The sequence below is a fragment of the Pyrus communis genome, chromosome 15, assembly GCF_963583255.1.
Source record: "Pyrus communis chromosome 15, drPyrComm1.1, whole genome shotgun sequence".
Classification (NCBI taxonomy): Eukaryota; Viridiplantae; Streptophyta; class Magnoliopsida; order Rosales; family Rosaceae; genus Pyrus; species Pyrus communis.
In genome coordinates, this window is record NC_084817.1 from 11,321,474 (window position 1) to 11,393,562 (window position 72,089).

The following is a 72,089-nucleotide window of genomic DNA, read 5'->3' on the forward strand; positions in this document are numbered from 1 at the left end:
AAATTATTCATAAAGTACTCGTAGCGGGTGATTTGGCCATGGCCAAACGCTCTTTCAATCTTGAAGAATTCCTTATGGTTTAGCTTCTCTCTCTTTTTTATAACTTTTTTGGTTAAATTTATATTTTGTAAAATACCCATATATCATAAGCATTTTCTGATGGTGTTGGGATAAATTATCATAGAAGGGACGGTACCAGCAGATGGAAAACTAGTAAGAATTTGGCCGAGTCGGATATTTTCACTCGATGGGGATTCAGTGAAAACAATCTGTTATAATTTGAACCTTTCGTGCAGATGATTGTGACATTCCTGCTGCAAGAACAAGTAATGGAAGCTGGAGAAACGATCATAACTAATATGGTACACAACCTTACCAGTTACCTACCAAAGTTTTAACTTCAGTAGTTCAAGAATTGCACCGACATGTATTGGCTTGACAAGTTAGTTAATTAATCCAAGCTCATTCTAATCAGGAAGAGATATCAACATGAGAGCGTCTAAGAGCATGCTACATTGGCCATAGGAGCAAAGTATTTTTGTTTTTTTAGACCATCTATTCATATCATGAGTTATTATTGAATAAATTTTAAAGACAGTCAATCAAAGATTTGTGGTCATCCAAGGAAGAGTGTTATAAAAGTATATGGCCCACATAAAGAAATACACACCGTCCCACCACTTCTTGTCAACCAACAAACGTTGAAGGTGTGTTGTCTACTTTCACTTTTCCTGGCCTCCAAATTTAAATGTACGAAGAATCAAGGTTCAAAGAATTTTAGAATCCCACTTCGAAAGCTAGGATCCCTAAATTCTCAGGCCGGCCCTGCATTGATGAGCATGGATTGCTGAGACTAAAGGGTCCATATGTACACTGAGATCGAATGCAGCAACTGCTTTCCTCAGCCTACAAGAAATGGATGTCCATGGTTGTGCTCGACACGTTTGTCTCGAAAGCTTTTACCAATGTTCTCTTTGATCCCCCTGCTTCCTTCTGAATGTTGAAGTCTTGGAGGACTCTCTAATAACGCTAAAAAATCCAATGTGAACATGTTTTTAGGGAAGGAAAAGATAATAACAAGCTTTATATGAGCGATATTTTACTTAAACTAATCTAAATTGTAGAAGAAGAATTCAAACTCAGGTTGGAAAAGAGTATCCAACTGCAACTATAGGTTAGAAAAGAGTATTCAAACACATTGATTTCAAACACGAAACATCACAAAAAAGCTTCAAACTCAGGTTAGAAAAGAGTATTCAAACACATTGATAACAAGCTTTATATCCGCTCAAATCAATGTATCTACTACTTTTGCGTTCACAGCCCAAAAATAGGTTAGAAAAGAGAATCCAACTGTAAACCGCCAATGTCTATTTGGCCTTTACCTTCACAAATATATTTGAATATTTGATGATGTCGAAATGGTTAAACTAGCAGCTGGTGAAGACGTTTGTGTTGCTCGAGGAAATCTCCATGGAAGAAGCTTTCTGTGCCTTTGGACTTGGATATGGGCTTCTTAATAGAAGAGAAGGGATGTTATAACGGGCCACAACATTATGAATTGGACTGATCCATCATTCCAAAATTCAAATGTAACCCTTTTTTCAGTTTTAAATATTAGAAATGAAGGATTCAAACTTGAAACGCTTTTTCAATATTTGCAAAAATGACAATATTTATGTCTATCCTATCGTCATACCATACACCTCATTTTCCACCTAGATTTGATTAATGTAATTTCAATGTATAAATGTCATCATTGAACTGTTTATTTTCGTAAATTTTATTTAAGATCATCATACAAAATTTCAATCATATAAGAGATTGTTAGCCATGTAGAATGCGTTCGAGCGAGTTAGCCAACATTGGAAATTTTTAAAACTATTCCAATTTTGGAATTTTTCATTAGATGTTATTTCACTAGAAGGTAAGATTGGCATAAAATTTTCTTATTAAAAAGCAGACGCGTAAATAAGACAGTGAAGCGAGTTTATCTGCATTCCTCATAAATCGTATGCCTATCAAATTTTTTGCCAAAGGTAATCTCTTTCCTCTTGATTAATTGTTCCCCGCTGTTCTTTCCCCATTTCATTTTGGTTGGGTTTTTGGACATCAACGAATTCTTTAATTCTCCAATGCCTAATCAATCCCATTTCATGTTTTGGAAAGATTTTTAAGTGTACTTGTAACACGAGCAGGTATATAAAATGTTATGAGTGGAGTGAGGAATATATATTTTAGTGTATACATGTACTTATATTACAGCATGTGGTGCGCCGACTTGTCTTCCGAGCAATTAGAAAAAATTTCTCCATGTTTTAAATATTTTAATTTTTGTAAAAAAGTTGAAGGTTTTCGTGATGTTTTGTGTTTGAAATTTGCAGAGAACAAGTCGTAGCGGGAGATTTCGCCATGGCCAAAACGCTCTTTCAATCTTGAAGAATTCCTTATGGTTTAGCTTGTCTCTTTTTATAACTATTTTTGGTTAAATTTATATTTTGTAAAATGCCCATATATCATAAGCATTTGTTATTCTGATGATGTTGGGATAAATTATCTTAGAAGGGACGGTACCAGGACAGGAAAACTAGTAAGAATAAGAATTTTGCCGAGTCAAATATTTTTACTTGATGGGGATTCAGTGAAAACAATCTGTTATACTTTTATCCTTTCATGGTGATGATTGTGACATCCCTGCTGCAAGTTGTGACATTCCTATCATCAGTATGGAGAAACGCGTTTAATGCTAATATGGTCCACAACCTTAGCAGTTACCTACCAAAGGTTTCGCTTTAGAAGTTCAAGAATTGCACCGACACACATTGGTTTGATGACAAGTTAGTTAATCCAAGCTCATTCTAATCATGGGGAGATATTATCAAGGGGAGCGTCTAAGAGTATGCTACATTGGCTATATGAGCAAAGTAGTTTTGTTTCCTTTAGACGGACCATTCATCTTATGAGTTATTATTGAAGAAATTTTGAAGTCAGTCAATCAAAGACTTGTGGTTATCCAAAGGGGAGTGTTATAAAAGTGGATGACCTACATGAAGAAATAGGCACCATCCCACCACTTCTTGTCAGCTAACAAATGTTGAAGGTGTGTCGCACACTTTCACATTTATTGGCCTCCAAATTTAAATGTACAAAGAGCCGGGGTTCAATGAATTTTAAGACCCCACTTCGAAGGCTAGGGCCCTAAAATTCTTAGAAATGACCCTGCATTGATGAGCATAGATTGATGAGACTAAAGGGTCCATATGTACCTTGAGATGGAATGCAGCAACTGCTTTCCTCAACCCACAAGAAATGGATGTCAATGGTTGCGTTCGACACGTTTGTCTCAAAAGCTTTTACCAATGTTCTCTTTGATTCCCCTCCTTCCTTCTGAATGTTGAAACCTTGGAGGACTCTCTAACAAGATTTATACGAGTGATATTTTAATTAAATTAATCTAAACTGCAGAAGAATAATTTAAACTCAGGTGCATAAAGAATATCCATTCAAATCAATATGACTACTACTTCTGCGTTCACAACCCAAAAATAGGTTAGATGAGAGAATCGAATCTGTTATGTGAATCCAACTACAGACTGTCAATGTCTATTTGGTCTTTATCTTCACAAACATCAATGGAAAAAGAGAGAGAATTGTATTTCTGAAAAGATAAGCTATTACATAATGATACCCTTATGACACTAATTACATCAACTATATATCCTCCAATACACATGTCTCAATTACACTAATATCCCTCTAACTAATTTCATCCAATGTAACTAACTCGCTCAACTAACAATTGTCACATGGCATTTTTGTTATTATTGTTATTACTCCCTTCTCAAACTGAGCTTGGAGCTCTCGAAGCTCAATTTGTATCAAGTAACTGAAGACTACATTAATTGATCTGGTACTCTCAAGTGTCTACAATGTTTAAGAAACATAGGACTATGCAGCCTTTTGGTAAACACGTCTACAACTTGATCCTCAATAGGAATATAATGCACAACATGGTCACATTTGTACACTTTTTCCCTGAGAAAGTGATAGTCTATATCTAGATGTGAAACACTGGATTCGAACTAAGAGCTAGAGCAGACAAATTGTCACAATGTAAGAGTGGAGGTACTATAATCACTTGATGCAGATCTTTAAATAATGACCTAATCCATAACAAATCAATTGCAGAATGTGCCAATGCTTTATATTCAGCCTCTGTACTACTTCTTGAAACAATGGTTTGTTTCTTTGACTGCCATGATATTGGATTTAACCCCAAATAGACTACAAACTAGTTATGGACCTCCTTGTGTTAATATCAGCAGCCCAATCAGAATCTAAATAAGTTGTGAGAACAAATTATGGACTTTTCTTGTAATGCAATCCACAATCAGTTGTACCCTTTAAGTATCTCAAGATTCTTTTAACCAAATGAAAGTGTAAATCAGTTGGTTAGGTCATAAATTGACATACAATATTCACAACATGTATTATATCTAGTCTAGTGAATGTTAAGTATTGAAGAGCACCCACTAGACTTCTGTAATGACTAGGGTCATTTAGTTTTCACCTTCACTTTCCAGCAACTGAGTATGTGGTTTTAATGGTGTTAATGTAGGTTTATAAGTCTCCATCCCTGCCTTTTTCAACTATTCTTTGGTGTATTTTGACTGAGTAACAAATAGAGAACCATCATCTCTATATTGAATATGCAAACCCAAGAAAAATGTAAGCTCGCCCATGTCTTTAAGGTCAAACACTTCTACAAGATCTTTCATAATAGCTTCTCTGGGCTTGAACTAGTAAGTATTATGTCATCCACATATAATAACAGAAGAATAATATCATCATTGTCCACTTTCACAAACAAGCTGGTATCTAATAATGATGTCTTGAACCCAATAGCTGGAAGGTAACTTGTGAATTTTGAATTCCAAGCTCTTGGAGCTTGCTTTAAGCCATACAAAGACCTAATCAATTTGCATACATGATCAGGACATGATTTATCAACAAATCCCTAAAAAAATTTCATATAAACCTCTTCCTCCAAATCTCCATGCAAAAATGCATTCTTTATATCCAATTGTCTTAAGTTCCAACCAAATTGTGCAGCTAAAGCAAGAATAACCCTTACAGTAGTGTACCTCACTACTGGACTGAATGTTTGAGAATAGTCCTTGTTCTTGATTGTAGCCCTGAGCAACCAATCTAGCCTTATATCTTGAAATATAACCATCAAGATTTTTCTTGACTTTATAGACCCATTTGCTTCCAATAACAATTCTGTTTGATGGTGTAGAAACTAATTTCCATGTTCCTTGTGCTTTTAAAGCATTAAACTCTTCTTGCATGGCCACCTGCCATTCCACTTTACTTGCAGCTAATCTAAAATTCTTTGGTTATTCAACTTCTGTAATATCAGCAATGAATGAAAACCCAACAGAAAAGGAATCCATTGGTTGTAAAGAAGTGAGCTCACGTAGTGTAGCATGAAAGGCTACATAATTCTTTCTAGTTATAGCACTTGTTTGTAATCTTGTTTTAATCCCATCTTGTCTGAGATGCGAATGAGATACAGCAGAAGAATGGGTATTAGTTGAAGAGTTGGATGAGGGTAAAATTACCTGTAATTGTGCAAGATTGAGGGCATGAAGCAAATGAGGTGTATCAAGTGGAGGAGAAGGAGTATGGCTTGTTATTGATTCTGATGCTGCACTAACACCCTGAGATATAGGACTATGAAAGCTCTTAGAACCCAGAGGATAATTTATTCTTGATGTAACTGATGAGGTAGGCTATTCAGCATTTAAATCAGATCCTAAATGTTGATGCCCCAAAGATTGCACAAATGACTCTCTTATTGGCATTGGAACTGATATTATCACTGAAGATGGAGTAGTAGCATTTTGAATTGGAGAATTGACAGTTAATTTTTAATGTACAAGCTTTGCAGGAAAAACAGACTCATCAAAAAGAACATGTCTTGAAATAATGCATTTCTTTGTTTGCAGATTGTAACATATGACTCATTCATATCCCATTGCATATCCTAGGAAGACACACATTGCAGATCTTAATTGTAACTTATTAGCATTATATGGTGTCAACCAAGAAAATGCTGCAAATCCAAAAATTCTCAAGTATTGAAACTTTTTTATAGAGCAACTGATATGGAGAATTGTAAGACAGTGTTTTACAAGGCATCTTGTTGATTAAAAACACAGAACGGGCACAAGCATAGTACGAAAACTCAGTAGATAATCCAGCAACACTAAGAAATGATAATGCAATTTCTACAATATGCGTATATTTCCTTTCTGCCACTCCATTTTGCTGTGGAGTGTAAGGACATGAAATTAGTTGCATAATGCCTTTAGTAGCCATAAATGAAGTGAAACCATTGCTTGTATATTCTCCCCCTCCATTTATTTGTAAACTTTTGATTGATATGCCAAATTGATTAAGCACAAAATTGTAGAACTTAACAAAAAATGACATACACATCTGATTTGTTACTCATTGAAAATATCCAAACAAACTTTGTATATTTATCCACAAAAGTTATATAGTATCTGTATCTTTCTAATGACTTTACAGGAAATGAACCCCAAATATTAGTGTGAACTTTCTCAAATAGAAACATACATCTGTCACTTTTAACTGAAAATGGAATCCTAGTCATCTTGCCTTGAATACAAGAATTACAAATATTTTGTTCATTATCTGTACTAGGTAAAATTCTAAACTGTTTTAACATGGAATACATGATTTCATTAGCAGGATGTCCCAACCTTTGATATTAGATGCTAGACTGCACTACTTTGCCCAAATAAGCCTCTGGAACCGTTGAAGTGTACTGTAAACCCTTTGCATGATGAACAACTTGAATCTGATACAGTTCTGCATGCCCACTATTTCTTTCATACACTATCTCCCTTGTCTTCTTGCCCTATACAAAAAACTTAGATGCATCATGTATAAACCAACTTTTATTGTCAGCACATAATTGTTTGACAGCAAACTTGTTGCAATGTTGGGAACATGTAAAACTTTACTAAGAACAAGAGTGATTATTGGTTTTCAATGTTGTAGAATCAATACGTTGGATTGGCAGACTTGTACCATTACCAATAGTTATTTTCTCAGCACATTCAAATGGAGTAACTTATGTTAATGCATTAACATCAACAGTTATGTGATGAGATGTATTAGAATCCACAATCCAAGCATCCTGATGTATGAACTGTGTTGTTTGTTGTGCATTCATGGTAGAGAAAAATGGTGGTGGTGGCTGTCCTTGGAATGCATAATTTGCTCTATGAAAGCAATCAAGAGCTACATGTCATCTCTTTCCACAGATTTGGTATTCAACGGCAAAAACAAGACCAGAAAAAGTTAAGTTTCTGTGAAAACAATTTGCAGCAATTTGCCCTTGTTTGTTGCATATCTGACATTCAATGACTACATTAGACCTTGTGTCAGTGCTTCCAGACCATGAACCATTGCCATTTTGAGATTGTCTTGATCCCCCAGAATAGTAATTTGAAGAATTACCACCAAAATTATATGATTTCCCTTTATAACCACCACTGTTATTCCTGTGACTGTTGTTGTTCTTAAAATTGTTTCCATTATATAGTCTATAACCTGCATTGTTCTGTTAATGCCTGAAATTTTGATGATTATTGGAACTGGTTTGGCCAACAAAACCATATCCATAGAATTCAAGAGGTGGTGAAGACATAGGATAAAATGTAGGATGCTGTGGTTGAACAAAAGTACCATTAGATGACGGTGAAGATGAACCATATGGTACATAAGTTATTACACCACCAGTTGTTGTAGGTATATGATTATGACCCTGAGGATTAGATGAAGATGCTGAATTCATTGAATTCCCACTCGAAGAACTAGAACCTTGCATGTAGATAGCTGACAAATTCTATGATAACAGATTACCTTCCCCTTCAATTTCTGTCTCTGCACCTAATAATTATGCCCTGAATTCCTTCAAAGTGATAGTGGACTCTTTAGCTAAAATCAAAGTTCTAATCACATAATACTCCTTAGGCAAACTAGCTAAACCAGCAATCATTAAGTCATTATCATACACAGACTCTCCAGTAGTAATCAATTGATCTCTTATATTTTTCATTTTCAACAAGTATTTATCAATAGTATCAATACCCTTTTTAATGGTGTGTAATTCAGTCTGTAAGTGATTAACTCTAGACTTGGAAACAAATGCATATCGATCAACAAGATTAGATCATTCCTCATTTGCAGTTCTACATCTAAGAACATACTCCTTTGCCTCATCAGTCAAAGTAGCAAGTAATAAACTCAAAAGAGCCATATTTGTGGTTTCCCACTCAGTGCATGGAACAATTACTTCTTTTGTTACTTTTGTTTCTGGATTAATAACAAATCTTGGTGGACACACAATTGTGCCATCAAACTACCCAAACATCTTATGTCCTTTAAGAATAGATTGAAACTGAAATGCCCATTTGGCAAAATTATCATCTTTTAGTTTTATGGTTAACATTCCTAGCAAATTTTCAACTTTAAATGGAGAAGTCATTTCTATCAACTCAATGTATATAAAGGAAATATGGAAAAACTCAGCAAGAAACACAAACCACCTAAGGAGAATAACACTCCACAACAGAAATATCTTCCCAAAAAGAATGGCACTTTTGAATCTTCTCAAAGATTGACTCTTGAAATCTTGAAAGAGATTGATACTCTTGATCTTAAACAACCAAAACTAAACTATTTCTTAAGAAAGAATGACACTTTCTTAGTCAAGAAAGATTGACACTTTCTTGAAAGATGTATACATCGATGTAACATAATGTAACATATGCTTCAACAAAGATTCCAAATTGTAGAACAAAGAAAACTCCTTGAACACATTCACAGATTGCAGATTTCAACAAACCCAGAACACAGGTAAAAGTTATGAATCACCTAATCGTTCATCATCATTTCGATCACCAATTCTTCAAAAAAACAACCCCAAGTACAAATCCAATCTTCAATCTTTACAGCTGCACAGACACAGAAATCAAAAATACCCAAATGTAGAAGCGAAAAAACCCCAAATGTAGAAGCAGAAATTGAGCACACCAAGTACTTCCAAAAGATCACCAGAGTAGCGGAAGATCACCAGAATCGATGGCAACAAGCCAAGTAAGGTAATGATACCATATTAACAAAAGCAAAACAAAGAAAGCTTTGTAGAAAATCGAAGAACATCAATGGAAGAAGAGAGAGAATTGTATTTCTTAAGAGAGTAGTTATTACACAATTATACCCTTATGACACCAATTACATGTACTATACATCCTCCAATACACATGTCTCAATTACACTAATACCCCTCTAACTAATTTCATCCAACTCACTCAACTAACAATTGCCACATGGCATTTTTGTTATTACTGGTATTACCTCAAACATCATTAGGTTTAAAATTGTGGTCTCCCAAGTATTATAATTTTCAAAAACAACAATATTTGTGCCTATCCCATAGTTACACCACCATACACCTCATTTTGCACCAAGATTTGATTAACGTAATTTCAATATAAAAATGTCATGATTGAACTGTTTATTTTCTTAAATTTTGTTTAAGATCTTCATACAAAAATTCAATCATGTAAGAGACTGTTAGCCATGAACAAAGACGATCGAGCGAGTTAGCCAACAAAGGAAATTTTCAAAACTATGCCAATTTTGGAATTTGCTTTTTCCATCTCCATTCATGGATATTGTGTTTGCTTTTCCTTTGCATGTTAGGGATGTCATTCGCTATAAAGGTGGATGACTCACATGAAGAAATAGGCACTGTCCCACTGCTTCTTGTTAGCCAATAAATATTGAAGGTATGCTGCCTACCTTCACATCTTTTGACCTTAGCAGGGAATTATATGCTGCCCTATATAAATGCCTACTAGCTCACAAATATTCCGGAGAGGAAAATACACCATGTATAGTGAATATATTGTAATTAGTGTAAAAAAATTGCATTAAAAGCCAATCCATGAATTGTGGATCACGAAATATTCAAGAAATATTGTATTTGTACGTATGTTCTGCACAACTACCGTTTATCAATATACAAGAAATATTCAGCCAACTTCTTCCTTCATACACTATTCCCAGGAACTACCTGCTAACTCTTTTATTTTGGAGAAATTGACGCCCGAGCTTGCTAGACTGCAATTTCTGTTGCAAGTATTTTTAACATTTTAGACGATGAACTGGTTTGGGATGTTGGAGATTTCATTTGAGTTGTCAGACTTGTGAAGGTGGCATTGCCGCGGAACCTGGTTCCAAAGTTCACGGATGGCACACATTTTGTGGCGTGGCAACAATGGTTCTGATCGATGAGGTCAACCGTTTGGATTTGCCGAGATTAATTGATTGGTTGGTGTTTCAACAAGGGAAGGAACATGGATTTAACGGGAGGACTAATAAACTGGTTGATTGCTGCTACTCCAGGCAGGGAGGAACTTTTGCATTACTACAAAAAATCATGTTCGGTTACTAACGAAGAACTTTTTGAGGGGCATGCATTGCAGCTATACATACTTATATGCTCACAGGAAGAGATGGGTGGAGTGAGACAAACCTGGGACATCGAGGGATTTCTATCACGCTCTGAGTGGTCTTTCGGTCTGTCAGCATGTCTGGTCAGACGATGATGACTCTGGCGATCGATGCCCAGAGCCGTATTAGGCTCTTTTTCTGTTGGAACTCAATTTGTCCCACATCGGACAGAGGGAAGAAGAAAGAGCAGTTTATATAGAATTACCCCACTTTAATTAATATTGAAACTTTTTGTGATAAAACCCCACACTTGAGGATTGGGCAGGTGGTAAAGTAGGATTAGTATCAGTGTTATTAGAGTGGACTCTCAGCCTGTCGACCTGAAAAGATCTACATTTTCCAATTTGTTGCCAACCAATTCATCCCCTCTTCAATGTTGTCTCAGGACCATATCATGAAACATGTAAATTCTTTTCGTGGACATAATTATGTTGGTTAAAGTAACGTGCCTCTTTCTATGCTCCGAAGATTGAATTATCATCCTTTGTAATTTTGATTAAACTATAATTTTGTTCGAATCAAAATTCTGTACATACATGTAATATATACTCAAATTATCAAGTGTGAAAATGTGAAGGCCTGCAATATTTAAAGCTTTGTATACAAGAGAACACTGATTGTGAACTATATCCTTACTCCATCTAACCAACTTTAGTAACAAGTGCAATATTTGAAGCTTTATATACAAGAGAACACTGCTTGTGAACTATATCCTTACTTCGTCTAACCAACTTTAGTAACAAGTTTGTAAATTATGGTTTAGTACGTCGTATTTATTTTTACATGTAAGTGAGAGGTATCATGTTCGGCTCACATGGATGATGAGTACTGCGTTTCAAATTTTGCATTGATCTATTTGCAACTTTTCAGTTAAAGAGGATCCCATTTCCATTTAAACAATATATATGTTTACAAGGTACATTCAAAATAAAATTGGGGGATAACAAACTAACATGTGTTCCACTGCACTATTTCTCCCCACTCTCACAAACTTGAATCATTTTATCACAAATACTACTTTTTCAAGCGATTATCCAAATGCTTTCTTTGGATCTCGATACAACATATCTGCTTTCCTTTTCTACTAGGCAAATATGAACAAGAAGTAGTAAAGTAGCAACCCTAGCTTTGCCATCTTGCTCAAATGCTGGATCAGCCACCATTCCTTACTATCTGCAGGCGCTGCACGGACTCGATGAAGGTTCTGCAACATCAATATTAATTATGTTAATTAGTAATTAATTAATGTATTTTTTTAATTAATTAACATAGAATATTGGCATTTAAATAAACCAAAAAGAGCATTTTAATTTCTCTTGTATTTTTCCCAACAAATGGAATATTATATGGGGATACAAATAGCGTAAAAGAATAATTTATGGTTACATACTGCCAGGGAACATCTTCAGCGAGCAGCCAATCTCCTTGTTTGTCTTGATAAATGAGTATATAATCAGCTGCAGCACCACCCTCTTTGCTTTTGCCTGTATTTTAATTAAATAACTAATTAATTGATGCATACTTAATTGGAGTTCCAATATTATTGGATGTTTACTTAATTAAAAATGTTAATATCTTAATAAACTAATTATTCATCATATATAGGAAGAACACTTACATATGGAAAACATGGTAATCAAGGTGTCTCTGAGCATCTGAAAAGAATTATGCAGATTTATGTCGATCTTCCTCACAATTCCCTCTCCTTCCATCTTCACCTTTACGTACATGGAATTATTCGCTGCTGCTGCTGAGCCATCGTTTTCGTTTTCCTTATAGTTATTAGCCATCTGATTATTCTGGAGAGGGTAATACTGATGGTGTTGATCATGATGCATCTTTTTCCTCCATGATTTAATTGGTGGCCAACCAACTACATGATTTCCTCCATCATCATTCCTAATTAAGTACATTAATTTGATACACATTAGTCAAATTGATAAATCTTGATTAATTAGTACATCGAACAAATAAAATTAACTACTAAGGAGAGCTTACTCAATGAATCAAGAAAATCAATGATATGTTGAGAATTAAGTTTGTTGATATTAATTGAACTAATTGAGCTTACTCAGACGCATATATAACTTGAGTAATGTGCTCTTGCCAAACAAGACGTACTTGAAGTGGTCTTATGACTGTCTAACAATATAACGTTTCATATAGTGCATACAAGACGTACTTGAAGAAGTTTAAGTTAATTAGTTATGTGTACTCACTTGATTATGGACCTGCAAGAGTTTCTTCTCTTTCGCCCCTTATCATCTTCATCTTCCTCATTTGGCTGATCATTCCACAACAACAAAGCCAACATCTTCGATTCATTTCCAGCACCAGTACTGCTACTCTTCTCAAAAGCCACATCAAAACTACGCTTGTAATTCCCAACTTGGTTTTTGCTCTCCAAACCCACCATCTCTTTTTTCTCGATGCTGCAATTAACGACATTCATGTCAACCCTTTTGACAGGACTGTGATGGTCAGGAAGAGCTAGAGCCAGACCCAACTGAAGCTCCATAATATACAATACAATTAATATTAATTAAAAATAATACGGAGACAGCTAGAAAATCAAAAGGGAAGCAAAGAGAGATGTGGGGGGCTGATGAGAAGAGAAAAGGAGTGAGTGGTTATTTATAGTAGTCCGTGTGTGTGAAATTTGAGGTGAAGGAGATGGGGAAGAAGTTAAGGACAGCATGGGAAGTTATGTCGGCTAAAAGCTGGGCAGCGATGCAGACATGTGAGCAAAGAAGTGCACCAACGTGCCACGACCGCTAAGCCTCCAGAGTCCTCAAATGTACCCACAACTCCCACTATTTCAACCTTCATCACAGTTGCTTCTACTACTAGTCATCCCTCTATGTCTTTCTTTCTTTCAATTTGTCTCCATATTAAGAAAGTGAGAACTTAATTAAGAGGGAAAAGAAAATAAATTGAAGGGAGAGAATTTTTTATGTGAATGTCAAACCTTATGATGGCCAAGTGAAAAACCAATGCAATCAATCTCTTTATTTTTAACCACAACAAGTGGCCCAATGGTAAGGGCGTGGATTCCAGCTCCTAAAAAAAAAAAAAAAAAAAAAAAAAAAAAGTTATGGGTTCGAGGTTCCAAGGTGAGTTTGCTTGACTGTGGCCAGGAGAGGCTAAAATGCCTCTGTGAGTCTTCCTAGCCCCCAAAAGGAGTGGATAACCATGGCTTGCTGCCAATCTCTTTATTTTTATTTATGAGATGGGAGTATATTGTTTTGTTTAACTGACTTGTATTTATTTTATACTTTCTTTAGCATAATATGTAAGGCTTTTAAGGTCAACAAAAATGTTCTCTTGATCACTAGGTGACTAAGAAATGCATAATCAGTTGCCCTTTGTTTGATATCAAGGATGAAAAATAACTTTTGTGAAAGAATATCAAAGAAATACAAGGGTGTATAATCAATAGGTGCTATTTATTGGCCAAATCTAAAGATGATGACTATAAATCTTTGGTCACCAAGTAACTAACAAATGTGACTCATAACATCATATTATAAAATACGACAGTAAAACATATTGAGTTATGGCATTTGACGTGTTTGTTTTCTATTGGTGACACATCATTTGGTTTAAAAAATTTGATCTCCCTAGCAATACTCTTATTTTTAAGGCCCCTAAATATCCTCGAAAAAAAGCATTTTTTGGACGGCAAAATACCATCTATTAGAAATAAGTCATTAAAATCCATATTATTTTCGATGCACAAAATGCCCCCGAAAAAGGACTTCACTGGCGTTGGAAACATATATTTTGGCGGGCATAATTGGCGCCAATACTATTAACGACCAATTTTATAGCGTCGCTAATAGTGAGTGTTATTTTCAATTTGTTTGTTTTGAAAATTCATTTTAGACAAGAATCTAACAAATAACTAGGGGTCTTGTGCATCGAAAATAATTTATTCTAATGATTGATCAGAAAAAAAAAAAAAATGTATTTTCAATGGAAGCATTTCCAACGAGAAGTGAGAGGCCTTTCCTTTTGGAAAAATATTTTTCCAACCTCAAAATGCTTTTTTCGACAACATTTGACTCTCACTAATAGCATTTCATTTTATATTACGAACAAACCTTTCATTTAGTATTATTGGTCATGCAAGTACCACCATTAGTTGTGCTTGACTCTTGCTTGGCCAGTGGCAACTCTTTTTAAATAGTTCATCCACATGAGTTTACTTAATTAAGATTTTAAAATAACTTATACTAATTATACATGTTCAATACGAATACTCTAAATATGCATGTCGGGAGAAAGCCGTCAAACACATGATGATGCATGCATGAACGATTCAAACAATTCCCATAATAATTGATACTCAAACTTTGAAACATTCCCCTTGACCTTGTTCATCTCCACATTAAAATACTAAGTATTCTCTTTGTCGGAGTTTACATATAAACACAAATAGTTATGATATAATATAATATAATCATGGGAACTGAAAGAATATTAACTGAGATCAACAGAGGATCAGCAGTTGCTAATAATTGGACAAAACAACCAACAAGTTGTGATACGTTTGGTATATGTTGGATCCAAAATCCAATAACACAAGTGAAATGTAGGGTTTTGCATTGCAGGAGGCATTGGCGTACGTACGTGGTAGTGGTTTGTTTGCTTAGAATTAAAGGTACATTGCCCTTGTGAAGTTCACGTGAGAGGAAGCATGGGGCAGTGCAGGCCGGCATGGCTCGTGTGGTTCGTCGGTTCGACCCACACACTTTGAAGCCAACCTTAATGATGAGTCGTCAGTCCTGTCTGGATTGCGCTCGTGTGTTCTTGGTGGAACCCAAATATGTACTGTGCTGCTTAGTTCATGTTTCTTTAGCAGCTGGCAAATGGATCAGTCAAATTCGACCGACTCAATTAGTTTGATCGATCGGTAGATGAAGATATATTACTGCATGATGAAGGTGATCAAAAGCGGGTTCACTAACTAGATTCAACTCGTTTAAGTTTATTATGAATTTGATGATGGAGGACTGGAGACGAATTTAACTTAATAATGCTGCATTAAACCTCTATGCATGGTCTCGTTTAGAGCTCGTCTGATAATGCTTTTAATTTGATTGAAAACATTTTTGAAGAAAATGTTTTTGGGCTTCAGAATCACTTGAAGTGCTTTCTACAATAAGCACATTGGTGCTCCTTGCAAGAAGCACTTCTAGTAGTGTGCTCCTTCAAATGTTTTTTCAAGATTTACTTACATTTTTATTAAGGATTGGTTCCAAAAATATTTTCACTAAAAACCTTTCAGTCATTTTATAAACAATATGTTCCCAAATAGTCAGTTATATTTCTAAAGTGACGTTTCACTTAAGTGGTTAAAAAGTGTGTGAATTAGAAAGGTAAATTGTAATTTATATTCTAAATAAGAACGACATTTGATGTTCAAAAGTGTCAAGAACACTTCTTAACAACATGCGCCTAGCTTATTAATTAGGTTAATTTTTTTCCATGTAAAATAAGGCGTTGGATCATTTTAAGTCCAGCCTATAACTTGTATTTTTTTTGTAAACAAATGATATTAACTACACTAAGAGGAGGGGGTGGACTTCGTCTCATAATGAGCTAGCAATAATGTGGTTCAACTACGTCTTTGGCTAGAATCGAACCTAAGACCTCTCACTTACAAGTGAAGAGAAATATCATTAGACCGTAATACTAAGTGGCATAACCTCTATGTTATTTCTCCTTATTCTACTTAATTAGTAACTGAACCAAAATATCATATAAAAGAACCTTCTATATATATACAGTCTAGGTGGTAATCAGAGAAGCCTTAGGCATATACATACACAAAATATAAATCAGATAATGAGTCATTTATTATTATGTTATGAGCTCATTCATAGTGGGAAGTATATTAGGGTAAGATAAGGTTGCTTAATTCGCTGCGAAGTTCAGGATCTTTTGCACTGAGTTCGGCTGCTTCAATTATATTCGTGGGAGTATCAATGTGCCAAATCGGTATCAAGTTGTAAGGACAAAGATACTAAAAATAAATTAGTATATTTATGGTGAATGTGGTTCGGCCGTATGAAGGCTAAACTAGGAAGTGCACTTGGGAATAATTGATCGTAGAAACTACACTTTGTTGTGAAGCAATGAAGTTTGGGTGAAATAATTGGAAACTCTCAGCCTGCCAAGACTTGGATAGATAACCAATCGACCAAAAGTACTATTGTTTACTTTTCCGAACTAAGGGTACTCCTAAATCGTCTGCTTCTACGGCTCTAGTGCTGTTTACTTACCCAAACTAAAGATGTCACTGGTGTCAACATAGTGTTCTGTCCTTATCCAAACTGAAGATGTGTCAACGTGAAGGTTATGATAGTTAGTATTTTTATCAGGGTTGTGAGAAGGGTTTTGCATTGAGTATTTTGAGTTGCTTGTTGAGTTGAATGGGCTTTTCGTGTTGCAGAACATATTCTATTTATCAGGATGGACTTTGTGATAAACAGGTATGGCAAGGTAGAGTCATGGTAGGATTATGCCTACTCGGCATTTACCTGGATATTCTCTCTTTATCCTCTTTATCCCTTGTTTTGTTGAAACTCAATCTCTATCCAGTCTCAGCCTCTTCGACTTGGACCAAGATTCTGAACATAGTCCCTTTATGCACTTGATTCATTCCCATCGGATCAAACACTGTTATGATCCTTAGAATAATTCGAATATTATCGGAGCCCTTCATGATCCTTAACAAATTTAATTCACTTAGGATTGTACCAAACCACATATGAGCTTGATCTTGTAATAGTCTTACTCCTATACGGATATGGTTGAATCAGCGCTTTTTTGGATTGAGAGCCAACTGGCCCGAGGAATCATTACTGGGCCGAGAATCATGGCCTTTCAATTCATGTTATCCTTTCTTGGCCCAAACCTTTATTTCAAGCCCAAACATAGTTACAACTGATAAATTTATAAATAAGAGCAATACTATTAGATCATAGTACAAATAACAAATAATATTCATATGTATGACAGCGCATTGATTCGTCATTATTAGGCCAAAGTTTAATCAATTTGACCTAGCTAGTTTTCCTTGACCTAGACGGGGCCAATGTATTCGTATCCACCCAAAATAGGGGACCAGAAATTATGGATTTGAAGCTTTAGATATCCAGGTCTTAGCGATCCTTAGCTTACCTGAACAAGCCAAACGTGCTTTAGTAAGCTATAAGTGAGTTTAGGGTTACTTAAAAAAAAGTCATCACTAACCTCAATCGCATATTATGTGCAAAGTCTGTCTGGTCCATTTTCATGTCAACCCTTACAAAAATAATGTTCAAGGACCCACATGCACATCACATTCATATATGCCGTTCAAGTTTGAACTTTCAAGGCAAGTAGAAGTGGGAAGCACTTTAGGTTATTGTTCAAATTATTCATGTTCTTATCTCTTTGAGAGGTCCCCTCATATGGACCAAAAACTATCCCAAACGACCATATCACCTAATTAAGGGACATCCAAGGTCCTTCTATCTTTGGTTTTTAGGATAAGAATGTCCTTGAAGTAGTGGCGGATTCAAAAATATCAAAGACAAACTCGTTCACAGGGTTATATAGGCTATAGGAGCCAAAACTCAATAATGAAGTAATAAAGTTACTGTGTGTGAAAGAATAATGTTAGGGAGACCAAATTTTAAACCAAATTTGTAAACAAATAATGTGTCACCAATAGAAACTAAGCACATTAATCAACATTAAGTAATAATCCAATTATCAACCACCACATCATTTGGTTTACAAATTTAGTTTAAAATTTTAGTTTTCCTAACATTACCCGTGTGTTTTCTGATAGGTTTGTATGTAAAAAGAATCTAGTCTAACGCATTTTCATATCCTAAATCTGTTCAATGAATATGTCTTTTTCTTGCTAAGACAAGATGAAGAAGCTTTCATGTATTTTTGCAAAAGAAGCAGACACACAGTACTCAACCAACAGCTTCTTTTTTTGTCCAGCCTTTTTGAAAAAATTGAAACAAACACTTTTCCCCCACCTTAGCACTTGGGAAGAACAATGGAACCACCATATCTCTAAATCTGCCACTCTTCTCAATGGATAGAGACCCATAACTCTCTATTCAAAGTACTTATATTTTTCATGTCCTTTTTCATGACGTTTAATCTAACTAATCAAAGATCCATGTACGATGAGGACATTAGGATCACCACCACCTCACTTGGTTTCCTCGAAGATTCGTGTAATAGCGAACAACCCAACCAAGTTTGTCCATTTCGATCAAAATGTAAGGAATCCAATGTTCCTTCTCCTGTGCTTCCACAAAAAAAAGATGCATCGGATTATACTATCAGACTATGAATTCGAATAGAAATTCAAACACATAATTAATATTGTCAATAATTCATGTTCACAATCAAATAAATAATCATTTCTCTTTTATCATAAACATGAAAATAAGATTATCGAAATAATTGATGTGAATTTGTTTTACCTTTCTCTTTAACTTTAAGTTAAAGTCCCTAGATTAATAATTAGTTCTAGCGTGTGAACTTGTACTTTATAATTAGATTCGTTTTCTAATGAGCACATTTAATTGGATCTTGCAAACAGTCAAAAAAAGGTCATTTCAATGAGGGGGAGCTGGGGCACCGAGAATAAACCTGTTACCATCTTGTTTTGTTTTTATACATCATTTGGGATAAGTAACTTACGCATAATTTAAGTTATGTTTACACTTTAACTCTTCAAGACATGTGAAAAGGATTTAAATATTATCTTTCTTTAAAGTTTTGTGTTCAATGATCATGATTAGAGGTTTGAAGTTACCCCTGAAGATGCTTAATCTTCATCACTATTTATATTGCAACTGAAGATACGTAAGCGCATTTCCACCCTCTTGGTGGATTTGGCTCCTAAAGGGGTTAGGGAGTTACTATTCTTATGAATAGTGAACTGCCTTAACAAAAATTGATCCATTCTTCACCCATTATCAATAGTAATAATGATTATTTCGTTCAAATATGATTCAATTATTTAATAATTAATTAATAGATGAGATTAATTTAGAATAAGTTGTTACATGTTCATATTTTATTTTTGGTGAAAAAATGAGAAATTTTTATTTTAAAAATTTAATAGATTTTTATTTCCTTATTCCTTAACAATTTGTTTTATTTACCAAAAAATAGAGATCGTTTTATTTAAGTTACTGTTTGAATTGAAAGACCAAAAAAGTGTCACTTGACAGAGGTCATTGCATTCTAACTTTTACCCAGGCCCCACGCGACATGTTCACATAGTCGACATTATATTGCCACAGCTGGCTTGGGGCTACAATTGTCATGGCATCAACAATGGCTGCCCATTTCCAAGATTTACAATAATGGGTGAAATGTGTTTTGGAATGGTTTTGACACCTTGCCACCTAAAAGCAATGGGTGAAAGTGTTCTAAGAGAGAATTTATCTTATAATCAGTTGCATATTCCGTTGTATTGCACAACGTGAAAGATAAACACAACTGATTGTAAGACAAATTAAGTAGTAAGATTTAGTGAGTTAACGCCAATTTGATTTGGCAAATGGAAAATGAGGTTGGCCAGGAAGTGCTCTAATTAATGTGATTGGGTTAAGCTAAATTATTCCTCACAAGAAAATTGAAGGTCATAATCAGCAATAACATAAGATCATATCTAAAGGAGATGTCAAATACGCTACCTAGGACTAAACGACATTAATATGTTCTCCATGGGAGATGCCATATATAACGTGGCAGCTGAGTCATTTGACTCATTACTCTCTAGTTGTCTTTTTTTGTCAGCAAACAAAGATGGAGTCAAATGCCTTTAATTTAAATTTTGAATACATGTGTCCAATTGACAACTGTTAACACTCAAAACTGGTGAGGTTAACAAAGATTGAATAGATCAAGTTTTGATCCTTTAATGGACTTGGGTTTAACAACTAAGAAAAATGGACACAAAGGTTCGCCCATCAAAATGGGCAACATCCACTGAGTTTCTTTTGATTTATGATGAACTGTATTAGAAGTAGTGCTCGAATAGAACATTATGTTTCTCTCTCAATTCGCCTAACCCTTTCTAAGGGTTTTTGGCCTCTTTATATAGTCCATCTCCTGAGTCCCCTTTTCCCTATAAACATGTCACTTTCCTTACATTTAATACGCCGAATATACTGATTTGACCTACGAGATGTCCTACTATTTTTTGGCCAATACGTGGTAGTGAAGTGGCTTTTGTATAGATCTACCTACATCATGTCTTAGCCGAGCACCTTGCTTGGCCTAGTAGTTAGTGGGAGTCCATACTCTAGAGTCCTACCTATCAGCCTTTATGTTTTTACGTTACGAATGTTTATATGTGAAGGATGTTCCTCGAGGGAGTATCACTTGCACCTCCACACAAAGAGGTCAGACAAGTCTTTTTTTAACTAGTGGTCTGATGATCTTACCACTCTTCCGAGGTGTGGTCTAGTGTTCCTACCACTTCCTCGTGACGCCTTTCCAATCGCAAACCCAAAGCATTTGTCTTTGGTCTCCCCTACCTTGTCCTTATTCCATTTTCATAGGAAGTACCACTTGAGGTGCTCAGCATCTGTCTTTGGTCTCCCCTACCTTGTCCTTATTTCTTGGTTGGCCAACTTATACATTCTTGGCCATATTATCCCTATTACCTTGTAAGGTTCTTCCCATCGTGGGGCGAATATTCCAGCTGCCTTTTCTTTAGTAAAAGACCTGACCGCTTATAAGACTAGATCCCCCAGCTGAAAAGTCCTCTAATATACTCATTGGTCAGAGTGTCAAGCAATTCTTTGCTGATACGCCGTATGGTTAAGCTCTGTCTGTAAGCGTTTTTCTTTGAGGAAATCCAGGTTGAACGCTTACAGCTCATGATTCTCCTCGGTAATGAAAAACTCTACTTGGTGGCTCAACTCATTCACATCCACCAACACGACCCCCTTTAACCTAAATGCCAAAGCATAGAAGTCTCTACAATGGCTACCTTATGGGTGATGCTATACGCCCATAAGACCTCTAGCAGCAACGCAGGTCAATCTTCTTTTGTCAATCTATAAGCCACATGCCGACGCAGTATATTCTTAATGATTTTATTTATTGCCTCGATTTTCTCGTTAGCCTTTGGGTGATATGGCAACGAGAAACAAAGATCAATTTTATACCCTGAACAATAATTTCGGAAGCTGGGATTATCAAACTGTCAAATGTTATCGATTTCCAGACTAAATTGGGTGATCCAAATCAGCAGATGATATTATGCCAAATGAACGTTTAGATCTTTCTCTCAAAAATTGTTGCTAGTGGCTAGGCCCATTTGGTGAAGTATTTGACCACCATTATCGCGAACTTGACCTTTCCTACTACTTTAGGCATAGGCCCAATGATGTCAAGCCCCCACTGTGCGAGTAGTCATGGGCTCGTCATAGAGATGAGGCGCTCGAGCAATCGATTCTTAAACTCTAAATAGTACTAGCAAGGTTAGCAACTTTGCATTATCCTGGCGGCATTAACTTGCATAGTCGGTCATAAGTAGCCCAGTCTTACAGCTTTGACACCTAGTGTGCGATTAGCTGAGTGGTCACCGCAAACTCCTTCATGGATTTCTTTAAGGACTTGCTACTCTTGCTAGGGTGTTATGCACCGCAAATAGGATAAAAAGAAACCACTTTTGTAGAATTTGTGGTTGATGATCGTGTATCTAACCGCTCAAAAATGAAAACTCTAGGATTCATGCTTGTCTTCAGATACTCAAAGAGTGATCTGTGGCGTAAGTAGTTTAGTATCGGGGTCATCCAAGTATCTTCTTCACTAATCTTTGTTATGAAGTCTTAAGGGCGTAAGATATTAGGCTCTTCCAGGTATTCGATTGGTATCGCGCCCTTGATCTCTCTTTCAGACACTGATGCCAACCTCGCTAGGTTGTCTGCTTACGCATTTGTCTCCCTCAAGATTTGGGTAATAGTGCATTTCATGAATTGCTTACTAATTTCTTTGTGGCCTTTACATATGCCACTATGTTTTTGTCATGGGACTAGAACTCGTCATTTTTCTGGTTAACCACCAGTTGTGAGTTGTTATGGGCCTATATGTTTAGCCCCAATTCTAGAGTGAGACGTATTTCGGCCAGCAACGCCTCATACTCTGCTTCATTGTTAGATGCCAGGAACTTAAATCTCAAAGCTTACTCGAACTCTATGTAGTCAAGGTGATAACAAAAGGCCCACCCTTCTATCGTTTCTATTTGACAATCTATCCACGAACAGCCTTCACTATTTGGAAAGCATCAGGGATGACAGCCCCACTAGTAGTATTTGTCGGGCTACCAGCCATGCCCTTGTTATCGCTCAACGGGGTGAACTTTGCGATGAAGTCTACTAAATCCTGGCCTTTGTGAGCATGTCTGGTTTGGAAATTGATGTCGAACTCAAACAACTCTACGACCCATTTGATCAGGCACCTTGAAACTTCGGGCTTGTATAACATGTGCCTGAGTGGATCGTTGGTGAGTACAATTATTGAATGTGTCTGAAAATACGGTCGAAGCCTTCATGCCAACATGATAAGAGCGAGCACGAACTCCTCGACCTCTAAATATCGTCATTCGACTCCCTAGTACACCAGTCATTGCACCCGTTCTTCCTTCTTGATAAGCATAGAGCTAACTGCATATGGTGAAACTGATAAATAAACATAAAATGGCTCATCTTGCTCGGGTTTGGAGAGTATTGGTGCTTGGGCGATGTGGGCTTTTAGATTGTCGAACGCTTGTTGGCATTTCGCTATCCATTCTATGGTCTAAGGCTCCCCTCGAAGGGGTTTAAAGAAAGGCTTTGAGTTTCCTTCTTTGTGTGTGGGGTGCAATATCGATCAGTGCTTGAATCTTCTCAGGTTCGCCTCTATTCCTTAATGGCTTACCATGAAACCTAGAATCTTCCTCAAGCTAACATCGAAAGCACATTTTGCAAAGTTCAGCTTCGTCTTATACACGTCGAGGATTTTGAATACTTTGGTGAGCTCAGCAACATACTGGTTTTCCACATAAACTTCTATTGTTTTGTCTATATGATCAACGAACATCTGATTGACCAACCATTAATAAGTAGCCCCTGCGTTTTTTAACACAAACGACATTACTTTCCAACAATAGGACTTGTGGTCGGTTATGAAGGCTGTGTCATCTTGATCTCAGTGCATGTGACTTTGGTTATAGCTAGAGTACGCGTCGAGGAAGCTCAAGAGTTCATTCCATGTCGTGGTATCCACAAACCAGTCAATGCAGGGTAGCAAAAATCTATCACGCCGGGAACTTGGGGTTGATGGCAAAAATCGAACCCCACGCTTGGTGCACGAGTAAAAATAAAATAAAAATGAAAGACAAACTTTTCTTATTCAAATAATCCTAAAAGCTTTACAGCGTGTACATAAATAAGATTAAAGCCCCAGCTCGTTTACGTTTCTTTAATCTCGTACCATACCTGCAAGGTCTAAAATGTATAGGGTGACTGAAATCACAGCTCAGTAGGGACATAAGTCTTATCAAGAATAATTGTCAAGACTAAATCGAGTGTCATGAACACGTAAACAATTAAATCATATTATCAAATAGAAATTATATTACATGAATGCAGTTTAACTTCAATTACCTAACTTGTTAATCTATATAATAAAACAAGCGGACATGCATGTCTCATACCATTCATTTTACCACTGCAACAGTGGTCTGAATGCTCTATCATACAACTAACCCCCGTAACTCAATCATCCCAAATTTCCTTTTCTCTATTCGTCATCTTGTTCTCCTCTCGGTTGCTAGAGTCCCTACTACTTCATAGTATTCCTATAATTTCATATTTGCCATCCTTGTTGGTCCCTACAAGAGTCGAACTCAACCATACAAAAGAATGTTTCCATTTCCATATCCCAATCTCAAATATTCCAATAAAATCCCCCCACTCTAATAGGCAATGATGTATGCATTTAATCAACATTATCACAATATCCACATTATTGAAAATAACAATAATATATCATAATTCCAATACAAAACAGTTAGATTAGTTATAAACATACTAACTATAACACATATTTCACAAAGCTTAAACAAGACAAATACCCCAATGGTGATAAGTTCCCCAAGAAACACCCTACCTCAAATCCAAAGCTAAAACAAAGATCCATATCACTACGGCAATAGTTAGGCTCCATGTACTCCTAACACCATGTATTTCTTCCACTCTCACTGGCGGAGCCACACCAAAGGCAATGATGGGATGTAGCCCAGGGAGGATTTGTGGCTATATGTATGTATTTTACTGTATAACATAATATAATAGATATAAAAGTGTAAAAAGAATTATTTTTCAATGAAACTAGCCTAGCGAGTGTTTAGCATAACTAAAAAATTAAAAAGTTGCCAAGGAACTTGTGATGTCAATTTGTACAAGATTATCCTACTTTGGTTCAGTGGCTTTATATTATTTTCAATCAATTTTTTTTTAAGATTGCCTTTACTTCTACTTTCATTGTTCTGTTTTACGCTAGTTGTGTGGTTGTAACTGAGATAATCCATGTACTAAGTTTTCTATCTTCTTCTTGTGTTTCCATCCAAATATATGTGAAAATTGATGATTTGTTGTAATTTTTCCGGTTTGCATACAAATACAAAAGTTAAACTTCAACTTTTGATTTTAGGGTACTATTTTAGCTAGCCCACCCATAAAAAATAAAAAAAAATTCTGACTCCGCCCTTGTCCACTCTCTCTTATTTTCTAATCACTCTCTAAATACACACACACACACACACATACATAAGTATATATACACACCAACCTCTACGTAATAACACTTGCATGCATTGCATGCATTTCTTCCACGTTCATGTTTGGAGAAGTGAACTAGAGCTCCTTATGTATAAGTATATATACACACCAACCTTTACGTAATAACGCTAGACGCTAGTCAGATGGCAAATTAGGGCCTAGTGCCTAGGTGGACTAGGCAGATTTAATTAAAATTTACTATATATTATATAAATAAATATTAAACAATACTTATATTAATTTTTTTTTAAAGAAATAACACAATATTTATAGATAATGTGAGAGTTTAAAGTAAATATGGTGGAGTCTTAAAATAGAAAATAAAAGAAGAAAGAAAGAAAATAAAAGTTACAAGATAAATAAAACCATCTATAAAAAAGATAAATGGATAAATAAAACAATTTTTTAAAAGAAGAAAAAAGGGTAATCAAACGACAAAAGAAAGGTAGGTTTAGATAGATTAGAAAAAGAGTAAAATGGTGGGTCTGGACTCTGTCCAATTAGTTTAGAAAACCAAGGTATACAAACGAAAAGTCAGCAACGACGCTGTCTGGGTGAGGACAATATCAAGAAGATGAAGGCTTAGATAATTCACATGCATTGTGAGAGAATTCTTTACATGCGTTTAGAGAATTTCAAAGATTTTGTTCATGAATTTCAAGAGATTTGTTTGAATTCCCATGAAATCGCAGTGATTATTTTATTTCAAGAAAAGCTAAATTGATTGGTACAATTAGATTGTCCCTGAAAGTAAAATGAAGAAGCAAAATAACAACCCAATCACAGCACATGAGTACGCTTCAAACGTCTGCTTACAAAATATTGTTTAACTGGGGTTATCACCAGTCACAAAACGCTGGTGCTACTACTGGCCTTGAATGTGAGCGCATTATAAACAAACTAACTGTTGCAGTCATTGTTTACGGGCTTGACAAAAATGAAACAAATTGACTTACATGTAAGAAACAGAGACCAACCTGCAAATTTTGCTCAACTCAATCAATAAAATCACTAGCCAAATGGAATATAGCAAATAGTCTTTTCAACAAGAAAAAGAACATTTTTCGAACTCAACATATGCCAATGGTCCTCAAGCCTTTTATTCTACCACCATCTTAAAACCCGAGAGATCAAGAACAGAAATCCAAAAAAACCTCGTAAAATCAAATAATCCCCTCTATTTCTCATCTTTGAATCCTATCATTCACAACATTTGTCCACATATTTGTAGCCATACCAGCTCTCCATGCCTTATATGTCGTTGTTGCTCTTGAGTTTGATTACCTGGTTCATCATCATTTTTTTCATCTTCAAATTAATCGTCTTCCGATTCAATTGGAAATTCATCAAAATGACACTCCTTGTGAAGAAGGTCGTGCAACCCTGCACAAGCTAACACTAACTATGTTGAACTAGTGTAATTGCTTTGTAACGAATAGGTGCATCCAAATTTGGATTCTCTTTGATAGCATCCCAAACATTGTTGTTTTTCTCTTCTTCTTTTTTCTCATTTTCCTTTTTTCTCTATCTTTTTCTCTTTTCTCCATTATGCTATGAATTCCTTGAATTTCAGTGGCAATTGCAGCAATCGAACCCACTCCAAGGGAAACTTTTTCTATAAGAACGATGTGAGGGGTGGTCCCATTTGATTTTAGCTCAGACTCAGGTAGAGATATTTTCTTTGGGAGTGGTTTTTGCATGGGTGTTGGAGCGGGACCCTCCAAATTTGCATCTAGGAAAGATGATGCATAGGATGGTGTTTGGAATAATGGATCAAGTTGCTTGAAGCTTTCATCAAGTGGAGGGAATTCATTTACTTTAATTGGCCTACTTTCTTTGACTCTATATGTTATGCCATCAGTATCATTGCCCAATCTAATTGAGTTATTTCCTTTAGTTGTTCCATCGCCAAATACAGTCATCAAATCTTCATAGTCCACAAATCTCTCTTTGCGAACACCTTGACTCTTTTGGTGGGACTAGCAAAAAAGAATAACATATTAAAATTGTTAAAATACAAAATCTATAAAAGTGAAAGATTATCATGTAAATAATATATTATATAAGAAAAAAGAACTCACCCTAAGGAAGCCTACTCATACTTCATTACTAGCCGTGAACTTCTTTGTGACGGAGTCCCAACCAAATCCAGAACTATGCCTAAAAAGCTGACATATTCATTGATATCGACCCCTCACATTTTCACACGGTTCTTAACATGATCTTGAGTTTTTTGACGTCCAAGTTTTTCATTGAGCACGGGAACAATTTTGGCTTCTATAGTCTACTTGCTTATTATGCCATTAGCATCACACCATCCATTTTTTACGGCCTCAACAAGTAGTTGTAACAACATGTTGCTCTCTTCCACGAACCATTGATTATAGTTTCCTTTTCCCTTTTCTTGTTGTAAATCTCCCATTTATAATCTTAGATGATACATTATATTCCTAGTGACTTTTAAAAAATATTTAGAATTCTCAATTGAATACACCTAAACTTTTATGAAGTCTTTTAAATTCCTAATTGAATTCTCCTGAAATTATTAATTCCTGAAACTCTCTCAAAATTCCAATTGAATACACCCCCTAGGTCTATAACTTACTAGACTAATATGTTGGCTTACATATATTTGTGCCACAACTACAACTAATCTCCACAAGTCCACATCCAAGTCATGTAGGGTGCTTAGTAAGCACCAGGGTCAGCCCAAGCCCTGTGCGGGCTCGACAATCGTCCGGGGCCCAAAAAAATTGAGGGTACCAAAATTACTAGGTCGTATATTTATATATGTTTCATAAGAGTATAAATTTATAAAATTTGGTTAAGTGACAAAGAAATTTAACTAAAATCGGTGGCTTTGTTGTTTAAAATTAATGAGGAGGTCTTGAGTTCAAAACACCATGTGTATTCATTTAATTTTTAATTTTTACGAATTTCTTTTCATAAGAGTATAAATTTATAAAATTTGGCCAAATGATCAATAAATTTAATTAGAAGCAATGGTTTTTGTTGTTTAAAATTAACAAGAGATCCGAAGTTCAAAATGCTATGTGTGCATGTTTATTCTTTTCAATTTTTTAAAATTTTTGTTTGTTGTTAATTCTTTTTAATTACTGGCTAGTAGCTATGTGGGTTGTGGTTTTTAAAAATTCGTTCCAATTCAAAGCTAACATTCACAAAGAGTAATGTATATACCAAATTTGCAAATCGTATGACGTGTCATCAAAAGGTTTGATTTAGTGCTCATTCATTACTTATACATACTAATTAAAGACTCGAAAACATCATTATTTTTTCAGTTCCATATTGACAAGGTTAGTAAATGAGAAAAAACACCTCACGATTTATATAAAAATATTTTAAAAGTTCAGATAGAAAGAGAATAAAACTCATCATCTATCTACTTGTAAGCTCAGAGTTTTTTGGTTTCCTTCTCTCAGTACAAAATAAATTAACTTTTCCGTGTTTATAAATTATTTTGAGTTTAAAGTGCTTTTCTATGGATAATTTTATTGAAGTCTTATTTACGTGTGAAAACAAATAATTTTCATATATGAAGTTAGAGTGCATTTTTTAGCATCATCCCGGACCCTAAAAATCTCAAGACCTGATAAGCACTTTACTTTATTGCCAAATATGAAAGTAGATAAGAGCGCTCAAAAAGATGCCACCTCCTAATACCAAGAACTTTGCTCAATATGTTTAACACTTCCTGTTTGTATGCAATACTATCACCAAATAGTGATAACTAGCCAATTGATAAAGGTGTTAAAAACTAAAATCTATTTTAAAAAACCCAGTATAATCCAACGGGTACAAAGTACTAACATAGCTATTACAAGAATACGAGTGGAGTACCCAAAAACCTATAAATATAAGAAATATAATTATATGTATATATAAAAGAAAACCCAATAAAAGAATTATATTTGATTTTGAAAATAAATAGCATAAATCAAATTTGTAAAAATAAATATGAGTTCTTACAAAATTTATTTTTGGGGCAAGCTTCGTTAAGGTCTGTATAGTCGGTGCACTTTTTCATTTGACCGGGCATTCGGTAATCGATATCTTTTTCTACATGCCGACGTTGGCCAACCACTTTGAGTAGTCTACTGTCCTGATGTACTCAATGTCGAACGGCTTGTCCACATCCACTTTCATGACCTTATAAAGCTAGGCATCGTAAGATCTATGATTCTACCTACTGTTCTATAAATCGTCGCCTAAGGCCGTCTAGGCTCCACATAGACGCTAGGTAGATGATTATCATCCTGATTAATGTCTAAGCGTTTGAAAATTAAGAAATGGCGCCTAGACCTGCTAAGGCACCCGCCTAACTCGCCCAGACCAGCCTAGATCGCAACTCACTTAGACAGAAAATAGATAATTTTCATTTTGCATTTTATTTTTGGGAAGTGTTATTGGCACTCCAAAAATCTCATTCTACACTCCTCACAAGTGTATTTTTCTTTCCTAATATAGAAAGTTTGGAGTGTAAAATGAGATTTTTGGAGTGCTAATAACAATTCCCTTATTTTTTTTCCAATAAATTGTAAGAGACTTGCTGCATACTTAAATGAACACACATTATATCCTTATTTCACATGTTTTCATTATGTTTCAATACTTCATAATACATATGAATTCTATTTTGTAGTTTATGATGAAGTTATATATTTTTTAAGTATAAACAGACTCTTATTTACACGAAATATAATAGATTTACTTAAATCCGTCTAGTCTGCTTAGGCCCCACCTAGCCGTCTAGGCGCTAAGCTCTAGCCCGCCTCCCGACTAGCACCTAGAGTCTTTTACAACCTTGATTCTGCCAGACGGGCCAATAATGAGGGTTGATACTTAGGCGGTGGGAGGTGATACTTGGGTTAATTTCTGACATGTCCACGTACGACGAGACGAATCCGCTAGAGTGGGTTCTCGAGAAAGCTACAACTCTTCCCGAACTCTTTCCTTCAACTTGGTACCAATTTTTACAACCGTCGTCGAGTGTTCCTCCAATAGGATAACGATTTCCAACTCATTGATAGGTTCAGGATGTTCCCGCCTTTCACCGTCTCTGGAGTCAAGGGCCGGTGATCTACTGATTAGAAACACGTGACCAAGTTGTATGCGTATTCCCAAAAACAATGCCAAACTGTCAATGCTAAAAAATGGTGAATCTAACAAAGATTGAATGGATCAAGTGTTGATTTTTAAAGGACTTGGGCTTTGCAACTAAAGAAAATGGATGAAAGGCCTAAGTGATTCACCCTCAAAATTGGGTTATATCTACTGAATTTCCTTTTATTTATGATAAATTGTATTCCAAGTAGATGTTGGCTAGAACAATATGTTTCTCCCTCAATTCGTCCGACCCTTTTCTAAGGGTTTCTTGGCCTTCTTATATAGGCAATTTCTTGAGTCCATTTTCCCTATAAACTTGTCACTTTTCTTGCATTTAATGCTCATAATGTACTAACTTTGTCATGCCCCAACCCACGAATAAAGACTACTCACGAGTTAGGGTGTGAGCCATATCGTAGCTATAAAAATAAATTCTACAACCAAGATACGGTGGAAAATAAAATTAAAATTATTTGGAACTAATTACACAATACATCGTGTAACAAAATCTTACATAAAATTTATCAAATACGCAGCGGAATAACTATGGTGCACAAATTAATTCACAACAAGAACTACCAATTAAATAATAATTAAATTGTAACAATTCTTTCAAATGCATGAAATATATGCAAATGAGATGGATGAATGTACTCACTCCCTTCTAACCCCGCTAACACACACCTAAGGCATCCAAGCATGCACGTCCCATACCATACTTATACCACTTGGCTCCGAATACCTTAGAATATGAGTTAACTCCCGTTCATCCCTTAAACCCAATTTTTGTAATTAAATTCTCAGTTTCCACTTTATTATACAGGCACTTCCCTTGACGCCCAATTGTATATTCAAGCCCTTCCCCCGACGCCTGACATACACAAGATTTCATTGTTTTTATAATCAACCAATTTGTATACTCAAGCCCTTCACCCAACGCCTGACATATACAAGGTTCATTATTTTATATTCAAGGCAAACTTTAGCCCTTGAATATCCTCACAACTCAAACACAATTTAACTCTTTTTCTTACTTTACAAGAATGCTTATGTATATGCCATGTAACAAGGATATCAATAATCACATGCTCTATAACATCTGCAACATTGATCAAACTGTTAGTAGCCAAAATTGTATTATATCTGCAACACTAATCAAATTGTTAGCAGCCAAAATCGTATTATATTATCCATAATATATAATGTGGATAACACACAACAATCTAATTGAGAATTATTACTTTACCATTTTACTCCATCTCTCTAGGTGATGTTGATGCATAAACCCATTTGAGTTCCATAGAGCAATTCTGTTAGGTAAGTTCTCATGCATTTTATGGGATTTGTCCCCCTTATTTTATAGCATTCCCAATGGAAGTAAAAGGATATTTTTGATGGTTTGGTGGGAGTGCTCTCATAACAATGATCTCAAAATGTAAATGCATAAACAACAAAAGATTTAAGTGGTTCGCCAAATCGACTACATCCACTGGGGTTTGCTTTCATTGTATTTCACTATATTTGAGGGACTTACAAATGAAAGATGGCTTAAAGCCTTTACATAATGTAAAGTAAATGGGAAAATGAGAAAAGTGATCTGGGAAGGAGATGAGGTTTTTTTATTCTTGTTTCCCTGTGTGTTGTTGTTGGTGGTGTTTCCCTTAGCTCCTCCTTTATTATAGAGAATGAATCATATCAAGGCTGCTACTTCTGGATGTTAAAGATCTTCAAACATGTCTACACTTGCATTTCAAATCCACCCGTTCTCACCTCATTGGAAGATTTGGAACAAAATTGAATAGAGAATATTATAACCAAATGATTAAGATTCCTCTTAGCCTTGTGAATCAACACTCTAAAACCACAAAATATTGCCAACTAATGCACTTAGACACACATAAATAGTCTATGGCCCTATATAGACTCACAACTCTCCAATTTTGGGGGATGAATCATCACCAATCATTAACTCCTACATTCCTAATGATTACAAACTTGCCAATTCATCCTTAAATAGACTTCCACCTCTTATTCTAGAGTGATGAATGATACCTACTCTTTACTCTCTAATGATTGTCAAAATAACACCTTACCTTCGTGAGAAAAATCAAGCCAAACTCATCATAATCCCCTTCTCCAATTCAAACTAAAAATATCTCTAATTACATATGAACATGAAATAAATACTAGCTAGTTTTTTGAACTAATTTTGTAGCATAGGATTTTACATTGAGACTATTTTGCATATTGAAAGTAGGTTCTTGCATAAAAGAAATCTAATAAAACCATTATGTAAAAATAATTACCCACACACACACACACACACACACATATATATATAACTATTTTTTTTTTAAATAGGGGGTATTACAAACTTCGCCCACTAGTTGTCCTCCTTTTCTTTGGCCGACACGTGGCGGCAAAGTGGCTTCTGCATAGATCCACTTGCATCCCGTTTTGGAACGAGTTGAGGGAGCACCTTGCTCGACCCAGTAGTTAGTAGGAGTCCGTAAATGAAAGTCAGACTTATCAGCCTTTATGTCTTTTCATAGGCTTTCTGTCTTTTGTTTAACTAACATTTGGCTCAGAGTAAACATTTAAGTAGGTTTGTCTCCTCTGCCCCTGGGTCTTGTGCCTAAAAGTTGTTAGAGGCGACTTCACCCCTCAATGCTCGGAAAGGGCTTCCTGGAGGAACTCAGAGGCCTGAGCCCTTCGAAGCGCTTGCCCTCACTTTTCCCATGTTTTCTAGGCCTTGACTTTCCTTTGAGCCCATGTTCCTTTGGCCTTATCGGGGTTGAAAAGGACCCTGCCTTATCAACCAATAAGATGAAAACTAAAAACAATTGTAATAATATTTTAATCGATAATGTAACTGTAGGGCTTAAATGTTAATAAAATAAATATTTGAAATATCTATTGGAAAGAAAGAATATTTACCATCTATATTCAATTGGCCACAAACTGCTCTAAAATTTGAATTATGTTACATAATAAAGATAATAAATTAGTATTGAAATTATCATCAACAAAAATCAATTCAAAACATCCTGCTTATAAAAGAAATATCGTTATATTATAATTATCGTATCCATCAAAATTACTAAATATTGACTTTTCCAGCGAGACAAACATTTTTATTAGAACGACACCATCGTCGGTCTCGTGACAACTTCAAGAAACTTCCCAAGATAATTGAATTATAGTCGTTGTAGAAAACACCATTTGCCAAGTCAACGTCATCAAATCGGCAAAATTGACTCATGTCTAAGCCCAATTCACCAAATCTCACTCATTAATCTTATCTAACCCAGTTGACCAGTTGGGTCGGGGCCCATTTACCTGGCCAATTCGGACCCGCCCCAGACAAGGTCGGACTCCCAATTGAACTGAATTCATTCTTCCATTCAATTCCCTAACTTTGAACTCTCTCTGTTCGTATAGAGAGACTCCGAGAGAGATTAGAGATGTTGGGTTCGGGCAAGAATTCGATATTGCCGGTGTCGGATCCTCCGAGTGACCAGGAGAGAGAGAGACTCATTGGAGCTGACGACGATGAGAAGTTCTTCAGAGGATCCGCCATGACCAGACGTGGAGCCTACGCTGCCATCTCTTACATGGCTTGCGCAGGTAAATTACACGTCCCTCTAATTTTTCGTTTGCTGCAATTTTTAAAAAGCTTTTGATTCCCAGAAATTAAAGTTTCAAACTTTAAAGAAATTGAAATTATTAAAAATCTTGAAGAAAATTAAAAGCTTAAATGGACTTGATTGTGTTGATATGAATTTCGGTTTTTTCATTCCTGGTGCGTATTCTGGTAGCTAAAAGCGCTTATGACTAAGTTTGGTAGAAAAACTTAAAAGTGTGGCTCGTAGAAGCGTTTTCTAGAGAAGCACATGTCAGATGCTTTTTTAGGAAGCACTTGGATACTTTATAAAAAATTGAATGTGTTTATAAGAAAAACACTTTTGGCATAAGCGCTTACGAGTAGCTGTATCCTAAAAGTTGCGAAATGGGTAATAGGAGACTCCAAGGTTTGTGCTACACATCAAAAGGAATGTTGGTGGTGGAAAGAGGGGTACAGGAAAAAGGTCAAAGCTAAGAAGGAAGTAAAGCCAGAAACAAGGATAGAACTGATGAAAACTGTGAAAATTATAAAATAGTGATGAAGGAGGCGAAGAAAACAATGAGAGAAGCAAAGCTAGTGTCCTTTGATAATACATATAAGCGTTTAGATACCAAAGAAGGAGAGTTGGAAATGTTTAAACTAGCTAGAGTAAGGAAAAGGAAGACAAGTGACTTGAACCAAATAAAGTGCATCAGAATTGAGAATTGGAAATGTTTCTAGCTACTAAGGATGCAGTTAAAGACAGATGGAGATCTTATTTTAATAATCTTTTCAATGAAGAACACAAAAGGAGTATTTCTTTAGGGGAGTTGAGTAACTCGGGTAGAAATTACTTGTTCTGCCGCCCAATCAGGAAGGAAGAAGTGGTTGTAGCTTTGAAAATGATAAAGCATAGAAAAACAATGGCCTCTGATGATGTACCGATCGAAGTGTGGAAGGTCTTGGGAGAGACGGACACGGCTCACAAACCTTTTCAATAAAATTTGGAAAGCGATGAAGATGCCAAATGAGGGGCGAAAAAGTACTTTGGTGCCTATCTACAAGAATAAAGGCGATATACAAAATTGCATGAACTATATGGGTATTAAGTTTATGAGTCATACAATGAAGCTTTGGTAGCGAGTAATTTAGTATAGACTAAGGCAAGAGACACGGGTCTTAGACAATAAATTCGGGTTTATGCTAGGGCACTCAACCGTGGAGGCAATTTATCGCTCTCGAAGATTGATGGAACGATATAGAGATATGCAAAAGGATTTTCACATGGTCTTTATAGATATGGAAAAATCGTATGATACGGTCGCAAGAGAAATTCTTTAGAGTATCCCAGAGAAGAAAGGAGTACGAGTAGCATATATCCAAGTACTCCCTTGTATGATGGAGCAAAAACTACTGTAAAAACTCATGAACGACAGACTGAAGGCTTTCCCATATAGGGTTACACAATGCTCAAACTTAAGTCCTTACCTTTTTGCATTGGTAATGGATGAGTTACGGGACATGTTCAAGATGATATCTCTTGGTGTATGCTTTTCACAGACGATATAGTGTTGATGGATGAAACTTAGGAGGGAGTAAATGCTGAGCTTAACCTTTGGTGGGAAGTGTTGGAATCTAAAGGTCTTTGCCTAAGTAGGTCAAAGACAGAGTATATGGAGTGCAAGTTTAGTGTGAGGGGGTTCCAAATGAGATAGTGGTTACGATTGGAGATAAAGAAGTACCAAAGAGCGGACACTTTCGTTATCTTGGATGTATCTTGCAAAAGACCGGAGATTTGGATGGAGATCTTAACTATAGAATACAAGCCTGATGGATAAAGTGGAATAGTGCATCGAGTGTGTTATGCGACCATCGCATGCCACTAAAGCTCAAGAGAAAACTTTATAGGATGACAACCAACAATACTTTATGGTGCCGAATGTTAGGTTGTCAAGCATTAACACATGCAAAAAATAAGTGCAGCGGAGATGAGAATGCTTCGTTAGATGTGTGGGCACATGAGAAAGGACACGATTAAGAATGAGGATATCCGAGGTAAAGTAGGAGTAGTTGTCATTGAAGATAAGATGAGAGAACAGGGAAGGTGGTTTGAACATGTAAACTAAGGACCTACAGATGCTCCAGTTAGAAGATGCGATTATGAGACAGAGGCTCAAGGAAAAAAGGGTAGAGGAGACCTAGGAAGACTTTGAAAGAGAATCTAAGAAAAGACATGGAGTACTTGGAGCTAACAGAAGACTTGGCTCAAACCAAGCGCAGTTGCGTTCTAGGATTCATACAACCGACCACACTTAGTGGGATAAGGCTTTGTTGTTGTTGCTGCTGCTGCTGCAGTTTACTGGTAGAAGTGCTTTCTAGAGAGACAATCCCAAACGAGTGTGAAAATTTTGAAGACTGTTGACTTGTTAGTTGATTGTTCCCATTTTGTTTTGTAGTGCTGTTGGTGATGTTCAACAAGGCAGCTCTGTCTTCTTATAAATTTCCAAGTGCAAACGTTATCACACTCTTTCAGGTATTTTCCCAAACGTATCTTACATTAATCTTTCGTCTTTTGGTTGGAATTTATGTCTGCTGCCTGCTTTCTTGTGCTGTTCTAGTGCAAAATTCATTTCTTTCAGTAAAATTAAGGCACTGTCTAACCTCATGTTGTTGTGGGCTTTGTTTTGAATGCTTTTCGTGCGTAACTTCATGGTTTGCCCTGCATATTGAATAGCTAATGATAAATAAATAAGACATTTTCCTTTTTTATGGTTACTACTGCAGATGATATGTTCGTGTGGTTTTCTCTACTCCTTGAGACGGTGGAACATGATTTCTTTCACAGTAGGTGAATCTTCGATCATTTATGACGACAACGCCACTACACTTGTACCATTAAAGACATTGAAGAAAACCCTTCCTCTTGCAGGAGCCTATTTGATGTACATGGTATGCATCTTGTAATCTAGTATTGATGGGTAACTATTAATCAGTAGCTTTCTTGTATTTGTGATTAATGTTTGCCCATTCATTTATTTCTCCTTGAAAGCTAGCCTCCATGGAGTCTGTCCGCGGGGTAAATGTTCCCATGTACACCACCCTTAGGAGGACTACTGTAGTATTTACAATGGTTATGGAGTATATTTTGGCTGGGCAGAGATATACATCTCCTATTGTTCGAAGGTAAGTAGCCCTTTGTATGTAATTTATTTTGTATATGCTGATGATAATATGTATAGATCATCTACTCTTCTAAATATACGTAACCCATGAGCGAATGTGATGAAAAATGGTTCTACATTATGTGTTTACTTTATGGCCATCTACCCGATTTTCTCATTTAACTGAATATGTTAAGGTTGTTATCAGTGTCGGTGTGATTGTTCTTGGTGCATTTGTTGCTGGATCTCGGGATTTTTCATTTGATGCCTATGGCTATGGTGTTGTTTTCTTATCCAACATCACGACAGCAGTATATCTTGCAACCATAGCCCGTATTGGTAATACCTCAACATTTTATCTTCGGAGAAATCTAATGCATTCCACTTTGCTAGGTTGACAGGTTTCTATGATATTGACTGTTAGTTTCATTTTCTCAGGGAAATCCAGTGGCCTTAATAGTTTTGGCCTCATGTGGTGTAATGGTAGTAGAAAACATCCCGATTCAACCTGTGCCCTTTCGGGTTTTTTTAACTTTTGTGCATAATTTGAATTTCATTTAATTGAATCAAGCTGTGACACAAATGGTATTGTTTCTCTATGGTAGGATTCATATGCGGACCAGTTTTGCTGTTTTTGACTTTTATTCGTGGTGACTTGAAGGCAACAATCGACTTTCCTTATCTCCTTTCACCTGGTTTTATGGTACATTCTTTACCAATGCTACTCTTCTCTGCTAATGCATGCACGCTTAATAGTTCACAATGGTATTTACTGAAAGAAAAGAACAAAGAACTATTTGTACGCAGCATTTTACATCTTCCCTATGGGTTTCCGGCATTTCACAGATTCAGTCGACTTCAATTACTTGAGTACAACATGCTTATTCTTCTTGCAGTACTTAAATACAACTTCCAAGTAACTCCTGTGGTTTTGATTGAGATCCACTGTTGTTTTCTGTTTTTCTCCCTCCCTTTGGCAGGCGGTCTTGCTTTGTTCCTGTATACTGGCATTCTTCTTGAACTACAGCATATTCCTCAACACAACTCTAAATTCAGCTCTTACGCAGACAATTTGCGGTAACTTGAAGGTTTGTGTAGCCTATATTTCCGTCTCTTAGATTGTTACAACATAACTTAGCAGCCGCTGTATGAATTTCTCCCGGTGGTGTGACCATACTTTTCTGGTATCTAAACTGTTACAGGATTTTTTTACCATCGGACTTGGTTGGATGCTATTCGGTGGCCTTCCATTTGATATCGTAAGTGCAAACTATTCTCCGCTCTAACAAAATAACATTTTCAGTATTTATTTAGAGATTTGAGTATTTTTACTGTTTCGTTTTTGGTAGTTGAATGTTATCGGTCAATTTCTCGGTTTCCTTGGCTCTGGGTTGTATGCTTACTACAAGCTCATAGGGAAGTAACATATTCAACAAATGTCTACTTCTCACACCTGAAGACGATTAGTTGCTGCCCTTGTTTGCCCCGCCAATTTTGGTTTTGTGATTGTCGGGCTCTCGGAGTGAGATGTGCAGCGTTAGGACCGGAGACATCCGCTCGGTGGTGGATTTAACTGTTAACTGGAAATGAAGCCTGCTTCTTTTCCGTGTATGTATTCTTCTATACCGATCAGTAGGTGTTAGAAACCACGGCTGCACAATTTGGCATTGCCGGCTGCTTGGCGATGTAATTTGTTTGAGCTTTGGCATTGTATACGATGAATATTCTCCTTTTTTCCCATATTTTCAGTCACATACGCTCAAATTTATGAAACGCAAAATGTAGTTTCGTATATACTCTTAATCATAGTTTTTTTTTTTGTTGGAACTATATTGTTTGTGTTTGTGCATGTGCTTGCATGTTTCTGTTAAGAAAACGAATTTTCCTGTCCTTTGGAGGTTGGAAAACCAAAAAAAAAAAAAAAAAAAAAAAAAAAAAAAAATGTGCATGTGCTTGCATGTTTCTGTTAAGAAAACGAATTTTCCTGTCCTTTGGAGGTTGGAAAACCAAAAAAAAAAAAAAAAAAAAAAAAAAAAAAAAAAAAAAAGAAAAGGTTTTTCCATGTCCCTCTTAAATTTAACAGAAGCTGTTACAAGAACCAAACTCTTGTGCCTGAAATTTTGCTGTTGGCCTGCCATGTTTAAATCTGAAAAATATGAACGTCGAATTATTATTATTATTATTATTTTTTTGTTATTAGAAAAATATTATTCTATCCAACCGATTATTTTTAAATGGGCATAGATAGGTTTTTTTTTGTTTTTTTCTGTTAACACGCAGATAGATTATTTGAAAGGGACATTTTGATATAAACGCCTCGTTTTTAAATGTCATAGATTAAACATCTATTCCTTTTGCAAATTTGATTAAACATTTTCCCTACAATTTTGGTGCTTAATTTTATTTCATTAGAAGTCTATTCACGTTATGTGACAGCCCGTCCCGGAAATTTTAAAACGTACGCGTGAAAAGATGATTTTGCCCCTAGTGTGATTTTTTCGTTGTGTGGTTGTTTTGAGCTTGGTGTGGCTGGTTTTGCACCACACACTTTCCCCACACTTTTCCTTCACCCTTTCCTTGTCCCTACACCTGTCCCGTGCCATTTCCCTTCCCATTTTCCCCTCCATTTGTACGGACATACCCCAAAACCCATGTAATCTTCATAGATCGAAGAAACAAAGTACATATTCATGCTCCTGAGGTCCGTAGAAGTTCAATCATACCCATTTCAAGTAAGGATACCTTCGTTTTCACGTCGAACTCGAGATACCTGATTTTTGTCACTGTTCATGCACACATAAATTCTTATGTTTTTGGGAATTTCAAGCTTGTAGGAAGCTTGGTGAGGTCCTTAGGAGGCTCGGGGTGGTTCGTTTGAAGGTTTTGGACGTTGGGATCGTGAGTTTCGAGGTTGGCCGGAGTTGGGGGTATTTTCCCGGCGAGATTCAGTGGATTTTAGCACTTGAAAGTGGTATGAATTTGTTCCTCTCGTTGTAAGCTTCAATTTGGTACCAATTTTGTGAAATTTGGTTGAAAAACGAAGAAGATAGGACGATTTGAAAATTTTCCTGATTTTCCGGCGTCGGAGCCTCGCCAGAGAAGACGACGGAATATTCCGTCAGTTTGGACGAAATATTCCTAACGCCGTTGACGGAGTCCGTTAAAGTTAACGGAATATTCTTGACGGCGTTAACTGACGTCGTCAGGGTGCCGGGCACGTGCTTGCGCATGGCCGGCGCGTGGGGGCGCGTGCGACGGTGAAATTTTTTTCTAAAAATATGGGGATGTTCCTGAGGTTAAGTAGATCACGTTGGTGTATTCATACACCCCATTTGAGCATTGTATGAGAAGTTATTTCTTAAGGTTGGTTATGTGCTTTAAAATTAATGTTTTTATAGTTGTTTCGCATATAGATGATACCTATCCCGAGGACGAGCGTGGTCACTCGAGGCAAGGGGGTTACGACCCTTCCACATACCAGTGAGTGGGCTTTTGGTTTTCCGTATATACCTATATACTTATGTTTTTCCCAGAAATTTATTTGAAACATTATACGTTTATATACCATGCCTATAGTTTGCCTTTTATTTACGCATTATATGTCGCATATGTTTATATATGTTTGGTGCTGCGGTCGCACAGGTAAGTGCTAGGTGAGTTATGATTTATGTTTACATTCAGTAGTGATTTGAGATGCATAGAGAGCTCATAAGCTGCACTCCCGGTGTTAGTGCTCCCGCCCAGAGTTGGGCACAGTCCTTCACGTGATGTTCACCTCTCGCACCACACGCTCATCTTGGATCCAAGTTAGGTGCACAGTCCTGTCGTACAGACCACTTTGGGTGGTTCCGACTCATAGGTGACCCGCGATTATTCGCCCAGCCTTCACGCGATCGTAGCACTTGAGCGTATTTATATTACACCCAGGCCTGTCGTACAGACCACTTTAGGTGGTTCCGACTCGTGTGCAGGTATAGTTAGTGAGATGGAGATTTGAGCTCTAGATTCAGCCGTACAGGTCACGTTAGGTGACTCCGGCTGATAGATTATTTGACGTTGATGTGATATTACCTGAGCACTTGCATTTTTACTTTGAGGTTTTGGCATAGCATATTTCTGAGCATGATTTATATATATGTATATTATATTTTCTGGGAAGTATACAGGTTTTACAGCGAGGGGTTAGAACTTATTTATGAAATGGTTTTTGAAAAGCTTTGTTCTTGCCCACTCACGCTTTTGTTTTGCGCCCCTCCAGGTTCTAGTTGGCTAGCACGTTTGGTGGTTTCCCTGAGGATTTCCCCGGCATATCTAACAGACTATCACCAGTGTAGGACCACCTTCGGGTGTGCTTTTGTTGTGTCGTTTTCTCCCGGACTGCATTAGGTCGTCGTGCTCTGAACTTTATGTTCACACTTACGCTTGCACATGTTTGTTCTTACTTGTGTAAAGCTGGTTTTTATTTATTCGTACTACTTTTATTATTATTTTATTAGCTTCCGCACTGTGCACATGGTTACGTCACTTCCATGTGACGGCCAGCATGTCCTGATCTCGATCGGGGTGTGTCACGTTAGCATTTCCTTTTTTTTTCTCCTATTTTTATGCATCTCTTATTATGATGATTTAAGATTTTTTTTATTTTTTATTAAAATATTTATTTTAGTAAATTAAATAGAATGTAATAAAACTCGTTGTTAGGTAAGTTTGGTTATATCGGTACATTTGATTATAATGGTCCATTTAGTTACTTGGTACATTCGAATTTTTTGTCCATTTCGCTTCTTGATACATTTGAATTTTTGGTACATTTGAATTTTTTGTACGTTTGTTTTCAAAACATAAGTTTTATTACTTTTTGTCCTAATAATGAGGAATTACTTTAATTAATTAATATTTTTTATAGAAAGAGTCATTAAACGTAGAGTTTAAAGGACCAGGAAAATAAAATTTCCTAAATTGTAGGCAACTAGTTACAAGGTGAAGTGAAAATGCCTTTAAACAAATTATGTGTAATTTAAAAAATGGAAAATGTTGATGTGGCAATTAGTCAAAGTCTCGTAATCAAATCTTAGAAATGAACCAATGTCTGCTCTAAAATGTATTGAAAAAATGCAGGGTTCCCTATTTGGAAATTAAGATATTGGTGTGATTCCATGTAAGGAGCAAGTATTTTGGGTATTTATTTTAATCGAATATAAAACTCATAATAATTTTAAAATGGTTACATCATCCTCTCGAACCACTTGAGCTGCCCCTAAGATCTTAATGGAGATAATTATTTGAAAATGTACTAATGCAACGATCTTTTTGTTAATAACATGGTTTTTGTTTTTTTTCTTTTAAAACATACGATATTATCTATACTACAAAAACGGATGTTGTAAATAATATGTTTTTGTATCCCAACTTTCAATGAAGGAAAAAAAAAAAAAATTATTTTTTGTAGAATAATTATCAATCAATTAGTTAAACTACTATCTTCTTGCCCCATTTGTGAGCGTGTGTGGTGATTTACTTTTTACATCTTATTCTTTACTTGTAATTTTAGTTCTTTTAATTTTTTTTTAAAATGTATTTATGAATGATTCACTTTTTTTGCGTTCTAGCTTTATATATCTTGGCTTTGTGTATTTTTTTTTATTTGAATAAAAAAGTGATTTAAATTTGATTAATTAAATAAGCCAAAAATGAAACTAAGTCTGGAGTAACTGCTTCTATTTGTGTTGTTTCAAGGATTGAATGTGAGAAGGGGCATTTTAGAAATTTTAAAAACTTCATCATTTTAGGGTGTTGGCTTTATATATAGAGATATACTAACTTCTAGCCACACGCTTACGTGTGTGCCAATTGACTCTTTTTTATTGTTTTACATTTTTGTTTTTTGTTTTTATTTTACTTATCTTAGAGATTATTATTTATTATTACAACATATTTTGAAAAAGGTTAATTAATTCAAATGCTCCTGAAACTGCCATTTAGTCTCAATTTATTCCTAGAACTGATTTTGTCTCACTTTGCTCCTTGAAAATGACATTTTCAACTCATTTGGTCTCACTTCACCCCATTCCGTAAAAGAACTGTTAAATTCAAGGGTATTTTATGTCACATCTCGGCCCGAGCCCCCATCACAACCTGGCCTCGACTCCACTGTAGCACGATATTGTCCGCTTTGGGCCCTAACCACCCCCTCACGGTTTTGTTTCTGGGAACTCACACTAGCAGAACTTCTCATTGGGCCACCTATCCTGGGAATGCTCTGGCCTCTTTCTCACTTAACTTCGGAGTTCCAATGGAACCCGAAGCCAGTGAACTACCAAAAGGCCTCGTGCTAGGTAGAGATGGGAATATACCTATAACGCTTACAAGATCCACTCCCCTGGACGATGTGGGATGTTACATTTTAGACTTTTTACACATTGTATTTAACTCTAGCCAACACACTAAACCAAGCTCAATTTCATTTTTGACAACTCTAATTCAACTCCATGAGTTAGGGCATTTTAAAAATAAATTATTTAATCAAAAGAAAATTTTCCAATAAACTTTTGGTTGCAAACTATGCACAATTGTTTTAGATGATTTTTTTTGGGATATTGTGGATGACACACCCCGACCCAGAAAGTCCACTTGGACCCTAAATTGAGCTGTGCTGGCCTACTCCTGGAAGGTGACGAAGCCATAAAATGTGATAGTGTATAAAAAGTGAATAAATTTGAATCTAAAAGTGTCTAAATACCAGAATGCGCTACGAGTGGGAGCGAACCCATTTCACACGCGATGTCAGAGCATAAGTAAGGTACAGTAGTGTGGGTAAGAATCATACCCTTAAAAGTAGCCACCAATACTAAGATTAGCTATATATCCTCGTTGATACGAACTCAGCGGTTAAAACCTGAAGGGGTACAAAACAGAAAGTGTGAGTAAGTTGTAAAACCAAGTTTCCCAAAACTATTACCTTTCAAACAGTAATAACCCCTCACTGTAATTCCCTTATCGTTTTCTATAGGACAGTATAACATATATACATATATCCAAACCATACTCAGAAATGACCAAAACCATGGCTTGCCATCAACTCCACCATGCATTAATAAATAGGCCAAATGAACTTAATCAATACAAAATGATATGTCAGTCAGAGTCATCTAAAATGACATGTACAACTTATCCATATCTCATTAATCATGGCTAGCATATAAGTCGGAGTCACCTATAGTGACCTATACGACTTATCTATGTCTCATCAGTCATGGCTAGCATATAAGTCGGAGTCGCCTATAGTGACCTGTACGACTTATCCATATCTCATCAATCATGGTTAGCATATAAGTCGGAGTCGCCTATAGTGACATGTACGACTTATGCATATCTCATCAATCATGGCTAACCAATAGCTCAATAAGTATACCTGCACACGAGTCGGAACCACCTAAAGTGGTTTGTACGACAGGACTGGGTGTAAATAAATATGCTCAAGTGCTACGATCACGTGAAGACTGTGCAAATAATCGCGGGTCACCTACGAGTCAGAACCACCTAAAGTGGTCTGTACGACAGGACTGTGCACCTACCTTGGATCCAAGGTGAGCGTAAGGTGCGGGAGGTGAACATCACGTGAAGGACTGGGCCCTCGCCACGGGTGGGAGCATTAACACCGGGGTACAGGTTTATGAGCTATATTGTATCTCAACACAATCATACTCACTAACATCACTAACATCAACATGTATTCACCTGAGACTTACCTGGGCGTCCGCGGCGTCATATAGCACTTCAAAGCATTCACAATAGTTAGGTCCAGGTAATATTCATATGAATATGCCATGATGCAATCTAATACTCAACCATGTTGTAGCATTTTCAATTATAAACAATACAGTGTGAAATGTACAATCAATAACGCCTTACTCCCGAACTACTTATTTTCAGGGATAATTATCCATGACAAACCAATTAACACTAATTAACTAACTAATTCACAAAACTAAAACTTGCCTTTACCAATTCCTTTGCATTACACAATTCCCCAAATAAGACTTTTGTCTTAAATATATTATGGTTGTATCTAACGTCTCGTTAGACTGCTTACGTACCCTAAACAGGGATCAAGACATTCGTAGTTCATATAGTACTTCAAGCATTCACAATAATTATATATGAAAGTAATATACCTAATCAATTTAAAAGTGTTGATAGAACTCTCAATAATATGTACGATAAAAAGGAAAAGATGCACTCACCAGGAGTCCACGCTATGATTCTCTAGTGCACGCATTGAGGCGTCCTGAATGATTGGTCCCTGTGACCAATTATCAAATCACATCTCAGAATTCTTATCCGTAGAATGCGTAATTCACATAAAACACGACCTCAAGGGCATTCTAAAATAGTCTAAGACCCATTGACCACATGTCAACAGTCAATCAAAGATCGACGGTAGGGTCTACAACCCTGTATAACTCGACCCGGAAGATCCGCATATCAGATTTCCAATCTGTAACTCCCAACAGTCCACAATATGTTTCTAGAACAACATATTAAAATTTCATTACGATCCAACGGTTGGATCTCCGCCAATTGCCTAAAACAAGTGGCCGTGAACATTTATTTTACTAACTTACAAATCCAATTTAGGAAGATCCGTACATCGGATTCCCGATCCATAAATTCCTTTGATCTTTAAATATTACGTATTATAATGCATCCAATTTTGGTGACGATCCAACGGTCGGATCGTCGATTCATATTTTTATCAAGTAACGTATCGTAACAAATTTAGGTTCCAATGATCAACCTACGTCATTCAAATAACAAAACTGAATTCAAGACATTCGACATAGCCTAAAAATAGCATTGGCAGCCCACTGGCCACGCCCAGCCGCGGGTGGCGGTCGGCCGCCCCGACTCGCCGGAAAATCCAACTATTTCCAAAAATTCTCAAAATTCACAGATATGAATATCTCAGTGAGTGGAGCAACTTTCATACCTGCCACGAAGTCCAAAAGTGGACGGAAGATGGTCAATTTTGCTCACAAAGCCGGCGGGTGCCTAAAACTTCCCGACGTTGATTTGTCGTCTACGGTGGTCCAACGGGGTCAAGGTTGGTTGGGTTTTGCTCCTGGGATGATGGGCTACAAATACCAAGTGGTGGCATCGGCCATCGCTTTGCCGATTTGCCGGAAAATCGAAAAGGGTGGGGCGGAGCATTATTGATTTTCATCAACTTTCGTGGCCTCAAACCGCTACATCCCATGGTTAATCAAGGTGGTTCTTGGGTGGGTTTTGTAGAGAGAAATGAGAGCTTCAAGATGGTAGTGGTGGCATCGAAAAACTCCACCAGAGTTGGCCGGAATCGACCTTGGAAAATGGTGGTTGTGAGTTGGAAAAACTCACAGGAAAGCTGGGATTTTTTTTTTTTCTTTTCTTTTTCTGATTGGGTCTCACCCTCTCCCTCTAATTTAATTGGTTCCTTCCTATTTGTACCTAAAATCAGATTGACCACTTTCGCACAAGGTGGGAATTCAAATAATTTATAAGTAAACTTTAAATAGCTATTTTCAAACGTCCATAACTATACCGTTATAATCCGGACTCGCAAACGGCTTTCGCCTATGCGTTCACATCCACGGGTATTACGAGAATATGTTAAAAGAATAAGTCATACGTCTTTCTAGACGATGGTCAACATAAGTCAAAGCCCTTGCCTCTAGGGCAATTTCGTAATTTCACGCTTTTAAAATAAAATAAAAACGTAAAATTTGGAACGGATTGTCATAGTGGATATGATAGCTTAGTTGTGACATCCCACATCGCCCAGGGGAGTGATCCTTAAATGTATATTCCCATCCTTACCTAGCACGAGGCCTTTTGGGAGCTCACTGGCTTCGAGTTCTATAGGAACTCCGAATTTAAGCGAGAAGGGGGCTAGACCAATCCCATGATGGGTGACCCACTGGGAAGTTGCTCGTGAGTTCCCAAAAACAAAACCGTGAGGGAATGGTAAGCCCAAAGCGGACAATATCGTGCTACGGTGGTGGAGCGGGCTCCGGAAGTGATCCGCCCCGGGCCGGGATGTGACAAATTGGTATCAGAGTCTAACCCTGGCCGTGGTGTGCCGACGAGGACGTCGGGCCCCTAAGGGGGGTGGATTGTGACATCCCACATCGCCCAGGGGAGTGATCCTTAAATGCATATTCTCATCCCTACCTAGCACGAGGCCTTTTGGGAGCTCACTGGCTTCGGGTTTCGTAGGAACTCTGAAGTTAAGCGAGAAGGGGGCTAGAGCAATCCCATGATGGGTGACCCACTGGGAAGTTGCTCGTGAGTTCCCAAAAACAAAACCGTGAGGGAATGGTAAGCCCAAAGCGGACAATATCGTGCTACGGTGGTGGAGTCGGGCCCAAGATGTGGTCCCGCCCGGGCCGGGATGTGACAATTGGTATCAGAGCCTAACCCTGGCCTCGTGTGTGCCGACGAGGACGTCGGGCCCCTAAGGGGGGTGGATTGTGACATCCCACATCGCCCAGGGGAGTGATCCTTATATGTATATTCCCATCTCTACCTAGCACGAGGCCTTTTGGGAGCTCACTGGCTTCGGGTTCCGTAGGAACTCCGAAGTTAAGCGAGAAAGAGGCTAGAGCAATCCCATGATGGGTGACCCACTGGGAAGTTGCTCGTGAGTTCCCAAAAACAAAACAGTGAGGGAATGGTAAGTCCAAAGCGGACAATATCGTGCTATGGTGGTGAAGCGGGCCCAGGAAGTGATCCGCTCTGGGCCAGGATGTGACAAATTGGTATCAGAGCTTAACCCTGGCCGTGGTGTGCCGACGAGGACGTCGGGCCCCTAAGGGGGGTGGATTGTGACATCCCACATCGCCCAGGGGAGTGATCCTTAAATGTATATTCCCATCCTTACCTAGCACAAGGCCTTTTGGGAGTTCACTGGCTTCGAGTTCCATAGGAACTCTGAAGTTAAGCGAGAAGGGGGCTAGAGCAATCCCATGATGGGTGACCCACTGGGAAGTTGCTCGTGAGTTCCCAAAAACTAAACCGTGAGGGAATGGTAAGCCCAAAGCGGACAATATCGTGCTACGGTGGTGGAAAGGCCCGGGAAGTGATCCGCCCCGGGCCGGGATGTGACATTAGTGGCTTTATTTTAGATTATATTTTGTGTAATTGATCTGAGATTATTATTATTTTTTTTATGGGTGAAACTTGGTTAGATCAATTTCGATTAGAAAGATATCGTGAAATGGGCTTATCATGTTTCCTTTATGTTGTAATGAGAATTTTCAAGTGCAAAATTTCGAGCCAATACATGGATGCCTTGTGAGTGAAACGACTCTAAAACAAACATGTAACCCTTATTTTGGTTGATATAATGATTTTGTTGTTTGAAAATTTTCTATTGATTGAATAATATATTTTAAAAAAGCCTCAACACCCAGGGTTTGAATTAGATTTGTCAAAAACAGAACTGAGATTATTTTAGTGTATAGGCTAAACGTAAATAAATGTGTAAAAAATAAAATATCTTAAATATCCTTGAATTTAACAGTTGTTTAATGGAATGGTGTTAAGTAAGGCCAAAAAAGTTGAAAATGTCAATTTCAGGGGGTCAAAGTGAGATAAAACCAATTTCAAAGGTAAACTGAGATTAAACAGCAGTTTCATGAAGCATTTCAAATCATAAGCCTTTTGAATAGCAATGAACTTACTAACTACCCTATATGATTTTTATTTTTGCTTTGAAATTCTAATAGAAGAAAGACAATTTAGGTATTATGAAACTTTACCAAGTTGGCGTGCCCCATTTATTAGTTAAACTATAAAATAACTAGTGTGTTAATTAGAGCTGGTCCTAAAAAATCAAAGGAGCGCAAAACCGCGCGTGCGTAACGACTCAAAACGTCAAACCGCCTTCCCCTTCTTTTCTCAAACACAAAATGTTAAAAAAAAAAAAAAAAAAACCAAACAAAAATTAGAGGGAAATATCTCCCTCCGGTTCTCTTTCTTCCCTCGCTTTCTCTCTCTGGAATTGCCTCCGACAGAAGCTCTGAAACAGCTTCCCCAAAAGCCCTAATCTCACAATGCGTGTTCTTCTTCCATAAGAATCTAATCCCTCTTTATTTATCCTTTAATTTCTTTTATTTTTACATTTTTTTGAGTGAATTTCGAGCTCCTTTTTTCGGGTATAAGGCGATGGTTGAGGGGTTTCTCCGGGAGAAATTCACAGAGCTATGTCGTATAGCACGCTGAGGATTGACGATGATGATTTTGTCCCTGTCCGGCAGCCGTCGATCGAACGGCATCGCCGCTCCAATTCTCTGCCGTTTGTGCCGTTGCTGCTCGTCGATGGCTTTTCCCGCAAGAGCTTCTCCTACTCCGCGCTTCCTCAGGAGCCACTCCGGCTCTCCGTTATGAAATTGGACGGCTCTTGCTTCGGTATACTCTCTCTTTCCTCTTGTTTCTAAATTTCTAAGGTGCATTGTTGCTGGTTGTTTGGCTGCCGAGAAAATGTTGGAAAATGGACTCAAATTTGTAATTTTTTTTCTTCTTTTGAGTTACAGTTTAATTTTAATTCTAATGGTGTAGAAATCTTCGGTGTTTAAATTTGTTATCGTTTTTCTTTTACGATGCCATTTCGATCTCGGCGAAGATATAGTAATTTTCATGCTGGTGTTGCGTTAGTAGTTTCTAATTTCATTTTGAAGGCATCTCTGTTATTGTCTTTCTAGGTTGTTAATCTCATTGCTGCGTGTTTGGTTGCTCAGAAAATTGTGGGAATGTTGGAGGTCAACCTTGTGCACATTGTTAGTTAGGTTTTTTCCGTTTTGAAAAATAATTTTGCGCACATTTCAGGGTTAATGTCTGGCTGATTTGTTTTGATTTTCATTACCTAATTCATATCTGCAGTTCTAGACATTTTCAGCAATGAAATCTACGGTTTTTCCAATTTTCTTAGGAGTTGATTTAGTCGTCATTATCATATTCTCAGAAATGTATTTTGCAGTTTGCTGTCTTAATAGCCCTCCACTTTGTTTGGTGAGAATAGTTATCCAAATTAATCCTTAATACAGCTGACTTTCTCTCTTTCTCTCGGTCTTTTTTGCCCTCTTTTTGCATTTGAAGTTATGATTTTTTTAGCTGAGAAATTACCAGGATACAAATGTTCGTTTACTTATATTTTTGGTTGAGGATTGCAAGAATCAAGATGTTTATCTGATGAGCTGCATGAACTAAGATGTTCGCTTTCACAGACATTCAAGTTGCTATGACGGCCACGGTTTTAGAATTGAAACAGGCAGTTGAGGCCGTTTTCAGTCACATGCCACAGAAGGGACCGGGAAAAATTTCATGGTATGTTCACATCATCCATTGAAGTATTTTGGATTAGAAGCGAACTCATATAATCACATAAATTGAACTTCTTTGCATTCAGATAGTTTTATTCTTTAGACTGTATTAAACAGTCGTTCATTTTCCATGGAAACTTCCTTTTTATACTCTTGAGTTGGAAAGTTCATTGCACTGCCGGATTCCTATGATTAACGATGTTCCTTGTTAAATTATGGATTGTGGAGGCCACACGTGTGGGGTCATTTCTGCTTGTGCTACGGTAATCAGAAGCTACTTGTTGAAACTGATCATATCAACCATTATGGAATCAAAGATGGTGATCAGGTATGGGGCAGTTCCCTTGAGTTTTGAAATTTTCGTTTATCCAGTTGGCTACTATAAAGCTGGTGCGGTGTCCTTGAAACTGGTGTTGTTTGGTAAGTGCAGCTGCATTTTGTCCGGCATGTTTCAATCAGCTACAGCATGACAAAGAGGCAATCGTCAAAGAAAGGGTTCCTCGCTTTAAAACAAAACGCAATGTGAGGCTCTCCCTATTGCCATTTCTCTTTTACAAGAATTTTTAGCGCAAAAACATGAAAATACTGCAGTTCCCTACGCGTATAATAAGCCCCACTTCTTAATCGCTTTTCTTAACTTGACTTTTATCTTTTCAGTCATGCTGAGTACTAATCAATTTGATATGTGCAGGTCAATGTCGCGATCAATGAGCTTTCAAGAGGAAGGGCAGATTGACATACAGGAAGAAAGGAATGGCAAAGAGGTAGAACAGAACGACGAGGTATATTACGATTCTGATGACATCGAGAATCCAAAGTCCCCACGTTGTGATGACGAAGTTTCTATTGAACACAATGAGAGTAGGCTGCCTTTCTTATTAGGAGAATGGTTTCCATACTCCAAACTGTCAGCTGTAGGAACATCATCTCCAAGAACTTGCGCGCCAAGCATAGCTAGTGGCTTACTGGTTGGGTTTAGGAAGATATTCGGGATTTGTTTCGAAAAACGCGATAAACGGCACAGTCGAAGGGATACTTGGAGAATAGATTAGTGCATCTTCAAGAACGCTATAGTGATGGATTTCTGTTCCTTCTGGCCTAAATTGATTCGAAAATATCATAAATTTACATTTGGCCTTACACTCTACAGTCATTTGCCCACTTTTAAATCTGTTTTTTTTACTTGTTCCTCCCATTCGCAACACCTGAAAATTGTAGTTGTAAAGATCTTGGTGTCTCAGTAAGTCAATGGACATGAGGGAGGGTTGTTCTTTTCGGAGCTTCATGGCGAGGGAAACTTGCACCAGAGCGATGACGCAATCTAAAAACAATCATGCATTACTATGTGTTTTTATTTTTACCCACATAAATATGATTTTATTTAGAATGTTGCCACCATGACATTTCAGGTACATGTAAGTTATTCTTCACAGGGACTCCAATTTTTCTTTGACTTTTTGGAATTCAAAATTTACTTGGACTAGTGTTTTTTTTTTTTTTTGGTCAAACGATAGATTTCTTAAATTTGATGTTAGATTAGGGAGTAGATTGAATCCATGTCGTGATGCAAGAATAACGCTCCTCTTCACTACTGTGATAGAGGGCCACTAGCGGCCTAGACTATGTTTGAATACGTTTGTATCAAAGGTGCCAAATTTGTGGGCCCTCAAGTGGGACATTAATAGTCCCACTCATCATCCACTACAAACTCCTTCCCTTCTTGAATCTGTAAGGCCATCTCCAACCGAAGGGTCTAAAGGGTCGAAAATAACCCAAAAATCGTCTCCAACCGAGGGCTAGTCCAAAGAGCTCGTGGGCCCCACGGGACAAAAAAGGGCCAAAGGACCAACCGGCTGGCCCAACCTAGCCAACAAGCCAGCCCCGAGCTGGACCGGATTTTGAATGCAACGGTAACATGCTGACGTCAACTAACCGTTATATTTGATTTTTTTTTTTGGGGGCCAAATTTTTTTTAAAAATATTTAATTATAGGGCGAGAAAGGTGATTTGTTCAATGTTGGGGTGTTTCTTTTATAGGCATGTTTGCTTGCTCATTAATCTCCCATAGCCGATGTGGGACAAATATAATGGGTGCCCCAAATATAAGCTTTTGCTTGCTCAATTCCCTCCCATGACCAATGTGGGACAAATATAATGGGTACCCCACATAGGCTTCCTATTAGAGATGGTAAACGTGCATTTATACATGTAGACATGAAAGCGACGCCAATTACTACAACGAAGTAAGTTGTTTCACAATTTATTTTAAATATTAATTATATTACATTTAATTTGTTGTAGTTGTAGCTTTTAAATTTAAATAATAAATTATGTTTGACCCTATAGCCATTTGGCCCTTCGTTGGAGATGGTTTTTTTTTTTTCACAGGGCTATGTTTGGCTTATGGCCGTCTGGCTACTCGGTTGGAGATGGTAAGAAATATGACCATGCACTGTTCATTAAAATATTAATTTCTTGAATGATCAAAGGGCTAAAACGAGCCCTCTCCTTCAGTTGGAGATAGCCTAAGAACCCAATGAATATGTGTGGCAAAGAATTAAGATGGCCCCTAAATTCACAACCCCTCAAATTCCCAAAGGGTAATCTAAAATCCCAAAATCTAGAGAACAACACCCAAAAACTAGCAGAGTCCTCCACCATAGAATTGGATACTCTCTTGAGCACAAGATCAAGATCCTCTTAACTAGCCCATATGAGCCGTTGAATTTTGATCCAACGGTTACAATTATTATAACTTTTAAAGAGATTCCCTGTTTGTAACAATTGGATCAAAATCCAACCGCTCATGTGTGGTCAGGAGGATTCTGAGTTTGTGCTTAGGAGAGGATCTAATTCCCTCCACCATGGTCAACATGATCATAGCTTCCTCCAAAGTCCCCATCTCCTCCTCCCCTTCTTCCCCAATCCCAAAACCCAGAATCCCATTCCAAATCTCCATCCCCAAAATCCCATCAAACCTCCAGAAGCTCACAAAGCCCCAGTTGGTATCCCTCTCCTCATCCCTCTCCGCCATAGTCGTTGCCTCGTTGGCCTTGGCGCCACCCTCCCTGGCAGAGGAGTTCGAGAAGGGGGCTTTGTTCGACTTCAACCTCACCCTACCCATCCAGATAGTGCAGTTCCTACTGCTGATGGTGGTGCTGGACAAGCTCTACTACAGCCCACTAGGGAAGTTCAGAGACGAGAGGGACTCGGCCATCAGGGAGAAGCTGGGGAGCGTGAAGGACACGTTGGAGGAGGTGAAGCAGCTTGAGGAGCAAGGCATCGCCATCAAGAGGGCGGAGATATCGATGACGTTGACGAAGATAAAGAAAGAGACACAGGGGGAGGTGGAGGAGAAATTGGCGGAGGGGAGGAAGAAGGTGGAGGTAGAGCTGCAGGAGATGTTGGCAAAGTTGGAGGAGCAAAAGGAGGAGACCATGAAGGCGCTGGACTTTCAGATTGCCAACCTTAATGACCAGATTATTAAGAAGGTCCTTCCTCTCTGAGTAATTTATCAAGGCAAACGGGTAGATGGGCAGATAGGGAATTGGATTGCTGTGTCTAAGATTATTTAATGTAATATTATTTATATGTTAAATGAATGAAATGACTGATTTCTTTGTTGTTCTGGTTCAAGATTTTGTGTAATTGAGGACAGAAAGGATCCATGGGATTTGTGTCAACTAGCAGTTCTAGATGTGACGGTGGAAACGAACTCATGTAAGTTTGTCTCGGATGAGTTGGGTGAGCAAAATAGAACAATAATAGTGATATAACTTCTTTTTGCGGTTATTAACATATACAAATTAAATAATATTATTTGTAAACCAATACCTGAAAAACCATGATAGAGCTGAGTGGGTGTTTATGCTGGTGCACTTCATTCTGCTTTGCAGCAACAAGTTTCATTTGCCCAATCGTAGACTAGTATTGCAAGTAGTGGATTCTCGTAGCCATCAAGATTTTTTTCTATCACTCATTTCATCAATGCGTCCCAAAAGCAAGATGTATCACTATAGATTTCAACCTTTTTGTAGCCCAAAATGGAACAGGCCTTTGGTACAAAGAGCAATATGTACCTTTGGGTTTTGTCTTTGCATGTGATTTGTTGGGATATTCTTGAGTACTTAGGGATATCGAATATTTTGGATGTCTTAACCGTTGATCTTTATTTAAAAATATAAAAATTAAGATTTAACAGTTAAAACATTCAGAGCATCCGGTATTCCAGAGTACTCAAGAATTTTTGGATTTGCAATCTTACAAATGCCAAGGTGTGAATTTTCTCTGCACCCGAGGTCTTCATTTCGATTCACCCCCTCTCATTACCACTTTTATCTAGGAAAAATTAACCTAATAAAAAAATAACCCTTCTCCACTATATCTATTCACCAATGTATTGTGCGCACATGTCAAAATCTTATTTGTTAAATAAAGAAGGTAGAGAATGAGCTTAGATATATAAATGATGTGGTGGCAAGTGGATGAATTGTATGGGTGGATTGAACCCAGTACAAACTATGAACATTCCTTCGTTATAGATTAAAGCAGTAACATTTTTGTTAATCAAATGGCAAGGTAAATGTGAAAACTCAGTTGCATCAACAACAAACCTTGATTATCCTTAGCATCATCCATGTGCAATTTGACAGATTTAGCTAACAACATACAATTGTTTTGACAACTCGCACGACGAGGGAAATACTCTAAAATGGGACATAAATAGGACGAATTGCCATGCACACCATGCACAAAACCAAAATTACTAAAATACCCACATATAAATGTGTTATTCCTTCCATTTTTTTATTTTTCTCTCACTATACTCTCTCTCCTTTCCTCTCTCTTCTTTCACTTTCTCTCTCTACTCTCTCTCCCTTCCTCATACCTCTGAGCTCAGATTTCGAAGAAATAGAAGTCCAAAGAGAGGTGAGAAGAGTGAGCTGGGTTTTGGGTTCACCTCATACCTTTGATTTTTGAACAAAGGGATGTGAGAGAGAGAGAGGTGAGAAGAGTGAGTTGGGTTTTGTACCATATTTTCTGTTTTGGCCAAAAAGTTCCATTTTTTCCGACAACTGAAGCTTTGGCAGGCATAGTAAGGTAGGGTGTTTGGTTCCAAGTTCCTTCATCAATGATTTATGGAATAACTGAGTTGTTTGTAAGATGAATGAATACTTAGAAGTTAAATTAGGGTTTGTGTTTCATGCTGGTGGGTATGGTTTGTCGAATAAATTTCAAGTTTTGACATGCTACAAGATTGGGATAAAATAATTTCTAGTTCAAGTATTCAATTGCAGAAATTTGTGAAAATTTGTCCGTAATGTGCATGTGGTGTGCATATGGTGTGCATGGCTACATCTTAATATGAGAAGTGGGAATGTTCACTAGTTATGATGCACGTATGGTGTGCCCCAAAATTTAGTGAGTATGGCCACAACCTAATTGGCATCGGTGAAAAACAAAAGTAAGAAAAAAAACTTAGAGGACGTTAAGGGTCATGTGTGTTCGTGAAATAACAATAACGAGTATCATGTTTTCCACGTGCACGTTTAAGCAGTGGCTGATATATGTAACAAAACTTTTCAAACTGTCACTATAACCTTACATACATAACAATTATGGTTTAATTGTATCCACTATACCAATATGTTGCCGTTAAAGTTTCTCTTATTCTGTGCATATCATGTGCATGTACTGTACATATTATGTGCATGTGGTTGCATATAGTGTATTATGCGTAGATGGTGCGTATTTTCATCTTTAATACTCTTCGTATTAACGTAGTTTACTACTTTTTCCTTTAATTCAGAGGCAGGGCGTGCAAATACGAAAAAACAATTTCCTTTGATTCATTTGGGTTCTTTCATGCCTATTGAAACTGCAATTTTTTCAAATCCTTGAAATATTTGAACCCAATCAAATTTGATACCAAATTCAAATTAATGAATCTTCGGTTCTTCATATAAAGTTTAGGGTCATTTATCTAATGCATCATTTTTCTGATTTCGAAGACTTAGCTGTGAGCTATGAGTTTTTAGGTAGAGCTCAGATATCTGAGCATGACATGTGCATGTCCTATGCATGTCGTGTACATATAGTGTATGAACAAGCTTAATATGAAGAAAGAATACAAGTACGCGAAGCATTTCGTCCATATCATTCTCTCTTCCTTCTTTCCACTCTGATTTCTCTCTTTTCCCTCAATTTTTTTCTTCACCAAATAGCAACGAACCTTTAATACGTTGTTTCATTTAAGTGCAGTAAAAGCCAAACCCTATTTTAGTGCTTGTAAATTTGGATCGAGAGAGGGAGCAGAGGGAGGGAGAAGACAGAAGAAATGAGGACCCACATATAAATAAGAGAAATGATAAAAAATCAAAAATAAAAAAAAATTCAAAAAATCAAAAATGAAGGATTTGGGTCTCCTCCAAGAAACACAAAATCAATCACTTCAACTCCAAAAATTCATCAATCAAAAAGCAAAATTAAGCAAACCCAGTTCACGAAACCTACAAATGAAAAGGTAAAAATCGAGGTTAGAAAGAGAGCTCTTGTGAATATTTGAAATGTAGACAGAGAGAGAGAGAGAGAGAGAGAGAGCTTGGATGAAGAATGAGAGCTAGAATTTCTTGATAACCCATTTATATGGGAGGAATAATTTGGTCATTTCAAGGTGTAGGAAAAATCATATTTCTGGCCGATTGTTGTGCATTCTGTGTGCATATTCGAAATGTCCTATTTATGTCCCAAGATTAAGAAGTTGTTCTATTTCTGGGTATTTCCCTATATTTTATCAAGAAAGAGATTTATTAAAATTTGAAACCTCGAATAGAACTGTTTCCTATACAATCAAATTTAAAGGTCTCCATAGACGAAAATGGTAAACAATACTCCAAAAAATATGGGTTTGCTACAGTATGGTCAAAGTGATCTAAAGTGCTAGTCGCAAAGTTTGCTTCCCTAAAGATATGGTTCCACCTAATGCAATGAAATTTAGAAGCCAGCCATCTAATATAATCCGCAATCGACTTAAGATGCCAAGGAGTATCCCAAGCACCTTACACCACTTGAATCACAAGCATGGAGTCCCCTTCCACCATTATGTTCTTGAAACCTTTGCGTATGGCGTATAAATGCCTTCTTTTAAAGAAATGGCATCCACAAGAGAGATAGTGGCACCATCTAGATTAAAAGCACTTGCACTGAATGGTTGCCCCTCCTCATTCCTTATAACAAAAGCAGCAAACGCTTATTCCAAACTGACAAAACCATCAAAGTTTAATTTAATAAAACTAGGATGAGGGGGTTGCCATCTAATGAGATGCGGGGTACAAGTTCCAACCCCGAAATTTTATTTACAATTAACCTTGAAGTACGACAAACCTTTCGTGGTTCAAGCTATGCTACGCCGCTCATAAGTAAAAATAGAAATAAAATTAAAAATAAATAAAATAAAAACTCAATCCGGAAAATGACGTATTGGATTTTGGATAGTGTAAATCCTACGTGTAAACGATGTTGTGTTGGACCCTGTGGTTACCCGCCATTTGGTAGTATCTGCAGGGTGCTCTTGTTTTCGGTGTGTGGTCCCCACAAAGGACATGTCATTAGAGAACACATAAGTCAAAAGACTTCAAATTAGACGCACTTAGTACTAAGGTCTAGTTATTTTTCTCTTCACCTGTAAGTGAAAGGTTTTAGGTTCGATTCTCACCAAATGCGAATTTGGACCACATTATTGCTAGCCCATTGTGAGGTTTAGAATTACCTTGGATGATTTTGGTAGAGAAATCACTTTCAAGTGGACAACATTTGCAAGTATCAAACCTAAGATCTCTTACTTACAAGTGAATAAGAATACCACTAGACCATAATATATTTTTAACTAAACATGAAAACCATCATCCAATAACAAATCTAGAATTACATAGGATGATTTTGGTAGAGAAATCACTCTCTTAGTGTCTCATTGTCCTTATCAACATGGCTAATAATTAATAAAGTTAAATGAAATGCACTCCTTTTCCTTAATTGTACTCAATGATGCAATGAAAATGAAGGGAAAAAAATCTGTTACCAAATGGGATTTGTTTGATGTCAGATCTGAACAAGAAATGATCATTTTTTTAGTTAGACAGGAGTCTAGACTAGGTGTGTGATGTGACTTACTCAACTTGTTGATTATAAATTTTAGAATATGCTTGGTGGATGATCACATATTATATGGGCCTTGTTCGCATCGAGGACTAAATTGGATTAAATAACCTACTATATTAATTGATGTAATGAAGTTAGAAGTGAATGTTTTTTGCATACTGAGGGAATTGAGAGGAGCATATTTATGCGACTTAGTTAGTTTAATTCCTTGTATTTGTGTTGTTAGTTCCTAGTTATTTTAGTATTTTAAGCTATTTTCGTGTGTTTGTAGGTCCAAAGGGCTAAAGTGGCAAGAAAAGGCAATTTGGAGCATTTTAGAGCATTTTAGAGCATTTTAGAGCAGTTTAGAGCAGTTTTGGACTTAAAATGGATAACACATGCATGGGGCAAGGTGGATGGACGAAATTGAAGTTTAAGAAGGACTAGGAATATGCAAAAGAGATGGAAGATTAATTCAAGACTTAGAAAAAAAGGAATCAGCTACAAAGAAGGAAACAAGAGCCAAACTACCTTATTTTGACATAGTCAATCCTAATCTTTTACTACTTATGTTCCAGCTGCAAAGAGGGTTCCTAATTAATTTAGGACACTTAAATATAAGTTCTAGAAGCCCTAATCCCAGTCAAAGAGGGATGCCGCATCAAATCTGCAAGGAATCCTTCCTTGCCGTGCAAGGAAGTCACATTCCCCTTTCTTTCTAGGCTTGCCGCATATCACGTACCCTTTTTCTCTTGGGATTCTGATTTGTTACCCTTTTCTTGGAGGATTTAGAGTCTTAAACCTTTCCCAATTTAATTCCCAGCCATGCATTTTCCTTCCCATATAAATAAACAGGCTTGCCACACCAAAAAGACCCTAAGCCCTGACCATTCAAGCATCCACCCTTCAACCAAAATCCACACCACTCTTCCATAACACACCACAGCCCAAATCCACACACAATCACCCTTGTGCCGCAGCCTAGCAAGGAGAAAGAAAGGAGGAGTAGCCTTGGACATTTTGGCCATTCAAGTTGGATTGTTGGACGTTTTTAGGTGTAATTTATCTTTTGTTTTCAATGTTTTATTTAAGTTTTCTTTGTTTTGCTGTGAACATGAGGAACTAATTTTGTTTTGGCTAGAGGAGACTTTGAAACCATGATTATATTTGCAATATGAATTGATTACCTCCAGTTGTGATTTCATAAATCGTGAATGCAATTTACTTAACTGTTTGATTAATAACTTATTCTTGTATGTTGATTAAGGATGCATACTTAGTTTGCATGCACAAATTTCATGCTAGAATATAAGGGAGTTTCACCTAATCGTTATGAACTTATATTCATAAGTAGTGGAGGTTGTTAGTCACAATCGTGTTAAGTAAATTCCTGGCAGGAGTATCATGTTGTTCATAGTTACGAATGCCTTGTCAATGCTTATGATTTTCACAAAGCTTAATGATCCTTGATTGTATCTCTATTATGCTGTTCATGTAGGGAACTATTGAAGAATAATTTGGTTGCTGATGCGTATTCCATCCAATTCAATGACTTAAGGAAAATCTGAGGGTTAATTAGTGTTGTTCACGGTTAATCTGGGGTGTTGAGGTTCATGGTTTATTGGAAAAGCAATTGGAAAGGAGCAGGACCCTCTAACTAGCTTATCACCCATTAATTCACCCAATTTCGTATTAAACTTAGTTTGTTTCTGCAATTACTTGTTTTTACTTTATATTCGTCAAAACCAATCCCCCCTTTAATATTTCGTGTTTTACTTAGTTAGAACCTTGTTTTAGTTTGTTTCCTTTAGTGTTTTGAGTCAAGTTAAAGTTAGAATTCGTCTAAATCATTCTTTAGTTTCTGTTTTGAGTCAATTTGCTTGTTTTGTGCTGTTTTGAGTCTTTTTAGTTTGTTTTGAGTTCTTTGAGTCTAGTTAAGTGTTTTCAAGCCTAGTTTTATGTTTTTAAGTTTAGTTTTGTGTTTTTAAGTCAGTTTAGAGTAGATTAGCAATCCCTCATAATCCCCGGCCTAGAATGATCCCTACTTACATCTTTACTACAACTGTCAATAAGAGGGTTTAATTTGAGTGCTAGTTTATATCACATCAAATTTTTGGCGCTGTTGCTGGGGGATTAGCAACTTTGCTAATCCTTCGTTGTTTCTTTTTGTTTCATTTTCGTGTGTTTTTATTTTAGTTTCTGACTTTGTTTTGTTTTCTTGTTTTTAGGTCTAGTTTATGACTCGAAGTTCTCAACCTTTTCGTGAGCACATCTTTGACTTTAACGACGATTTTGAATGAACTTTGAGAAGGAAGGGGAAGAAGCCAGAACTTAATCCATGTAGTTTTAGCTCACAATCTGAGTTTGAGGAGGAAGAAGAGGCCACAGCTCAGGTGGAAGAAGAAGCACAAGTCATGGCATCGGAAAATCGAACAATTAAGGAACTTTCAGCCTCGGGATTGGACAATGCCGCACCCCCATGCATTCAATATTCTAGCGCAGCTCAAGACAAGACCAATGAGTTCGAATTGAAGTCTAGCTTGCTGCATCATATTCCCAAATACCATGGGCTGTCCATGGAGATCCAAACAAGCACTTGAAAGAATTTGAAGTGGTATGTTCAAGCATGACCCCAATCAACGTGGATGCCAATATTTTGAAGATGAAAGCTTTTCCATTCTCTCTTTTGGAAAAAGCTAAGGATTGGTTGTACGAATTGGCACCTGGAACAGTCACTTCTTGGCAAAGCATGAAAAAAGCATTCTTAGAGAAATTTTTCCCAACTTCAAGAGTCATTCTTCTGAGGAAGAAAATTAGTGGCATTCAACAAAACCAAGGAGAGTAATTTCCAGCATATTATGAGCGTTTCAAGACTCTAGTTGCATCATGCCCTCAACATTAAATGAAAGAAGAACTTCTAATTCAATATTTATACAAAAGACTTTTTCCAATTGAAAGACAAATGCTAGATGCCTCAGCGGGATGAGCTTTGGTTGACAAAACACCAGTTGATGCCAAGGCCCTAATTGTCAACCGAGCTTTGAATGCACAACAATACGAAGGAGTTGGACAAAGAGACCCCCCATGGCATCAACATGTGAATGAGGTAAGTGCAATATCTGGAATTCAATCTCAATTGGCTAATCTCACTCTTCTTGTGTCACAGGTTGTTGAAAAACCCAAAGTGCAAGAAACCACAATATGTGGCATGTGCTCTATACAAGGACACCAATCTAAAAAATGCCCTCAATTGATTGAGAATGGAGGATGGGAATCTGCCAATGCCATTGGGTTTCAAGGCCAAAATATGATCCATACGCCAACACTTACAATCCGGGTTGGAGAGATCATCTAAATATGAAGTGGATGGAACCTCAACAAACTCAACAACAAGGAGGATTTCGTCCACCACCCCCTGGGATATTTCAAAGGCCATTCACACCAGTGCAACCTCAACCACCTCCAGTTCAATCAAATTCAGGTACATCTTTGGATAATGATAAAGTTATTCAATTATTAACCATTTTGGCGCAGGGAGTCCAAAATCAAACCCAAGTAATGCAAAATCAAGCCAAAAAGGTGGATGAATTGGAGAAGCAAATGGGTCAAATGGCAGAATTCATGGGCCAATTTAGAGAGCAGGGCAGATTGCCTAGTTCAACCGTTGTCAACCCGAATGGAGGATTTGAATCTGCAAAGGCCATCACATTAAGAAGTGGCAAGGAAGTTGGAACCAACCCACAACTATCCAAATTAAGCCAACAAGAGGATGAAAAGCTACTGCAAGAACAGAATAACCAAGGCCAAGCCTCGACAAGGGTGAAGCAACCCTTGCTGCAGCCTTCTAGGGACTCTAAATCATCAAATTCAGGTAAGTTTAAGTCCAAGTTTGGTTAATTTTAACCCTATTCCACCAAATGTGTCTTTCCCTCGCAGATTTATGCAATCTAAGAAAGAAGAGAGTGACAAGGATGTTCTTGAGACATTTAGAAAGGTGCAAGTCAATATCCCTCTCCTTGATGCAATCAAACAAGTTCCAAAGTATGCTAAATTTTTGAAAGAACTTTTCACCACAAGGAAGAGGATCTCGAACAAGGAAGTGGTAAGGGTAAGTGAGAATGTTTCAGTGGTTTTACAAAGGAAATTGCCTCCTAAATGCAAAGATCCAGGTAGTTTCATAATCCCTTGTGTTATTGGCAATACTAAGTTTAAGCATGTCATGTTAGACTAAGGTGCATCCATTAATGTCATGCCATATTCTATTTATGCATCTATGAACTTAGGAGAGCTGAAAAATGATAGAGTTATTATTCAATTAGCCGATCGTTCTAATGCATATCCAAAAGGAGTTTTGGAAGATGTTTTGGTGTAGGTTAATCATTTAATCTTTCCGACGAATTTTTATGTGCTTGACATGGAAGATTCAGCCCATTCTCCATCTTTGCTGATCCTTCTTGGGAGACCATTCATATAAAAACAGCCTGCACCAAGATAGATGTCAAGGGGACGTTAACAATGGACTTTGATGGCGAAATTATTGATTTTAACATTTCTGAAGTATCCTATTGATGATCATTCTTGTTTTTCTATTGATATAATTGATTCATTGGTGCAGCAATGTTTTGAAAATTTGAATGAGGATGCCCTTGAAACAACCATTACTAAAGGAATAGGTCTCAAAAACGAAGAAGCAAGACATATGCTCAACCAGGACATGCATGAAGACATCCTTGATGTGCACCCTAGTGATGAAGAAGTTGAGATGGTGGTTGCCCTTGAATCATTGCCACAACATGTTGGTAAGTCTCTAAGCCCAGTTCCAATTCCCGTTTCTACTATTAAGTTGTTACCCTCAGTGATTCAAGCACCCTCCCTCGAGCTTAAACCATTACCAAATCGTTTGAAGTACGTTTACTTGGGAGACCAAGAGACTTTGCCGGTCATAATCTCTTCCTCACTCACGGCATTGGAGAAAGAGAAACTAGTTCAGGTGTTGAAGGAGTACAAAACAGCCATTGGATGAACCTTAGCTGACATTAAGGGGATAAGTCCTACAACATGCATGCATCGCATACTTCTAGAGGAGAGGGCTAAACCAACTAAAGAGGCTCAACGTCGACTCAACCCTCCAATGATGGAAGTTGTGAAGAAGGAAATTATCAAGCTTCTTGATTGTGGAGTGATTTATCCAATTTCGGATAGTCGTTGGGTTTCACCAATCCAAGTTGTTTCAAAGAAATCCGGAGTCACTGTGGTAAAGAATGAAGAGAACGAGCTTATGCCCACCCGTATCCAAACAGGTTTGAGAGTTTGCATTGATTATAGGAAGCTCAACACCACCACAAGAAAGGATCACTTCCCTTTGCCGTTCATTGATCAAATGCTTGAAAGGTTAGCCGGTCATTCTTTTTATTGTTTTCTTGATGGTTATTCGGGATATAATCAGATTGCTATAGCTCCGGATGACCAAGAAAAGACCACATTCACGTGCCTTTGGCACCTTTGCGTATCGTTGAATGCCATTTGGTTTGTGCAATGCACCAACCACGTTTCAAAGGTGCATGGTAAGTATATTCTCATATTTTGTGGAAAAGATCATTGAGGTATTTATGGATGATTTTAGTGTTTTTGGTGATTCGTTTGATGATTGCTTATCTAATCTCACTTTAATCTTAAAATGGTGCATTGAAACTAACTTTGTTTTAAATTGGGAAAAGTGTCACTTTATGGTAAAACAAGGCATAGTTTTGGGTCACATAATCTCAGAAAGGGGAATAGAGGTTGATAAATCCAAAATAGATCTTGTACGTTACTTACCCTCTCCCACTTCGGTAAGAGAGGTTCGTTCTTTTCTTGGACATGCAGGATTCTATAGGCGATTCACCAAGGACTTTTTAACGATATCCCAACCTCTTTGTTGTCTCCTTCAAAAGGATGTGCCATTTGTGTTCGATGAAGCATGTGAGAAGGCCTTCAAACACCTCAAGGAGATGCTAACTTCGGCCCTCATCATAGTTCCACCATATTGGAGTCTTCCTTTTGAGCTCATGTGCAATGCTTCAGATTATGCAATTGGAGCTATTGTAGGCCAAAGGAAGACCAAGCAGCCACATGTCATCTATTATGCATCTTGGACCTTGAATGATGCTCAATTGAACTACTCCACCACTGAAAAAGAACTTCTTGCAGTTGCATTTGCTTTAGATAAGTTTCATTCTTATTTACTTGGCACTAAAGTTATTGTTTATTCTGACCATGCAGCGTTGAAGTACTTACTCACTAAAAAAAAGGCCAAACCAAGGCTAATTCGCTGGATGTTTCTCCTCCAAGAGTTCGATATCGAAATTAAAGACAAGAAAGGAAGTGAAAACGTGGTGGCTGACCACTTGAGTCATTTTTTGCACAATGAAGAGTCTCTACCTATCCTAGAAGCCTTCCCAAATGAGCAACTGCTATCCATTGAGGTAAGTGAACCATGGTATGCCGATTTAGTGAATTATTTGGTGTCTAAACAAGTTCCAAGCACCCTAAACAAGCACCAACATGATAAATTCAAAAAGGCTGCATGATTTTATGTGTGGGATGACCCACACTTGTGGAAATATTGCCCTGATCAAATTCTACGTAGGTGTGCCGGATTCTGAATTTCATTCAATTTTAACTTTTTATCACACTTATGCATATGAGGGTCATTTTGGCACCCAAAGGACAACACTTAAGGTTCTTGAATGTGGATTTTATTGGCCTACTTTATTTAAGGATGCTAGAACATTTTGCATAACATGTGATCGTTGCCAAATAACAGGAAACATAGGTCAAAGAGACCAAATGCCGCAAACATCCATTCTTTCTGTCAAAATTTTTGATGTGTGGGGCATTGATTTTATGGGTCCTTTTCCTCCCTCACATGGTTTCAATTATATTTTGCTTGAAGTTGATTATGATTTGAAACGGGTGGAAGCAAAAGCCACCCGTACTAAGGATTCTAAAATGGCTGTAGATTTTGTTAAAACTAATATCACTTCTAGATTTGGGATGCCTAGAGTGCTCATAAGTGATGGAGGTTCCCATTTTCGTAATCAAACCATTGAGGCGCTGCTCAAGAAGTATAATGTCACGCATAAGGTTTCAACACCTTATCATCCCCAAACAAGTGGGCAAGCTGAGGTTTCGAATAGAGAAATCAAGCAGATTTTAGAGAAAACCGTTGGGCCAACAAGAAAGGATTGGAGCTTACGTTTGGATGATGCACTGTGGGCATATCATACGGCCTACAAAACACCCATTGGAATGTCCCCATTTCGGCTTATCTATGGTAAACCATGCCATCTTCCCGTGGAATTAGAGCACAAGGCACATTGGGCTGTCAAAACATTCAACATGGACATAGATGCGGCTGGAGTGCATAGGAAGCTTCAATTAAATGAACTTGAAGAGATTAGGCATGAAGATTATGAGAATGCTCGAATTTACAAGGAGAAAACAAAGGCATTCCATGACAAGATGATTCGTAGCAAGACATTCTCAATTAAGTAGAAAGTGTTACTTTTCAACTCTCGCCTTCGATTGTTTCCTGGTAAGTTACGTTCTAAATGGACTGGTCCTTTTGTTGTTACTAATGTTTTTCCTTATGGTGCAGTCCAAATTCAAAGTTTAAAGACCGGACAAGAATTCAAGTTGAATGGGCATCATTTGAAGCCTTACTACGACCTTTTTAAGGAGCATGTGGTGGAGGAAATACCCCTCCATGCCGTGGGCTCCAATGAAGCTTAAAAAGAGGTATCGTCCGGCTGGAAGACGTTAAAGCAAGCGCTTCTTGGGAGGCAACCCATGCATTCAAATAAAGAAGACCTAGGAATCTCCAACAATCCACAACCAGATTTGCGTTCTTTAACCCTTACTCTTTATTGCTTTTACTTTGGCATATTTGTCATGTTTATTAGTTGTGTTGTTTTGATGATTTTTGTGTTAGTCTATGTTTGAAACATTGGGGACAATGTTTAGTTTAAGTGTGGGGGAGTAAACAAGTTGTTTTTGCATGATTTTCGTGGGATTCTATCACCTATCACTTCTAATGTTGTTACTCACTGTTTTTAAGTGTTTTTAGTGAGTTTTGAAGTGTTTTAATGTGTCTTAAACAGAAAATACGAAAATTTGAAAAGAAATTCGAAAATAGTTTGGACAAACCCAAAAAGAGTCGTTTTGGAGTCGTTTTTGTGCGTTTGTTTGTGTTTTAGGGTACCTTCCAACACAATGATGAGGATTTGGTTTTTAATTGCATGACTATTAAAGAAAGTTACAAACATGGATGGAAGTTTGATTTGCTCTTTGGTTTATGCTTAGTTGTAGTTGTCATTTACAAATTCACATGTAATCACAAAGGAAAAAAATCAGTTTTTGTAACATGTTTGAAGGAAGGAACTCAAACTAGCACTACAACCCTGAGAGACTTGAGCCTAAACTTTGTTTGGAGAGTTATTAATCTGTGATTTCTTGTTTTCTAAAGTCGTTGCATGATCTCATTATTTCTTTGCTTGGTTGCTACGTAGAATGCGTTTTTATCATTATAGTTCCAAATACTAGAACTCATACCCGTTTCATTCAAAGCATGATATTGATTGCATAACATACAATAAGATGAAGTTGTTTAGTTAAACCAGAGCCAAAAAGCCTGACCCTTTGCATATGTATTGTAGGTTTAACCCTTGTGAAGCCTTAATTAGCCTATTTTCTTTGTTAGCCACATTATCCTTACCTAGCCTAGATTAGGACTATCCATAACCTTGTTCTTAAATAATAGTGGAGCATGACTTAGAGGGAATTCCTTTTGATTGACATTATGCAGAAAAACAAGTGTGGGGGAAGGTAAAAGGGCACGGCAAAAGAAAAAAAAACATGAAAAAGAAAAGTAAAAGAGTTGAGAAATAAGTGAGAATGAGCTCACAAGTATTGGTTGTTGAAGAAAGGGTCCAAGAGTTTGAATTTGACCCTAAGTTTTGTGTGAATCTCCCATGGGTTTTTAAAGTTGATTTCTGCATTCAAAAGTGAATTCTAAGTGTTTATTTCATTACTTTGCTTCCTATTGCTTTAAGAACCTTTGTTTATCCTTTACCTTTCTTTGTTAGCCAATACCTTAGCCTCGTTACAACCCTTAGACTTCTATCTTGATTGTTATGTGTTTCAATATGTGGAGTTTGAAATTGGTATGATCATATGGAATCCCTGGTTCTCGCTTCTAAGTAGTAGCATTCCTTTCATAAGATCATATACATGACATATTAATAATTCCAGAAAATGCTTTCTTTGTTATAACATATGTGAGTTCTAGTCTACATGTTTACATCAATCTTCTCACATATACTTAGTATAGAGAGTGTAGTCAGAAAATTTGTGTGAAAATAGAAAGTAAACCTGGTGAAGAATTGAGTGAATTCTCTAAGGCATGTTACTACTTTCAAAATGTTGTTTTAATTGATTAAATGCGAACTAGTGAGTGGTAACTATGGTTAAGTGTTTGCTTAAGTGTAAAGAGAGCTAAAATCTGTGGGAGTAGTGATTTTTAATATGTCATGTTCATTGGAAATCCCTGAGGCAAATGGTGGAAGGTCTAGATCGTGCCTTGTTTGTTTTGTTTGTTTTGTTTTGCTCGAGGACTAGCAAAAGCTAAGTGTGGGAGAATTTGATAAGAGCATATTTATGTGACTTATTTAGTTTAATTCCTTGCATTTATGTTGTTAGTTCCTAGTTATTTTAGTATTTTAAGCTATTTTCGTGTGTTTGTAGGTCCAAAGGGCTAAAGTGGCAAGAAAAGGCAATTTGGAGCATTTTAGAGCAGTTTTGGGCTTGGAATGGATAGCACATGCATGGGTCAAGGTGGATGGACGAAATTGAAGTTTAAGAAGGACTAGGAATATGCTAAAGAGATGGAAGATATTAATTCAAGACTTGGAAGAAAAGGAATCAACTACAAAGAAGGAAATAAGAGCCAAACTACTTATTTTGACTTAGTCAATCCTAATCTTTTCCTACTTATGTTCCAGCTACAAAGGGGATTCCTAATTAATTTAGGACACATAAATATAAGTTCTAGAAGCCTAATCCCAGTCAAAGAGGGATGCCGCATCAAATCTACAAGGAATCCTTCCTTGCCGTGCAAGGAAGTCACATTCCCCTTTCTTTCTAGGCTTGCTGCATATCACTTACCCTTTTTCTCTTGGGATTCTGATTTGTTACCCTTTTCTTGGAGGATTTGGAGTCTTAAACTTTTTCCCAATTTAATTCCCAGCCATGCCTTTTCCTTCCCATATAAATAAAGAGGTTTGCTGCACCAAAAAGACCCTAAGCCCTGACCATTCAATCATCCACCCTTTAACCAAAATCCGCACCACTCTTCCATAACACACCACATCCCAAATCCACACACAATCACCCTTGTGCCGCAGCCTAGCAAGGAAGAAAGAGAGGAGAAGCAGCCTTGGACGTTTTGGCCATTCAAGTTGGATTGTTGGACGTTTTCAGGTGTAATCCATCTTTTGTTTTCAATGTTTAATTTAAGTTTTCTTTGTTTTGCTGTGAACATAAGGAACTAATTTTGTTTTGGCTAAAGGAGACTTTGAAACCATGATTATATTTGCAATATGAATTGATTACCTTCAGTTATGATTTCATAAATCGTGAATGGAATTTACTTAACTGTTTGATTGATAACTTATTCTTGTATGTTGATTAAGGATGCATACTTAGTTTGCATGCATGAATTTGATTCTAGAATATAAGGGAGTTTCACCTAATCGTTATGAACTTATATTCATAAGTAGTGGAGGTTGCTAATCACAATCGTGTTAAGTAAATTCCTGGCAGGAGTATCATGCTGTTCATAATTACGAATGCCTTGTCAATGCTTATGATTTTCACAAAGCTTAATGATCTTTGATTGTATCTCTATTATGTTGTTCATGTAGAGAACTATTGAAGGATAATTTGGTTGCCGATGCGTATTCCATCCTATTCAATGACTTGAGGGAAATCTGAGGGTTAATTAGTGCTGTTCACAGTTAATCTGGGGTGTTGAGGTTCATGGTTTATTGGAAAAGCAATTGGAAATCAATTTGTATGAAAGTGTGTCATGTGTGGATAAGGACCCTCTACTAGCCTGTCACCCATTAATTCACCCAATTTCGTATTAAACTCAGTTTGTTTCTGCAATTACTTGTTTTTACTTTAAAATCGTCAAAAACAATCCCCCCTTTAATATTTCGTGTTTTACTTAGTTAGAACATGTTTTAGTTTGTTTCCTTTAGTGGTTTGAGTCAAGTTAAAGTTAGAATTTGTCTAAATCATTCTTTAGTTTATGTTTTGAGTCAATTTGCTTGTTTTGTACTGTTTTGAGTCTTTTTAGTTTGTTTTGAGTTCTTTGAGTCTAATTAAGTGTTTTCAAGCCTAGTTTTATGTTTTTAAGTTTAGTTTTGTGTTTTTAAGTCAGTTTAGAGTAGATTAGCAATCCCTCCTAATCCTCGGGCCTAGAACGATCCATACTTACATCTTTACTATAACTGTCAATAAGGTTTAATTTGAGTGCTAGTTTATATCACATTAGGAATTAGGAGGGAACGAAGCACATGAAGGAGATTTATCTATTTATTTTGTTTTACTTTTACCTTAAACAGTTGGACAGTATTTTTTCAATAATTAATTTATGTTTTATCTTATATAGTTGGACATAGTTTTTTCATTTCTCCTTTTAAAAAAGAGAGGTGTTTTTTTAACATCACCCTCTTGATTTTTTATTATCAAGTTGAATAAATTAAATAAAAACAATGATTAGAATAAATTAAATAAAAACAATGATTACAAATAAACAAGAGCGTCTGAAATACTAAAAAAAGTGTAATTATCATTTCTCTTAAATATTCATTACAGTTCAATCATAAACCCCCCACCCCCCCCCCCCCCCCCCCCCCCCCCCCAAACAATTTCATACAAACAAACAAAGGACGTGTCTTTTTTATAGGTAAGAGTGAAATAAACATTTGTTGAGTATCTTAATCTAGTTGATATTCTACTATAACTAAGGTTGAAGATTTGGTTGAGGTTAGGTATTAGCAAGATGTGACACCATAAAGATAAGCTTCATCATCATAACCTCATGGTAACCACGTCCACGAGTAGTTAATTAATTATAAACAAAATCATGCCGTACCACTTGTAGGTCCCCAATCCCAAAAGTCATCACCGGAGCAATTCCCTACCGATCTTAGGGTTCAACTAATCCTGACCGTTAGGGTAAGATGTTGTGGTCAAGAATCAAGTGCCAAATTTTCTTTACTTTTTCCCTGCCCCTTTTCCCTGACGGATCGCCCCTTGACAGAATCACAGCCCCTACCCAAAAAAACCTGGTTGCTTAAGGCTTCAAACACCTAGTCATTAAGACCTTCCCCTACACGCCTCTTGACATCTTGCGAAGTCTTTTTGCTTTACACTTTGTGGACGCAAATATTGTTTTGATAAATGATATCCACATGGGTTTTGTTGTCTGCTAGGTAGTACGCTCTCAAGTACACGGTTTCATTGATTGCATATGTGAGTTGAGGAGCTCTTCCTCACAGCACATCGTTGGACACTGAGAATTGACCAAGGACACTGAGGCACTTTGAGCTCCTAGAACATTGGAAAAAAAAGCATGCTAAGTCTATGTATCATATATGCCATAGTCCAAAATAATATTTTTGGTTTCTTTTCTGTCTCCATAATCTCCTTGCCACGAACTTCAGACTATTTTTCCACTATCAGTGCATACAGTCGATGTTTCCAATCATGTCCCTTCTTCATAAGCCTTTGCAAGTCCGTGATCGTAGGTTGCTGGGGGTACTCATTGGTGTAGATAGCTTTGATTGCAAAACCTCATCAGGAACTCTAGAACTGCTAATTTTCTCATCCTCACTATCTCATCCACTTGGTTTGTAGATGTCCTATATGCAAGCATCTAAAGGGCAATAGTAAGTTTTTGCTCAGGTAGGAGACCCTTGACAAGAAAAACATCATTCTTTTACACAAAGTAGGAATCATGGTTGCAAATAGCAATCATGATTTTGTTGAAAAAATGCAGTTGCAGTCTAAAATGACATCTAACATACGTATCAAGGTAGACACTATTTGGGACATAGTAATCTTCCAAGACATTCTTACCTCGTTGTTCCCTTTTTCTATTGAGGTTCATGGAATGACT

General features: G+C 37.1%; 4 protein-coding genes and 1 pseudogene across 4 annotated transcripts; 3 read left to right on the forward strand and 2 right to left on the reverse strand.

Moving 5' to 3' along the window:
• Window positions 1-11,470: 11,470 nt before the first annotated feature.
• Window positions 11,471-13,211, reverse strand: LOC137718706 (auxin-responsive protein IAA29-like). Its single transcript, XM_068458252.1, has 4 exons — window positions 12,837-13,211; window positions 12,236-12,516; window positions 12,008-12,101; window positions 11,471-11,821 (listed from the first exon to the last, which is right to left on the reverse strand). The coding sequence occupies exons 1-4, from the start codon at window positions 13,133-13,135 to the stop codon at window positions 11,770-11,772; spliced, it is 726 nt and encodes a 241-aa protein (XP_068314353.1). The 5' UTR covers window positions 13,136-13,211; the 3' UTR covers window positions 11,471-11,769.
• Window positions 13,212-26,876: 13,665 nt separating this feature from the next.
• On the reverse strand, window positions 26,877-27,900 carry LOC137717062 (uncharacterized protein At2g29880-like; annotated as a pseudogene).
• Window positions 27,901-33,951: 6,051 nt separating this feature from the next.
• On the forward strand, window positions 33,952-39,131 carry LOC137717922 (UDP-N-acetylglucosamine transporter UGNT1-like). The gene is made up of 10 exons (XM_068457427.1): window positions 33,952-34,232; window positions 36,666-36,742; window positions 36,994-37,158; window positions 37,259-37,392; window positions 37,579-37,709; window positions 37,809-37,853; window positions 37,976-38,073; window positions 38,351-38,458; window positions 38,573-38,629; window positions 38,720-39,131. Exons 1-10 carry the CDS (start codon window positions 34,070-34,072, stop codon window positions 38,792-38,794), a joined length of 1,053 nt encoding a protein of 350 aa, XP_068313528.1. The 5' UTR covers window positions 33,952-34,069; the 3' UTR covers window positions 38,795-39,131.
• A 10,222-nt stretch (window positions 39,132-49,353) lies between these two features.
• LOC137718756 (uncharacterized) lies at window positions 49,354-52,000 on the forward strand. Its single transcript, XM_068458294.1, has 5 exons — window positions 49,354-49,817; window positions 50,633-50,732; window positions 50,957-51,056; window positions 51,159-51,250; window positions 51,420-52,000. The coding sequence occupies exons 1-5, from the start codon at window positions 49,613-49,615 to the stop codon at window positions 51,778-51,780; spliced, it is 858 nt and encodes a 285-aa protein (XP_068314395.1). The 5' UTR covers window positions 49,354-49,612; the 3' UTR covers window positions 51,781-52,000.
• A 1,576-nt stretch (window positions 52,001-53,576) lies between these two features.
• LOC137716876 (ATP synthase subunit b', chloroplastic-like) lies at window positions 53,577-54,285 on the forward strand. The gene has a single exon (XM_068456234.1). It carries the CDS (start codon window positions 53,593-53,595, stop codon window positions 54,232-54,234), a length of 642 nt encoding a protein of 213 aa, XP_068312335.1. The 5' UTR covers window positions 53,577-53,592; the 3' UTR covers window positions 54,235-54,285.
• Window positions 54,286-72,089: the final 17,804 nt, after the last annotated feature.

What these genes read in the sequence shown, in the direction of transcription:
- LOC137716876 (XM_068456234.1), top strand. Translation starts at nt 53,593, where the DNA reads ATGGTCAACATGATCATAGCTTCCTCCAAAGTCCCCATCTCCTCCTCC.
- LOC137718706 (XM_068458252.1), bottom strand. Translation starts at nt 13,135, where the DNA reads ATGGAGCTTCAGTTGGGTCTGGCTCTAGCTCTTCCTGACCATCACAGT. An exon ending in TCTTGCAGGTCCATAATCAA is followed by an intron (nt 12,517 to 12,836) that starts GTGAGTACACAT and finishes GTACTTAATTAG; the next exon opens with GAATGATGATGGAGGAAATC. An exon ending in GATTACCATGTTTTCCATAT is followed by an intron (nt 12,102 to 12,235) that starts GTAAGTGTTCTT and finishes ATTAAAATACAG; the next exon opens with GCAAAAGCAAAGAGGGTGGT.
- LOC137717922 (XM_068457427.1), top strand. Translation starts at nt 34,070, where the DNA reads ATGTTGGGTTCGGGCAAGAATTCGATATTGCCGGTGTCGGATCCTCCG. An exon ending in CTCTTACATGGCTTGCGCAG is followed by an intron (nt 34,233 to 36,665) that starts GTAAATTACACG and finishes TTTGTTTTGTAG; the next exon opens with TGCTGTTGGTGATGTTCAAC. An exon ending in GTGGCCTTCCATTTGATATC is followed by an intron (nt 38,630 to 38,719) that starts GTAAGTGCAAAC and finishes CGTTTTTGGTAG; the next exon opens with TTGAATGTTATCGGTCAATT.
- LOC137718756 (XM_068458294.1), top strand. Translation starts at nt 49,613, where the DNA reads ATGTCGTATAGCACGCTGAGGATTGACGATGATGATTTTGTCCCTGTC. An exon ending in GGACCGGGAAAAATTTCATG is followed by an intron (nt 50,733 to 50,956) that starts GTATGTTCACAT and finishes TGGATTGTGGAG; the next exon opens with GCCACACGTGTGGGGTCATT. An exon ending in GCTTTAAAACAAAACGCAAT is followed by an intron (nt 51,251 to 51,419) that starts GTGAGGCTCTCC and finishes TGATATGTGCAG; the next exon opens with GTCAATGTCGCGATCAATGA.